General features: G+C 42.3%; 1 protein-coding gene and 1 pseudogene across 1 annotated transcript; both read right to left on the reverse strand.

The window, feature by feature from the left end:
• Nucleotides 1-1372: 1372 nt before the first annotated feature.
• On the reverse strand, nucleotides 1373-22806 carry LOC135698807 (uncharacterized; annotated as a pseudogene).
• A 43877-nt stretch (nucleotides 22807-66683) lies between these two features.
• On the reverse strand, nucleotides 66684-67361 carry LOC135698808 (uncharacterized). Its single transcript, XM_065218941.1, has one exon. It carries the CDS (start codon nucleotides 67359-67361, stop codon nucleotides 66684-66686), a length of 678 nt encoding a protein of 225 aa, XP_065075013.1.
• Between the last annotated feature and the right edge of the window lie 4728 nt (nucleotides 67362-72089).

Genomic DNA, 72089 nt, shown 5'->3' on the forward strand with positions numbered 1-72089 from the left:
TGATGCCATTCGCAATCATGGTGGGACCTTCCTCGATCATTAATTTGCTATCTCAGAATTATCTTTCACTTTTCCTAAAATATTCTTTATCTTTACGTACCGTTTGGGATTGTAGTCCTTTTACCTTTAATTTTAATTTCTTCAACATTAGATCCTGATACGCCTTCCGTTGGATCGTAATGTGGGTATCGGATCTTTCTTCTTTTTGAGTCCTTGAATTTTCAGCAGCTTCTGAATGACATTAGTTCACTCAATGGTGATGGAAGTTTCTCCGGCCGCCGCCAATTCCTTGTAATTGATTGCTTCTCACAGGCAAAGTAAACAATACTCCGGTTCCTCGTTCACAAGTAAAAGTTACTTTCACTAGGTATCGATCCGTGTTTCAATCCTCCACTTGATCCACCATAACAAGTTTTTCGGTTTGGAGTTGGAAATCCACCGGCTTGCTGTGATTAGGATACAAATCGCCGAGAAATTTTGTAGAGGTTAGTCAATGTTTATGTGCATTCTCACTAAAACTTGTACTTCAATGTTCCACCTTTACAGCCGGCGCCGGTGGTGTAGTGGTAAGCGTGACTGCTTTCTCACCCCAATGGGTCTGGGTTCAATCCCAGCCGAGGTCGGTGGGATTTTTCTGAGGCATAAAAATCTCTGGTCACGTCTTCCTTCGGAAGGGAAGTAAAGCCGTTGGTCCCGGCCCATGTGTGTTTGAATGGGTGCGATATCCTACGCAGGTGTGGAAGCTGCCTTCCTGCACATTCGATTGCCGTCAATGGATGGCAATCGATGTCCGTCGGTGATTGGCACTAGATTGCGGAACAGAGACCGACGTTAAATAAAAGAAAAAAAAAATGATTGACAGAGGCGCTGACAGAAATATTGTCAATATCGAGGTATTGACATCAATGTAGAATGTATTGACAATACAATTATTTTCAATAAATGCAATCGTGTAGGGTTCACTAAATAGATCGAAGCGTAGAGAAAATCTCATGCAAAATACTACATTTTTAACCTTCGGGAAAAATGCAACTCGCAAATATTTCACTTCGCTTGTAACTGTAAACAAATACGATCCAGCGAAATCGAATGTTCGTTTTCGTGATTGCTCGTGAAATGTTAAGCAGCTAAGCGAAAATTTGACGTTTCAAGAAAGAGCGTATTTGCCAAATTTTCACTTCACTGGAGGCGCAAACTGAACGATTTCTCTCCACATGAACTATGAACAGCGGAAAGAGCAAATTGAAAAATAATCCACAACCTTTTTCGCTAGCGAAATTTCATGATTTTACATTTGCTTCAACTTTCACTTCGCCTCGCTTCGAACTAGGCTTAGGCGACTATGGCAATTGACGTTCAAGACGACGGCAGTCTAGGCAGAAAACTTGTCTGAAAATAGGTTGAACAATTTGTAATTTTGTGTTGGATTTATATTCTGATATACCTAACTGATTCAAATGTTGCAAAGTTCACAGAACTACCCTTGAAATTTTTTAACTACGTTGGACTATACTGAGTTTTCAGAATATTTTCAGCAGTTCTCGGAAGCATTCCTAAAGATTTCCAAACTTCCTTGAAATCCTCGGAATTCATGTAGTAATTGGAACTACCCTGAACTTCTCTGATCATCCCTGAAGTATTAGAAATTTTCCTGAAAGTATTTGGAATCTCCCAAAAGTTTCCAAAATCGTCCTGAAATTCTCTGGACTTCCATGAAGCCGTCCCAAGAGGAAGCCCAGCTTTCTGTTCAGAATCTGTAAGTTGCTGTACGTCCGGGGTAAAAAACCCATTAATCGTACCTTGAGGAAAACAGAAGCCTATTATTATACCCAAAAAAAAGCGAGCAACAGCTCTAATGCTCTTGTTGCAACCACTTTCATTGCAGTTTGTGCAAAGCTTTTGGCAAATTTCCAACCCAACTGTATCAACAACCCACGTTGACGGTAATCGTAGCAGTCGGGTAATTTTCTCTGCAGTTGCACTACTGAGATTATTTCAAGGATACCGTCGCACACACCCACACACACACACACACTCAGTTACATATTTTGATTCACCGGATTTAGCAGGGGAGTGTGGGATGATGGCACAAATTAACAGAGCTGGCGTAGGTGCTAGGGTGGTTGTTGTACGCCCGTTTTCCGTTTCGTAGCAAACAGAACACGAGCCCCACCCTCACAGTAGGCATAATTTCCGCTCAATTTCACCATTTGATACATTCGCTTGGCTTCAGTTGGACGGATCATGGATGATGGTTGGGTTGGCGGTGGAAGTAAGACCATTTTTTATGACAACTTTTACTCTCGACCGGTCGGTGAAGAGTGAACGCCAGTCTTGGGGAATGATATTCTGCGATGCATTTCGTTTCGCTAGCGAACTTTACTTCGGCACAACCGGCCGGATCCCTGACGTTGATGCCGTCAGCGGCGGCACCGGAAAATCCGGTCTTTAGCAACTTTTAGCACTCTCGCTCCGTCTGTCGGTCCGGTTGTTCGTCCGTGGTGAAATGTTATCTCCTTTATCTCCAAAATCCCCCGCTTTAAAGTGAGCTGAGAATTTAATGAAACGGGAATTTATTATAAATGAACGCAGCAAGCGTAGGTTTTCGAGAGCCCTATGATCCAAGCAATCATCGCTCGTTGCTCGGCTGACACTTGAACGTCATTATCTAAATTCAGGCGTACGAGTCCTCTTCACTCTTCAGTGTAAATCAAAAAGCAGACGCTGCATACGAAACACGAACACATAATCCCCTAGCGAATGAACAGAAGCCCAGGTTGGAACAAAAGATTTAAAATTCAAAACGCATTATCACGGTACTGGATAGGAAACATGAAAGAAGAAACAGAAGAAGCAGAAGCGGTGTGGGACCGGAAATGAGTGTTCTTTTTCCGGTTGGCCATGGAGGCATTTGCTCTCTATTGCCTATATTTCCCCTCACGCTGCCGCATCTTGAAGCCTCTGTTGAGAATGGTGGTGGTGGTGGTCTATTTCCGGAAGCCAAGCTCCGGAAGTCAAGCTCCGGAAGCGGAGCGAGCGACTACGGTTCAGCTTAGCCACGTGGAAGAACAATGCGCGTTGCGAAGCGATTAGCCCTATCGTGGTGACGGCCTACTATGAGACACTCCGGGGCTGGCAGGGTAAAATTATCGGTATGGCATTACAGAATTGAGTGATAACGGTTTTGGCAGCCTTGATTCCAGGCCATTAACGCAATTTCGTGTCTACTGTCTGTGCTGAAAGCCTGCCTGCTGGCTGTTGGCTTCGTGCATGTTGTTCCATTTTCTTGTTTGGTTTATTTTGAATCGTACGGTAGGAGGAGGTGATGTGGCATTTCGGGTTCAAACGCCGGAAGTACGCTTTCTCGCGTGGCGTTCATTTCAAGTGACCGAAGTGAACGATATTCGGGAGATTTACGACAAATCAAGCTGAACAATTCATTAGATCCTAAGTAATATTGATCGATTCTCTTCATCGACTTTCTGTTTCATTAATTACTTGGGTGCAGAATCGTTTCTTGCCGTGTTTGGCGTATTAGAAGCTAGATAATAGCTGCATTCATCGGTCCGTGTGCTGAAATTAGCTGGGAAACTTGTCCTCTATGCAATCTTGATGCTTTGTTCAAAATGTGAGCCAAATCGGACATCATTTACAAATTGGAAGCTTTTTTTGCCAGGTTGCAGTTTAAACTGTATAAAGAAACACCATTTTCAATGGCTTTTAACTATAGATACTATAGATTCCATAGATAAGCGGAGGCAAAGTATAATGTAGCCAAATGAGCATGACATCATCATGGTGTTGTTTGAGGGAGAAGTATTGTAATATTATGAGCACAAACAAAACAAAACTGCACAACGAAGAGCTCTATGATGGCATGAACTTTTTTCACGGATGCTAGTAAGCCAGTTGCCAAAACATCTTTTTCTGCCTCCGCTTATCTATGAAATCTATAGGATCTATAGTTTTACCTAGTAATTTAGTTGGTTGTGCATTGATTACGTTGGGTTTGACAGCGTAGAATTAAAAAGAAGGAACCTGGGGGGGGGGGGCTGGTGACTGTCAAATACGATCAATCGTTGCCTACCTCGTCAAGGGGGAGGACGGCTTTAATGCGAGTGTCTCTTTAGTTGAGAGTTACTCTGATTTGCTCTGATCTGCATCGGAAAAATAAAGAACAAGGCATATCTCGCGTAACATGTGAAAGGAGCGTATAATCAAAATGTAAACAAATCGGTTTTTGATGCCACTCTATAGCACCACTTCATAGCTACTAATTGTGTAGGAATGTTCCGCATAACCAGTAAAAATCATTATAAATAACTCGATTTTCAAAATTGGCCGATCAAGGAAATCTTTCAAATCATTTATTGGTCCGAACGCTAAAACAGCCAACCATTATAGGAGTGTTGTTTGCTGAGATACAGATATTATTGGTATACTGAACCAGAGGTGGCAACAGTACATTTTTTGAAAAACCATCGTCCAGAGCGAAACAAAACAGCCAGCACACCGGCGACCGTTTATAACTACATTCCAAGCGAACAGCGGAGATAGAGAATAAATAAAATTTCGCAGCCTGATTTTTCCAAACAGTTTATTGTAATGAAATTTTAGCTGCAGGCTTGCGTGTGACAGTAAATTACCAACTCCCTTATTTACGCATAATTTTAACATCAATGCTTATGAGTGGTCAGTCTTCATTCTTATCTTTTAATTCCATGCAATAAACATCAAATAAATGCAGTAATTAGCCAGAAATCAGCAAAATTCTACACGACATAAATTTATGTCGCGCGCGCCGCCGGTCTTGTCTGCTTCTTTGTGCGAAAATGTTCTGTCGCTGCCAGAAAACAGTTTAGAAATGTCATGACATTTTTGCCGCTTGCCAGTTTGTTTTTGTGTGTCGTCAAAATGGTTATCGCAAAAAGTATCAAATGTTAAGGAAAAAATGTTAAACTCCAAGACTCGTGCCACCACTGTACTGAACTATAGAAAAGCTAACAAAAAAAAACTTAGATTTTCTTATATAGGAATAGAAAAAGGCAGATTATTTCAAGAGCAAATTTTCATTACGTCGAATGTAACAAAGGTAAACAAAGTCGAGCTATCAGTGTCAATCGATTCTCCTGCTATTACACTATATACTGTCCGAATATAGGATCAAATCCCATTTTTAAATTTATTTACCAGTCAAATTGCTTTTTGACGCAATCACCTTCCGATCAAAATAGTTTTCGATGTTACTTAAGTCACCCAATTTCTATGGAGATGCCGTTTGACTTAAGTAACAGCGCTGAGAAATCCGTGAAAAGTGTACGTTCGTCGTTTTGCTTTCTCATGATTAAAGTGAATAAATCGAACTGTTTGTTGCTAAGATGATTTCGGTGGTCCTAAAATGATGAATGGGCTGCACGTAAGGAGACGTAATTGATAATTCTCCTGAATATCATGGTAAATACACTTTGACTTAAGTAACAATAGGGGCCACCAAACGACGTATAATAATTTTACAATCCATTTTCTGTTTTTTTTTTATATTTTGGTTGTTGGCCCTTTTAAAATGTTACGCGAGATAGAATTTGTTTACATTTTAGTTGTAGGCCCTTTTCAAATGTGAACTGCTCAGGGTCTTAATCGAAACTGCCGTAAAATTCTGACATTTTCAGGGATCCATCTGAGTTTCGGACCAGTCTGGAAATTTTTGTCTTGTCGAAGCACATCGCATTTGCTCTTCAATACTCTTGCATTGAATTGTAATCAGCTCTTGGAAGTTAATGATATTTTGAAGATGCAGAGCTACATCTTCAGCTTCTTGCTGCATTCGATGCCAAACTATATTCTTGATGATAATTTTTATAAGTATCAATAACTTTTCAAAAAACCTAGATTCTAGTAAAAACTTACTGTTCGCTTTCCGGCTTGCTTGAAGCTGCAACCTGAGTGTGACTCCGATAATGAGGAAACATTATTCTGCATATCGATGTTAGAATTCGGATTTTAGTATTCAAGGCAGTTAAAATCAGCAACAGTGAAATATAAGTCTTCTGCTGCTATTCATCGCTTTCAAAACAAACGATGTTAAATATCCAGTTGAAGATTTCAAAAAGTCTTAAACGAACCATAAGCTCGAATTATTGTCAAGAAATAAATAAGACCCTTCGCAAAAATCCACTAGAAATGAGAGAAAGATTCGCTCAGAGAGCAAGAGAGTTTCTCAGAGTCTAACTGCCCGACCAACCATTTATTTAAATTTCTTTAAATTGCGATATAAAGCCATTCATATTAAAAATCGATAGCGATCATCACCATTTCATGAAGAAATTTAAAGATACTCCAAGTCTAATAATGAATAATTTATAAAGATTTTTATCAAAATCTCTATACAAATCATTAACAATGTAAAGATATTGATTTATGTTGCCAGTTCAGTACTGATCTTAACATTTGAAACGTTATTAAATATTATAAAAAAATATTTGTTGTGAAGCGCGGAAATTAAATATCTTATTTAATTGAACCATCTTAGCCAGACGGTGATCATCAACAGAAGTAAACATATTTCTGTCAATTACAGTGCTGATATTGTTAAGACTTTTTTAACTGTACAATTACTTGTTTCGATTCCATGCCATTTAGGGTATACTGATTTCGTTGTTGGTTGCTGAAACTCGGGTCTACGGCTGCTGTTGATGACCTTCCCAGCGACTGCAAAACATACTCTTGTACATGGTGTGTCGAAGTACCGGACATTTAAACATGCATCTTTGAAATAATTTGTCATAACATCAAAACAATCTGTCGTCATGGTTTCAAGTTTCCTCATTCGTTTCAAAATGCCGAGAATCCTACCACGGGTTCTTAAAAAAGACCGAGAGCACATCGACGTAAACTTACAGAGCCACAATTGTAAACATCTGCTGATGCTTCTTGTGATGAAGTACGGAATTCGTCAACTGAGAGTGCCTCTTCGAATGAATTTATGGATATAGAGTATTTGGATCAAGCTTTTGATGAGACAATATGGCAAAATCCTGATCCGTTGACTGAAAACGAGTATATGGAAACAATGTTAGTGACGGATTTAATTTTATTAATGCACACGTTTGTTAGCTATTAATTTGTTTTTTAATGTGTTTCCTATGCAGAATACAGATGAATCAATTAGAACAACTGATGTTTGTCCCAGCTCACAATTGAAAGCAGATCTGACAGGTTGGGTTTCAAAATACAGTGTTCCGTTGGCCGGAGTCTAAAACACCAAGAAAATCCAACGTTCGGGAAATGTGCAATGGAGAATACATTCACATTGGTATAGCGGAGTTTTTAAATCAGTTCAATTTGATGGATCATATCAAAGAAGGACGACCAATTATGCTATCTTTTTCGGTAGACGGAAAACCTGTTTCTAAAAGTGGTGCGAACGATTTGAGGATTATATCAGGAGCTATCCATACCGAAGGGCTTATACAGCATGTATTCATCGTAGGAATTTTTAATGCACCATCGAAAACGACATCTTTTAACACATTTCTCAACGAATTTGTCGACGAAATGAAGGAGTTACTTACTACTGGATTCCATAAAGATGGTAAGGTATATACCGTGAAGCACTGATCAAAATGTAGTATTGCATGCGATTTCGTTCTATCCGTATTTCACCAAGGGGGGGAGCTGGCTGTCAAATACGAACAATCGTCGCCTACCTCGCATAACTGGTTCCAAACGTAAACAAGCCATAAGAAACCTACAGCGTTTGTTTACGTTTGGAACCAGTTTCATACAAGTATGATCAGTAGGCTGATTTGACAGTACGTCCCCCCCAGTATTTCACACCCCAATTAGAACAGTTATAATCATCTTCTGTGTAGATTTTCGCCGCCAGCGATTGGCAACACAGGCACGAATAGACCCGAAAGGAAACAATCGAGGTTTTTTAACCTTCGCATACTCGCCATCAGAGTCAGTCCCGTGTAGCAGTTCAGATCGCAATAAAACAATTTTTTGAGAAGCCTTTTTCTAAGATCAAATAAAGTGTAGTGCAAAAGAGGTATCCTGCCTAAGTGTATTCACTCACCTGTGCCACTGGAATCTCCCGCTTTCTGGTGCCCGTGCGTCGATTGATGTCCTCTGGAACCTGAAAAGAAGGAACTTCTCCCCACCTTACCTGTGCTGCTACCGCTCAGAGGGAAACACAACACACAAACAACACAACGTAGGAAATTTCTGGGTAAGCGCCTTCAAAAATGTATCGTCGCAGATGCACCAGCAGTAGCGTACATCAAGGGTATAAAATCACACGAAGGATATTCATAACGTCCAAAATGTGAAACCCGGGGGACGAATATTTCCGGTTCGAGGAAAATAGTATATCCCGAAGTCGATGCTCCTCTACGTACCGATTCGAATTTTAGACACAGAATGTCGAATAATGATAAAGATGACCACCACATGTCTAAAGACCACACTATTTTGGAAAGCTTACCAATTTACATGATTGAAGACTTTGTAATCTACAAAATGCACGCTGTTCATGGAGGAGTCTGTAAAAAAAGATTAGTTGCATTCACAAGAAAGGCTAAGTCACAAAAGCTAACGAAAAAAAAAGATAGAAATCGACGATCGAATCAAAGAATGCACAAAATATGTACCAATGGAATTTCAACAAAGCTGAGGACCAGGGATGGAAAATCATTTACATTCATTTCGTGCATTCATTTACATTCATTTGCCTCTAACTTTTTTCATCAACAGAATTCCGTAAAATAATGTTTGAAGCTTTTGTAGGCTTTGATATTAACTACATTTTTTGTAAACGATTCAAATCGGTATCTCTTATACATGATGAATCAGAGCGATAAGAACCCACAATTGTTTTTCAGTGAATGTAAATTGCATTCACTGAAAAACAATAACATGTTCTGCCAGCTCTAGTTCGTCATGCATAAGAGATTCAGATTTTAGTTATTAACAAAAGTTGTAGTTAATAGTTGAAGATGCTAATTTCAAATAACAGACTGTAGTGGTAATTTTTATACGATAGATGGAGTAGATGAAAGCATAGAGTTGATAGTTCCGTTAGAGTACGGCAGTGTGAAGATTGTATATAGATATTAGAATAGCGAACTAGGACAACTTTTAAGGAAGGTACAAATCGGTTTTTTCATCTCTCTTTACCAAACTCCCCCTTTGGAGAGGGATGGTCAAAAGTCAAATAGTCAAAAGTTGTAGTTAATATTAAAAGCTACAAAAGTTTCATACACCATTTTACGGGTATTCTGTTGATGAAAAAAGTTAGAGGCAAATGAATGTAAATGAATGCACAAAATGAATGTAAATGATTTTCCATCTCTGCTGAGGACCCATAATAACGTTTCAAAAATGAAAGCAACAGAATTTAGAAATATTGTTTTTGTATGCGCTACTCATATTCCATCAGATAATTCCTACAACCACATTTTCCCATAGTGTTTTTTTGAAAAAAAAGATGAAAGTATCTATGTTACAGGACAGGAGTTTAAAGTAGAAGAATCACTGTGTAATTCAAAGTTGACGTTAAAATTGAGCATGCTTTTGGGAAATTTCGAAAAACTGTGTAAAACCATTTCCTCTAAATCCATCAATACGCAAAATGGTTTGCTTACCATACAATTTATATGGCTCGGATTATTTTGTAACACCACTGATTTATACATTTAAATAACAATTAGGTCATAACAGGGGTTATAGTTTGTTATCGCTTCTATTAAAAAAAAACAAGAGCAAAAAGTTCATAGTTTTTAAGCATTTTAATCACTTCTTTTTAATTTTAAGATCTTACTCAGTGTCCTGATCCAAGACTTCATCCTCATTGTGCCTATCGTTAAGCTACACCTTAAGCAGCGGAACAGTTAACTTTTGCCTGCTGACTCGTTGTCGGCTTACGTCCGATCACATGCGTGTTGCATTTGGTACCGAAATTCGGCACACGCTTGGGCTGCTGGGTCCTCCGAGTTGTCAAAGAGCGAATGATCGACGAGAGCTTTGCTAACGATTATATTTATTTATTTATTTATTTGGAGGGAAAAGCCCATACTAGTGGGCGCAAAATCTCATCATTTCAGTACCAACAGATAACATGGAATCCTACAGATACATTTGCTTGAACTAAGTCCTAAACATATAAAAAGATATTAATGATAACATAATTAACTTAATTTAAGTACAGAAAACAGAAACCGTCAGGAAGTTAAAAGTACACTATAAAACAGATTCTTAAGCCTAACACGGGAGATATTAAAATCAAAGCAGTTATAACATTTGTTGAAAATCTTGCACATGCTAGTTAACGGCTCATTAGCGCCGTAGTTTGTGCGGGATGCCGGGATGTTAAAAGAAAATAAGAACGTAAATTTACGCGTCTGATATTGACATTCAACTGCTGCAGAAGTGCACCGCAATTAATGTCCGATCGCAGGAGATCAGCGATAAGTGTAGCCTTAGAGACGCCTCGGCGAACTCTAAGTAATTGTAGGGACATCAAATTACAACGACTTTCATAACTAGGGAGATTGAAAGGATCACTCCAGGGTAGCCAAAGAAGGGCGAAACGTACAAATCTTCGCTGAATGGCCTTAATACGATTCACCCCGTTGCTGTAAAAAGGAGCCCATACTACGGAACAGTACTCTAATGTGGAGCGGACTAGCGAACAATAGAGTGCTTTTAAACAGAAAATGCCCCTAAAGTGTTTGGCGAAACGGAAAAGGAAACCATAAGCCACATGGTCCTTGAAGGTGAGTTATGAATCAAGTAGAAGCCTGAGTCTTTAATGGTAGATTAACGGCTTAATATTTGCTCCTGAAGGCTGTAACCATAACAGCAGGGTTGCTTCCACTCACTTGCTATAAGAAAATATTTTTCGGTATTATACAATCAGTAAATGTTATAATGGTCTGTTGTACTTTTAAGTAACAAGAAGAGGTCATGAAGTATATGTTTGACAAATAATATCTGTCAATATTGCTTTCAGTGCGTCACAATCAGCGATCTTATGATTCGTGAGCGTTCACTCTGAGTGAGCGCTCACGAGTCGTAAAATCGCTGATTGTGATGCACTGAAAGCAATATTGACAGATTTTATTTGTCAAACATATACTTCATGACCTCTTCTTGTAACTTACAAGTACTAATTAACATTATACTATTTCATGATTTCATAATTCCGAAAAACATCTTTTTATCGCAAGTGAGTGGAAGCAACCCTGCATAACAGATAGGTGATTTTTTCCTGGAAAACGTTATAATGGCACATTTAGAAGCATTTAATACCATCTTGTTCTTGTCACACCAAACAGCAAAAACGTCCATCTGCTGCTGAAGAAACAACGCATCACTTCGATCTTTGATGACAAAGTATAGTTTGAAATCGTCAGCATAAGACAGCTTCAGGCAACGGATCGAAAAGTGAACGTCATTCAGATACAATAAAAATATGAACGGTCCCAGATGACTGCCTTGAGGTACACCAGAAGAAACAGCGAACGGTTGAGAAAAATGACCTCCAATCTTCACTGACACATATGTCGACCAGTGAGATATGAGCCAAGCCAATCAAGAAGGGAACCGTGAAAGCCAAGTCGCTCTAGTTTGGCCACTGCAATCTCGTGATTGATTTTATCAAAAGCAGCAGAAAGATCGGTGTAGATAGCATCCACTTGATGACCTCTTTCCACCTCGCGTGTGATTGATGATGTGTATTGAACGAGATTTGTAGTGGTCGACTTCTTCAGCATAAAACCGTGTTGTTCAGTCACTATGTAACTAGAGCATGTGTGTTTTAAATAATCTAGCACCAATAGTTCAAATAGTTTTGAGACTGCACATATAGCAGCGATACCACGGTAGTTGGACACCGATTGCTTATTGCCTTTTTTGAAGACAGGGAAAACAAAAGAATCCTTCCAGCAGTCGGGAAAGATCCCAGAATCCAAAGAGAGGTTGAAGATGGATGCTAAAGGTGCCGCCAGCACTCCAATACAGTTTTTAATAACCGTGGGAGGGATTCCATCAGGGCCAGTGCTGAAAGAACTTTTCAAACGAAGGCCTGCTCTACTAACATCATTAGTCGAGGTTGGCGGATGCGGCCCAACAGCAGAAAGTACACCGGAACATCACTTACGGCGGCTACGATGTGCCCGTTAGGTAAATTTTCTTTGACGAAGACACTGCTGAATTGTGACATGAACAGGTCAGCGATTCCCTCCGTATCTGATTCTTCTTGATCCGTATAGTACATTGTAGAAGGTAAGCCCGACTCCTTCCGTTGATCGTTCACATGATTCCAGAAGCTCTTGGGATTTGCTTTGAGTTTAGTTTGTAGATGGCGCTGATGGGCTTGATAAAGCTGCTTGTTGAGCCGCTTGTAGTGTTTGTTAACGAGGTTGTACTTTCTCTTCGATGCATCCGTTCGAAGTTTACAAAATGTCTTCAAGGCAGCTCGTTTGGATGACTTCAGTCGCTTGAGTCGGTGGTTGGCCCAAGGAGGGTTACTGGATATGGGTGGAGTTGTCATGGGTACAAACTGGTCAATCGCATACACGACAATATTCGAGAAAATAGAAGCGCAGCATTCGCGTCACGATCTCGGAGTTCATCGTCCTAGCTGATGTTTTCGAAAAAGGGTGCCATTCCCTCGAAGTCAGTCCTACGGTAGTCATACGATACGCTGTCCACGGTTACCCGAAAAGTGTAAGCCTGGTATAAGTGTAATGATAACTGCAAAGGTGAATGGTGTCTACAACGTTTAACTATTGGTTCGAGTGCCTCTTGGACCGAGCAATTAGAGGCGAATTCACGGCTAAGGAAACATAGATCAAGCAGTCTATGATTTTCATTGGAGATCCCGTTCCGTTGCAGAAGATCAGCAGTATTGTAGCAATCTAGGAGAGATGCTACTTGAGGTGTAATGTATGAGCCATTAGAGCGAGGATGAAAGAACCCTGTTTCATTCGATGACCAGTTGACTGAAGCAAGATTGAAATCACCAACAACAAGGATTTCGTCAGTCACATTCATCTTGGATACAACCCAAAAAAGTGAATCAATGTGTTGATCGATCAACTCAGAATCGCCAAGTCGATCCGGGGTAAATACAACACGCAAATGAAGACCACTTTAAACGGTAGGGTATCAGCCAAACACACCTGTTCGACACCTGAGCTATTAGGTGTAAGAAGTAACTGAGAGTTAAAAGTAGAACGAACTGCTAGCAAGACACCACCGCCGGAAGCTTTGGGGCTAGTAGCTCGAGAACGATCAGTGCGATAGACCGTAAAATCCGAACTAAATATTTGCTTAGAAAGTGTGCTGCTGTTCAACCAAGTTTCGGTGAAGGCGTACATATCGTACATACATATCGTAACAATCCGACCAGGCCAATTTGAACTCAGCTACAGTTGTATTCATGCCTCCAACGTTTTGGTAATACAGCAATATTTCAGCTCCCTGAGTCCTGGATGATGCAATAATATGTATTATATTTTGAACTGAGCAAAAATAAACTACTTACTTATTAATACTTGTGTCGAGCACAAACTTTTAAGTGCCTGTTTGTCACCAGCCCCAGAATAGTTCACTTGAGACTGCAATGCGAGGTTATACACCTTCTCAATGAAATCCATGGTTATTTCTTTCAAAGGCTTTTTAAACAATACGTAAGATGCTAAGAACTTTTTCTGCAAATAAACGATATGAGTTCACTAATAAGCAACATAAACAGACCATAAATTGTACCGCTTACAAATTTCTTTTTGTTGTCGTTTTTTCCCAGCAACTCCTCGAATCCGATCAATGCATCCAGGTCACGACAGATCCCAGAGGCATGAACTCTCTAATCGGATTAAAAAAATCCTGTGTTGATGTTGACGATGTACCCAGTGGCAATCCTTGCTGGACCAGGATTTGTATTTGCTGCTTAATAAATATCACATCGGCCTGTAGCGTTCTTATTGAATCCGCTTGCCCGTTGTATACATCTAGCGGAAGTGTCACTACTACTGGTTGATTATTTTGAGCTTCCTCCAGCACCTCTTCCTCTATTTCTTCTTCTTCTTCTTTCCTTTATTTAACGTCGGTCTTTGTTCCGCAATATAGTGCCAATCACCGACGGACATCGATTGCCATCCATTGACGGTAATCGAATGTACAGGAAGGCAGCTTCCACACCTGCGTAGGATATCGCATCCATTCAACACACATGGGCCGGGACCAACAACTTTACTTCCCTTCCGAAGGAAGACGTGACCAGAGGTTTTTATGCCTCAGAAAAATCCCACCGTCCTCGGCTGGGATTGAACCCAGACCCATTGGGGTGAGAAAGCAGTCACTACACCATCGACGCCGGCTCACACTCTTTCAACCGTTGGAACAGCGGGAGAACGAAAGAGATGACAAACTCAATAAGCCTTAAGCAAACCCCACACGCATCAATATGTTGACGCGAAGGGGAATTATTGACAATAATATTGATGATGTGAATTCAGAAATATTGTCAATCTCGATGTATTGACGTCAATATAGAATGTATTGACAATACGATTATTGTCAATAAAAGCAATCGTGCAGGGTCCACTTTACACATTTACATTTCATTGATGGATTTTCAGTAGGCCGATTTAACTGCACATCCCGCCCCTGGAAGAAACTGTAAGTATGCACATATACAAGTTGACGATGCCACGTCAGATCATGGGGGGTGGGGGGGGGGGGTGGTGAGGTGACTGTCAAATACGAATAATCGTCGTCTACCTCGCATAACTGGTTCAACAACATGCATAACAACAAGCAACGATTGATCGTAGATGTTTGGAACCAAATTGGCGGTGCCGTCAACAGCGTTGCCAGATTGTTTTAAAGATTATCGGTATCAAGGGTATTAAAAAATCGGTATTTATCGGTATTTACTAATTATTAAATTTTATATTATAGCCGTTTTATAAGCGAAAATTTTAACGATGGTGACGCCTGGGATTTGAAGAGAATTGCTTTGTATGACGGCTTTCTCAGTCTTAAAGCACTTTTTATTTTATTTTTTCAATTTAATTTTTAAAATTATCGTTGTTCTCAAGTGGTGATCAAAATTGTGACCAAGTAGTGTTTTTTTCTTCAAATAAATATCTTTAAATGAAACCAAAATATGGAAAACGACTAAACCATTGACAATAACGACAAACAATATTTTCCCTTGAAAAAAGCCACAACCTATGGCCGAAATGTCGGGCTGATTAAAGAGCCTAATTTATATAAATTCAGGCTCTTTAGGGCAGATTATATCGTAGTCGTGCAGTGTTTTAAGACTGAGAAAGCTGTTAATCAAAGCAATATTTTAACTTTTGAACTATGATCGAAAAATTCCGGATGAAAATCCCGGGGAATGTTTGAATTAGCTTCTGAAAGGAGCTGAAAAAACATCCAGAGAAAGACGAATGAAGTTCTCTTGGATGAAGTTCGAGAAAAGCTGGGAAAACCTCCGGGAAACTTCCAAGACACGAATTTAGAAACTTGTGGCGAAAATTTAATAAACTATCGGAAAAATCGGATATCACATCCAAAGGAAGCCAGAAAAGTTTCAGAAACCGGAAGTAAATTTCCAGAAGTAGCCATTTACAGGGAAAGCCAGAAAAAGCTTGGAAAAACCTTCCAATAGAAGTCGAAAAAAAAAACCATCGGCTTATGGTCAAACTTCCAGAAGAAGACCAATGAAATTTCCTGGAGAATTAATTGAACTTCCTGGAGAAGACGAAAGAAACTTCCTGGAGACGCTGGCAGAAACTTCCTAAGGTAAATTGGAAGAAACATCTGAAGAAAGTCGGAAGCCAGAATGCCAGAAACAAGGAAATATTTCCGAATGAAAGAGATTCCTGGGGGATGTTCTAATGATCCAGAAAATTTTCCTGATATTCAAAAAAAAACATCCCTGAAGACACCGAAATTTCCCTGAAATTTTCGGAACATTCCTGAAACGCAGGAATGGAATATTCCATAATTCCTCGAAATTCCTTAAAAGTTCTTGTAATTTTCCTGAAATTAGGAGCTATTTTGGACTTCTCTGGGCATCCTCGAAGCGCTCGGAACTTCCCTGATTATAATAAGACTACCGGAATATCTCTAATCATCTTAGAAGGTCTCTGGATTTTCTTGGAGATTAGGAAATCTCTTAAGTGCTCTCACAATTTTCATGAATTTATTGTAACATCAGCATTGAAGTTCTCTGATCGTCCTGATTTTTTAATTTTTTAAAGTTATCGACACTGTCATTAAAAAGCATAGTACTTCCCAGAACTTTCCCTTACGTTTCCTAAATTTGCATGAACATTGCTGTAGTTTTAGTTTAGTGTTTAGTGTATTTCTCATCAACGAAGCAGGCGGTGCTCCGCCTCCATAGCTCCAAAGCCAACATGGATGCAAACAATGGATAATGGAGATGGTGCTCCACAATGATGGGAGTCTAGGAAGGTGAAAAATAATGTGCATTGCATACCTACGTGTGTCTTTGCGTGTTTTTGTTTTCGTTTTCTACTTGAACATAACCAGCCAGACTACAGGTGTACTCTTTCGGCAGATGAAAATTCAACACCGTGCTCTCTGTATTATGTAGATTCACATTCAACCTTCCTGCTGCCTGCCAGCTGCCTGAACCACCAAAAACAAATAACGAGAAATTGCATTTGCAGACGGCAAACGGAACGCCATCGTAAGCAGATTCCAAGCAAGATTCTTGATTTTCGGTTTCGGGTTTTCCAGAAAACATTCACAAGACAAAGTGAAACTAGAGAAGAGAGCAATAAATCTCCGTTTCCGGTGGAGTATTAAGCAGAAATGCAGCAGCAGCAGCAGCTGCTGCTGCTGATGCTGATGCAGGAAAATCAATCGTTCTCCGTCTCTGACTGTCGCCGATTGAACATTTTCCATCGCATCCCACACAAACAGCCAAACCGTTGTATTTTCACCCATTGTTCGTTTCGCAGGGCTTTTGAATTCAGCGCTGATTGAATGCATTGGCACGTGCTATTCGGCGAAACGAGTTAACAGTAGTGCCACCGTGATGTTTGGGATAAATAGCATTTACTTTGTTCACTGTTTTTTTTTTAGGAATAGCACCATCATTTCGTCGGACGACTATCGGAAGTAGCCCGGCGGTGGTGTAAGAATTTATTAAGATGATTCCTTGTAGTGTCCTTTTTCGAAATTTCACAAGCCAAAATATTACGGTTCTTGTGGATGCACGTAGGTGAAACTACTAGGTACTTGTTGTTTGCTGCGGAGAAGCAAGCAACGACTGAAATTTACAGATTTACAAACCTCGTAGATCTCGAGTTGTGTGCTCTTGAAATTGCGAAGTGTGATAAGAAAACAGGACGCTACAGGGAAACACCTTAAGCGACTCTTCACGCGATGCAGCCCAATCTACACTTAAGCCCCTCGAATACCCCTCGCCACTTCACGTCAGAGCTTATAAATAGGCCTACCTTCTGTCAGCATCGTCGTTATCTAATCGCACCCCATTCACGCATTTTCCCCAATAAAGCACATTTTCCACGGTTTACTTCGAACGCCAACAGGGATGTGCATAGACCATGGCCTACTGGAATGACGTGACGTATGCCCACTCCGCTCGTTTGTGCGAACGAGGGGCTTACTGCGTTCATTAAATGCTTACACCCACCAGGCTTTTGCCAGTTTGCGTCCGCCCGCCCGCAGGCTCCAGATTGAAAATGGAATTAATGACAGGTTCATGAACATTCGTTGGACTGCTGTTTCTCGGGAAATATCGTGCGTGAACGGTCGGTGGGTACTGTTTACTCTCACTTGTTCGAAGTATTAATTTAGGCTTTGATTGTAATGTTGATGAATTACAAATGACAATAGGTATCGTAAGCAGAACTGATGCTTTGGAAAGTGACCATCTGAAAGTGATTTGAATTTCAATTCGAATGCGGTATCATCCAACTAACGGAGAATAACCACAACAACGCTCGATGATTGCTTCAACTCGCATCATCGCACGTACACTGAAACAAATCGACATGTACCGTTTATTGGATCCATCTTATAACATAGCAATGTCAGCAGATTTATTCATTCTATGTGATGATTGATAGATTCCATTGGATTATCACTTAAAAACTATGACTGCGATATGGAATCATTTCTATCGTAATTTCACATACTTAGTACTTGATAATACTTTGCTTCGAACGTGGTTAGCGAAGGTAGGAAGTATATGAATATTGTCTGATATATTTCATGGTGAAAAACTGTTGATATGTCATTGGGTGGGAACAGCCATCTAGAAACTAATGGAAAATCATATAAGTTTGCACTATGAGAAAATTCAGTAAAATATACCTGTTTTCATGATGAATATTGCTCACTAAAATATATATCTTATAAGATAATCATGTATATTTTATTGGAGTTGCTTTTACTGATTTTTGACGTTTGTTGATATGTCGCGTGTAAATAGACATGTAGAAACTATTGGACTGTCATTTAACTTTTCAGTATAGGAAAACATGTATATCTCATTGTAATAGCTTGCTTTGATTTTTGACGTTTAAAGATTGTAAACAGATCTATCCCAATCATTAAATAGTCGTATAGAAATGCCTTTTAAGAAATCCAACAGCAAGCATTTGTTTTTGCATGTTTTTCTGGGATGAATATCGCTCCCAATAAAATACATCTTACATGATTGTTCTTTATAAATTATTGAAACAATTTTCAACGATGTTAACGTACACTCATTCATATGATAATTGGTTGCAGAAAAGAATGTATTGAGATTGAAAAAAAAAAAAATGATTCTACTGTAATATTTACTTTGCTATGATTCTAATTGTAAGCCTTCTACACGGCTAATTCAGATTCCAGCCCTAAGTAGTACTCGAACTTCATGAGCCAGCTCTATCAAATCATATAATTTAGTCTTTGATTTATTGCACACAGGTGCATTAAGAAAGATTTGAACAAACCACACCACCGAAACGGAACATAAATTTGTCAGTGCTATTTGTCTTCACTCTAGCAAAACGAGCATGAAGTTGCACTACATTCCATGTCGGGAGAGCTGTTCTTACTTCATGCTATTTGAACGAGCTCAATCTTGAAGTCAGCCGTGGCCCAGTGGAATCGAGCACAGACACCGAAAGCATCACACCTCAACAGATCTTGATCGAATCCCAAATCAGCTACAATAAAAAAAAAGGCACAACTGTGAAAGCTCCCACTGCCTGATGTTAATTTTTCGAATTTATTTTTAGAAATCGATTAAATATATGTGTCAAAAGAAGAAGTAAATTTCATGTTATGTTCACATAAACTTTACTTCGATTGATTTATGACACATATATTATATTGTGGTGAAAAGTATAGCTTATGCTTATGGGTTTCAAATCCATTTCAGTTAATTATTATAATTTAATCGATTTTCATTTATCATATGACGATCATATAAAAGTTACCAAATTATCAGCATTGTAAATGTATCAGATATTCATATAGAATTTACCTGACACATTTTCAATCATATCATTTTCAATGGATTATCTTATAGCGCAAATTTATTAGACTTCCACATAACAGGAATATGTCAAATTCGTTCAGTGTATGTTCTCGGAGCTCATCGTCTACCTACATCGTCTATATATGCGATGATGGATGGGTATGAGATGGGTGTGCACGGGGAAGGTGTGAAGGAACGACTGATGCGATCAGTGTCATTTTCACTTTGTGAAGAGAACAATTTGCTCAACTCTATAATAAACTACTGGGATGAAATCAACCGACTGCAGGAACTGGGCTCCCATCACCGGGATGAACGTGATAAAATTCATTAACGCCCTCTTATTTTCTCCCCCATTCACAGTCACATGCTGCGAAATAAAGTCCTCTAAGTAAAAGTATGGACGTCTGTCAAAATTTGTTCCAATCGAACCTTCAAAATGCACTGCTTTGCTCGATTGGAAGAACTTTTTTTTTTCAGTTTTGTGGTGACAGTCGTCCATACTTTTACTAGAGTGCTTTACAGCGAAATAAAGCGCTTGTTGCCGCAAAATTGCATTCAATCATGTCGCGTGAACAGAGGTGGCAACAGTACATTTTTTGAAAAACCATCGTCCAGAGCGAAACAAAACAGCCAGCACACGGGCGACCGTCTATAACTACATTCCAAGCGAACAGCGGAGATAGAGAATAAATAAAATCTCGCAGCCTGATTTTTCCAAACAGTTTATTGTAATGAAATTTCAGCTGCAGGCTTGCGTGTGACAGTAAATTACCAACTCCCTTATTTACGCATAATTTTAACATTTATGCTTATGAGTGGTCAGTCTTCATTCTTATCTTTTAATTCCATGCAATAAACATCAAATAAATGCAGTAATTAGCCAGAAATCAGCAAAATTCTACACGACATAAATTTATGTCGCGCGCGCCGCCGGTCTTGTCTGCTTCTTTGTGCGAAAATGTTCTGTCGCTGGCAGAAAACAGTTTAGAAATGTCATGACATTTTTGCCGCTTGCCAGTTTGTTTTTGTGTGTCGTCACAATGGTTATCGCAAAATGTATCAAATGTTAAGGAAAAAATGTTAAACTCCAGGACTCGTGCCACCACTGCGCGTGAATGACTTCCTAACTGGAAATGTACCAACATATCCTAAATATCTTCTTTGTGATCATATGTGGGAAATGCGTATGCGATGAACACACAGATCAGTTTTGCACGGCCGATGAGATCGACTCAAAATTGAGTGGTTTTTCACTCAAAATTATTCTCGCTTTTCCTGATTTTCCGAATACCGTAGAACCATAGAGGTAACTCTAAGACCAGAAGGTCCCGAAGAAACGTGCTCAGCTTTTTGGCTCAGCTCTGGTACTCTCTTCGGTCCCAAGCTAATCGATGCACCCCTCGAAACATAGGAAAATCCACGAACCCCTCATTTTATCTGTCAAATTTTCTAGCGAATCAAAACAACATAGTTTAGTACTAGAATTTCGACTAGAATGGGGTACGTTAATCGATTTGCTTGAGACCAATAGGCTAGTCAAGCAGGGAGCCAATTTTACATCGTTAGTTTCCACCGGTTGCTTAAACCCAAGACATTAAATTTCACTCTCCTCATTCAACTATGCTATAAAGGGTGATACGGTCAAAATTTGGTCAATATCAACTTGACGTATTTCTTTCAATTTTGCATTTAAAAAACCTGAACACCCCTCATTTTGAAGGTGTGTGTGTGTAGAATGTTGCTCCTATTTTGATTTTGGAATTCACTCTTCAGTTGTCAAAATGCCGTCCAAGCAAGAAGAGCAGCGTATCAAAATTTTGCTCGCGCATCGCGAAAATCCGAGCTACTCGCACGCAAAGTTGGCAAAATCGCTAAAAGTTGCCAAATCAACCGTTACAAATGTAATTAAAGTGTTTGGGGAACGTTTCTCGACAGCCAGGAAGTCTGGATCGGGGGCAAATCGAAAACCGGAAGCCGCTGAGACGACAAAGAGAGTTGCCGGTAGTTTCAAGCGAAACCCTAACCTCTCTCTCCGAGATGCCGCAAATAAGCTGGGTGTATCGTCTACAACCGTGCATCGAGCCAAAAAACGAGCCGGACTATCGACTTACAAGAAGGTAGTGACTCCAAATCGCGATGATAAACAAAATACGACGGCCAAAGCGCGATCCCGGAGGCTGTACACGACGATGCTGACGAAGTTTGACTGCGTGGTAATGGACGACGAAACCTACGTCAAAGCCGACTACAAGCAGCTTCCGGGACAGGAGTTTTATACGGCAAAAGGAAGGGGAAAGGTAGCAGATGTTTTTAAGCACATGAAACTGTCAAAGTTCGCAAAGAAATATCTGGTTTGACAAGCCATCTGTACCTGTGGCTTGAAAAGCAGCATTTTCATAGCTTCCGGGACTGTCAACCAAGAAATTTACGTGAAAGAGTGTTTGAATAAACGTCTGCTGCCTTTCCTGAAGAAACACGGTTGTTCCGTACTGTTTTGGCCGGATTTGGCATCTTGCCATTACGGTAAAAAGGCCATGGAGTGGTACGCCGCCAACAACGTGCAGGTGGTTCCCAAGAACAAGAACCCTCCCAACACGCCAGAGCTCCGCCCAATTGAGAAATACTGGGCTATTGTCAAGCGGAACCTAAAGAAGACCAAAAAAACTGCTAAGGGCGAGCAGCAGTTCAAGGCAAACTGGCTTTCTGCGGCGAAGAAGGTGGACAAGGTGGCTGTACAAAATCTGATGGCAGGGGTCAAGCGTAAGGCCCGGCAATTCGGATTTGGAAAAGCGGAAGCCTAACTGAATTTTTTTCCTGAATTTTATACTAATTGAACTTGAAAAAGAAATTTAATTTGATTTTTTTAAATAAACGATTTCACCGATTTACACGCGTTTTCCCTTGACCAAATTTTGACCGTATCACCCTTTATATAACAAAACCTTCTCAGCCTGTCTACAGCCTGTCTCATTAACGTAGCAGCCCATGTTATTTTCTTTCTCATACATGGCCTGCTACTCTGAATACAGACTCGTCGTTAAAAAAAAAACTGCAAACCAATTAATTACGCTTCCGTTACGACAGCATCACTGACTGTACACATCACACCTGTGAGCCATGCCACATGCCGTTACTCTTCAAGGACTCTCACATGGCTTTTAATGCTGACGCTGAAGGACCTTCCACTACACGCTCAGCACACTAGATTTTAGACCCCTCATCATCATCCATCATGGCAACGCAAATCCTACCTACATCATCCTACACGTGTAACCTTTTGCGAAGATTGATTTGGAGCGATTTCGCGACTTTCAAGCATCCATTAGGTGACTTGTGGACACATGTGCCTTTGTCATTCGGACATTCCGATAACGATGATCTGCTGTAATAAAAATGCCAATCAATGATGCCCATCATCGTCCCTGTTCGTCGCACGCGGTCAAAGTTTGCACGATTCCGGCACCGAAATAAACTGTGAGTGACAGAAAAATCGAAAAAGGTCACAAGTGTTACCGGACGCCAACCCGTGCCGATCAATATCAGTTGAGCAGTCCAGCAGCTGCCAAACGGAAGCGACCGACGAAATGACAGGAACTAGGACCGAAGTAAGCAGAAAATCTAGCGGCACAATCAATTTGAGGAGAACAAAATTCGTATTGGATAATGTTCAACCATTAGCCTAACTGTCTGTCACTTCGCCTTCGCCTACTTCAAGGTTTCAGTGGCACTCGAATCGTGTCAAGGTGGGAAAATAGCGTTGTTGCGTCCCGCAGTTGCCATGTTTATTCATGTCGGTTTTTCCTATCGTATGTAAGCTGGTTCTGCTTCGTTATTGTTGAAAGAGAATCGTAGCCACTAATTATAGGAACTTGTTTGCCACCAGTCCCTCCCCGGTCGAATGCCCGAAATCAGCAGGGCGTCCGAATGTCGCACTTATCTGCGCGATAAAAATAAAACAAAGCAAGCGTGTAACACGTGGAACTTACGTTGATGTTTTTTTCTGTTAGAAGGGGTTCTTGCCAATTCGATAATATCAAGATCGGGGTGTCTAATAGCGAATTCGTTTATTATTCAGTTCCAACCTGAATCGGGTTTCAAGATGGGGATTGCTTGTTTTCTGACAAACGTCAGGTTGAACGTTTGTTTTTAAAACCTGCGTCAGGTTGCGAAGTTTGGCTTTGCATTGGGCTGGACCTAGTTAAAACCCCGATAATAATCGAATTCGCTATAATTTGACCCGAAAATATTTGGAAATAAGGAGACGGGCCGAATTTGTATTTACGAATGCAATACAGTCGATATTCAACTTAATGAAGGCCTAAGTGCTTTTTCGTAACTATTAGTTTTCGGAATAGAAAGATCATCGGTTGCAGGACAGTGTTGCCGATTTATATTGGATAATCCAAAGCTATGTTGATCATTATAAAATTAATTTTTGAATTACAAATAATAAGGCAATCTTATTTAAATGTCGTAATAATACATCTGACCAAGGCAAAATGATTTATGTTTTTTATACAAGTTGACGAAACCAATACTAATAAGAAAAGAAAATCCGCATTTCCTTTTCCCAAGTCCTTTTCCTCTCCTTCTTTTCCCTTCTTCTTTATTCAGAAAGCGAGTAAAGGGTGATACGGTCAAAATTTGGTCAATATCAACTTGACGTTTTTCTTTCAATTTTGCATTTAAAAAACCTGAACACCCCTCATTTTGAAGGTGTGTGTGTGTAGAATGTTGCTCCTATTTTGATTTTGGAATTCACTCTTCAGTTTTCAAAATGCCGTCCAAGCAAGAAGAGCAGCGTATCAAAATTTTGCTCGGGCATCGCGAAAATCCGAGCTACTCGCACGCAAAGTTGGCAAAATCGCTAAAAGTTGCCAAATCAACCGTTACAAATGTAATTAAAGTGTTTGGGGAACGTTTGTCGACAGCCAGGAAGTCTGGATCGAGGGGAAATCGAAAACCGGAAGCCGCTGAGACGACAAAGAGAGTTGCCGGTAGTTTCAAGCGAAACCCTAACCTCTCTCTCCGAGATGCCGCAAATAAGCTGGGTGTATCGTCTACAACCGTGCATCGAGCCAAAAAACGAGCCGGACTATCGACTTACAAGAAGGTAGTGACTCCAAATCGCGATGATAAACAAAATACGACGGCCAAAGCGCGATCCCGGAGGCTGTACACGACGATGCTGACGAAGTTTGACTGCGTGGTAATGGACGACGAAACCTACGTCAAAGCCGACTACAAGCAGCTTCCGGGACAGGAGTTTTATACGGCAAAAGGAAGGGGAAAGGTAGCAGATGTTTTCAAGCACATGAAACTGTCAAAGTTCGCAAAGAAATATCTGGTTTGGCAAGCCATCTGTACCTGTGGCTTGAAAAGCAGCATTTTCATAGCTTCCGGGACTGTCAACCAAGAAATTTACGTGAAAGAGTGTTTGAATAAACGTCTGCTGCCTTTCCTGAAGAAACACGGTTGTTCCGTACTGTTTTGGCCGGATTTGGCATCTTGCCATTACGGTAAAAAGGCCATGGAGTGCCCAACAAACAATTTTAGCTGCAGATTAGCTTATACAGCCAAAATTTGCCTTATGCAGCTATTTTTTGCCTGTATAAGCTAAGCTGCAGCTAAAATTGTTTGTTGGGTGGTACGCCGCCAACAACGTGCAGGTGGTTCCCAAGGACAAGAACCCTCCCAACACGCCAGAGCTCCGTCCAATTGAGAAATACTGGGCTATTGTCAAGCGGAACCTAAAGAAGACCAAAAAACTGCTAAGGGCGAGCAGCAGTTCAAGGCAAACTGGCTTTCTGCGGCGAAGAAGGTGGACAAGGTGGCTGTACAAAATCTGATGGCAGGGGTCAAGCGTAAGGCCCGGCAATTCGGATTTGGAAAAGCGGAAGCCTAACTGAATATTTTTCCTGGATTTTATACTAATTGAACTTGAAAAAGAAATTTATTTTAATTTTTTAAATAAACGATTTCACCGATTTACACGCGTTTTCCCTTGACCAAATTTTGACCGTATCACCCTTTAATGGCGCTATAACCATATGCTATATAGGGCTAGGACAAGAGTTAGTGCTCAGGTCCCAACTCTAGAAGAAAATGGAGCATCACTTAACCTTTTTAGATTAGATGCTCCCAACGACAAATAATTTATAAATAACAATACAACGGAACGTACGGTACGAGATGTCCACGTTTCATCCATTTAATGGATTCTGAAGCATCGTGTTTAGATCTTAGATTTAAACAGGCCCGAAGTTTCTAAATCATCTTGCCCCTCAAATGCTGAACAGTAGGGCTGGCCGTGATGTGCAACATATACCAAATAGAAAAAAAAGTGATGGAGGTATATCTGTGTTGGTGTTAGATTATATTAGATTAGAGAATGCAATACAGTCGATATTCGCTAGTTGGGCCACCACCTGGACCCAACTAACGAATTTGATTCGTTAGATGAGTCAATTGACAGAAGGCTAAAATTTGTTGGGAGGTTTGCGCTATACGGCATTCAATGAGACAGCTGCGGTCATTTTTTTTGTTTACCGAGAAGTTTTGACAGTTCACCGTTCAACTGACAGATCTTTTCCATTGAAAATAGCTTTGCTTATATTTACATCGTGTATCGGCAGCACCTGATCACTCACACACTCACAGCTTTTTAGCTGTCAGGCCAACTGCAAAACGTCTGATGTCGCTATATTTCTAAGAGGAAGAGGTGAAAATTAGCTTCTTCCTCTTTTATTTCTATCTCTATCTCTATCTTTATCTATCTCTATCTCTATCTTACGCACATGAAATCGGTCAATCAGGAGCTGGTTCACGTTTGACAGAAAAGTGGTTCATTTTCGCCCCCGTATTGTCACTATAGTTGTTATATTCATAGTCTGGCGGATAGAATTTCGAAACCAATTCAATATAATATAGACCAACAATTGAAAATGTCCTATCAATTTTTATAAACAAAACGTTGATTATTCTTTCCTCGACAATCGAACGCAAATTACTGGCATCATCGGTTAGGGGAATCTTTCCCTAAACCAAAGATAGTGTTAGTTTGCGTAGGCGAGCCTTGAATCACGAGAAAACGATTTCCGAAGGTTTGTTCGCAATAGCTGATGTGCTCTTTTCTGTTATTCAATTGGTTCCCGAAATTCTATCCGCCAGACTATGAATATATCGACTGTAATTGTCATCTTAGCTATATTTATAGTCCGGCGGATGGAATCTCGGAAACCAATTGAGCTGTCAAATAGCGGAATCAATCGAGCATATCACCATAGAGGTAACTCTAAGACCACTGGGTCCCGAAGAAAATCATTATTATTTTTGGCTCACTCAGTACCAGAACAACGGTCCCAAGCAGTCCCAAGCTATTTCACTCACCCCTGCATTTTCTGCATGAATCCACACACCCCTGATGTTATCTGTCAAACTTTCATAGCGAATCAAAACAAACATAGTGTAGTAATAGAATTTCAACTAGAATAGGGTACGTTAATCGTTTGCTTGGGACCAATAGGCTACTAAAGTGGTGAGCCAATTTAAAATCGTTAGTTTCGTATTGATTGTTGATATCACCATAGAGGTAACTCTAAGACTAAAAGGTCCCGAAATAACGTGCTCAACTTTTTGGCTCAGCTCTGGTACTCTCTTCGGTCCCAAGCTAATCGATTCACCCCTCGAAACATAGGAAAAACCAATTACCCCTCATTTTATCTGTCAAACTTTCATAGCGAATCAAAACAAACATTGCGTAGTACTAGAATTTCGACTAGAATGGGATACGTTAATCGTTTGCTAGGGACCAATGGGCTAGTCTAGTAGTGAACCAATTTAAAATCGTTAGTTTCGTATTGATTGTTGATATCACGACCAGTGTTGGCAAAATCAGCAATCAATTGATATTTTTCCATTCTCATGCGCTCGCAATATCATGCTTGATATTGATTTTACAAGCTCCTTTGATATTGCGAGACTATTCACAACGTGCAAAAATCAAGCTGAGAGTTGACTCGACACAAAAATGATTATGTTGCACATCGTTTTCTTAGAAAGAGAAAGTATAGTTTGCTATCTCTTTTTACTCTTCACCGATGGCAGACACGAAGTGACTGCTGCCAGCCGTTATGGAAGTTTGCAGGTAGTTTATGAACAGCCCCTTAGTTTTGTTAGCTTGATATTCCGGTGGTGTAGTGGTAAGCGTGATTGCCTCTCACCCCAGCAGGCCTGGGTTCAATCCCAGTCGGTGCCGTCGGGATGTTCTGAGGCATAACATCTCTGATCACGTCTTCCTTCGGAAGGGAAGTAAAGCCGTTGGTCCCCGGTTCATGAGTTGATGGGTCGATAGGTAGGGTCCAGGTGTGGGAGCTGCTTTCCTGGCGTCGGTAGCATTGGTGCTCTGCACAGAAAACAAGATCGACGGAAAACAAATCGAGGAAAAAAAATCACAGCTTATAAAACCAACCACAGTTGTTTGCTTGTTGGTTTTTGTCTACGAAAATCAAGCGTTATCTTGGGTGTTGGTGAGATTTGATTTATTGATATTATCCCATCACTGATCACGACCAACAACATAAAAGAACATAGTTTTTGCGAATAAAACTTCGGGACCCCTTTTCTCGTCACTCAAGGCTCGTCTACGCAAACCAACACCATCATCGAGTTGGGGAATTCTGTTTTGATGCTTACTATCAAAACATTTAACAGGTTCAGAACCTGCATACGAGCTTTTGCTCTAATTTTGAAATTCAATAACTCCGGGAGTCCACTGAATTTAAAATTATAATGACCGGATTTTTCCACGGTTTCATGTTTTAAAGGACAAAGGAATGGGTCATCAGACCGAATAGAAAGAAGTTGTGTGTTCAAGTGATAGATTGAACTAAGTAAATGTTTTAGAAAACAGCGGATCAACGGAATGACATTTTGGAGCTCAGATTAAGAGTTGTTTTAAAGATTATATAAAAAAAATTAAAGAGGCTATGCCAAATTTTTTTTGGTTCATTAATTTATTTGATAAAGATCAACCGAATTAATTTTACAGAGCCGTGGATTCTTGGTCACTATACAATACATCTTAAAACTATAGTCAAAAGGTACAACACAATAAACACTTTCTCTTCCGCTATCCAAAAAACCTCCTCCATCAGAACTGGAGCCGCTTGAAGTGGTTTCATTGTATGGCAGCTACGCCATCTTGGGGCAAAGCGCTTCCATTGCAGCAATGGACGCAAAACGTGGTCAATACTCACACACTCATCACGAAACGGTTGCTTTCCAAAGTCGACGACGCATCGACCGAAAGAACTGCTGATGAAGAACAATGAGGAGGACCACACAATGGTTGCTGCCGAGAAAACAGAAGATCGCGTGGCACACATCGAGAGTGGTCTGCTTTTGTCGACAGCCGAGTGAACCTATGCCAGATTTTTACATTATTGAACTTTGCAAGATGTTTATTTAGACAACATTTTAAGATTTTAACACTTTGAAGTCTAGAGATTTTTGAACGAGAATTTCAAATGAGTATTGAGGAGAATTGTTGAGGAATAATTTTAAGAGGATTCTGAGGAGAAGTTCCAAGTAATTTTGAGAAGTATTACAAGAAACTGTTAAGGTGATTCCCTGTAGCGTCCTTTTCCGTGTTACACATCGCAATTTCATGTGTAAAAATAATAAGGTTTCTGTGAATGCACTTATCTGAAACTACTACTTGCTGTTTGCTGCGGAGAAGCAAGCAATGTCTGAAATTTTCATATGTGTAAACCTCGTAGATCTTGAGTTGTGTGCTCTTGAAATTGTGAGGTGTGATGGAAAAATGGACTCTACAATGAAACACCTTAAGGAGAACTCATGGCAACAATCCTGAATTCCATGGTAGTTATGAATTCAGGGAATTCTAGAGCAAATGAGGAGGCATTCCAGCATTCTAAGGGAATTTGGAAAATAATTCTAAGTGAATAAATCCTACGAGAAACTTAATGACTAGCTTCTGGTAGTTCTGAACATAAGATGATTTTGAGAAGAAGTTCCAAGTAATTTTGAGAAGTAGGGGAAATGGCTCTAATGTGGATCTAAGTTTGGGCCCATCGCTAAAAATCTGCTATTTATCAATTTTATCTAGATGAACGCGTCATTGTGACGGTACTAATGGATATCCATGGTCGCTTTTGAAAATTTAGTCGATTGCTGAATTTAAGTATGGGCCCAAATTAGGGGCATTTAGGCCGACATTACATCCATTTCACCTATTACAAGAAAATGTTAAGGGGAACTTAAGGCAAAATCCTGAATTCCATACAAGGAATTCTAAAGCAAAACTTAATGATGATAATGATAATCACACCAAGCCAAGAGGTTGGTCACTCCGCACAGTGTGTCAAAAATACAGATGGGCACACCTGCGCACGTTCATTGGCACCCATGGTATGAAATTTTCATGATATTTAAAGTTACTGGCAACACTGTATGTGTCAAAATGTGAATCATTGTTGTTGACACAATCCAATTTTTGGTTTCATTTCTTCAACCGTGAATTTCCGGCAAAGTTCTGCCATGGATTCCTCACAGCGCACATATTTTCAAAACATTAGCTAAAACCAGTCAAAAGTCAACGCGTTATGCTTGTGGGATGAGCGAGGTCATCAAGGCGATGACCGTTGCTAAGTACAACTGTAATCTGGGGGTGATACTGGAACTCTTCCGGATGGTGCTAGAGTCGCTACCGGAAGACTTCGAGATCGGAGAACCTCCACTCAAGACGATCGAACTGTTCAAGGATCTGATGCGGAAGGCTTTGGTGTTTCAGAACAGTTTGATCGAAGTTGGGCGAAGATGATTGAAATGATGACCATGTAGGGACTGCTAATGGTCATAATATCGATTCGGAATTTGATTAGTGGGGAGAATGAGACGTTGAAGGAGGAAATAAAGGGAACGTTGAAGACGTTGGTAGATCGATTTGGGGAGGGGAGATTCGTGACGGAGCTGAAATCACAGCCGAACGAGATTAAGTGGAATTGTAAGATGTTGATTGGTCAGTTGTTGGGCTTGAAGGTGAGATCCTGAAAGTTGACATCGGTGAATTGGTTGAAGGATAGGTTTAGCTCTTGGAAACGACCCTGGTAACCCAGCGCTGGAAATAGGCTTAGCGTAGTAGAAGAATAGAGGTAACTCTAAGACCAGAATGTTCCGAAGAAACGAGCTCGACTTTTGGATCAACTCTGGTACTCTCTTCGGTCCCAAGCTAATCGATGCACCCCTCGAAACATAGGAAAATCCACGAACCCCTCATTTCATCTGTCAAACTTTCATAGCGAATCAAAACAAACATAGTGTAGTTCTAGAATTTCGACTAGAATGCAGAACGTTAATCAATTTGCTTGGGACCAATAGGCTAGTCATGTAGTGAGCCAATTTAAAATTGTTAGTTTCGAATTGATTTTTGGTAGAAGTCCGAACGCAACTTTTAGAACTCTATGAGGTACGAATTGATTATGAAATCCAAGACACAGAAGGTCGTGGGCTGTCGTAAGGGGATCGATGTCCCTACAAAGGCCACCATCTGGCCGTAGTAGTTTTATCAGTGCTCGTTTACCATGTTTGATTCCGTAACGCTTCACCACTTCGTTGATCAGCCAACCGACATTCAGTTCCATGATTCGTTCCTCATCGTAACTGACATCGATGACCACTCGGACCATGTTCGGAGGTAGAATCTTCACCGGCGTTTGCTTTCCAATCAACGACAGCACTTCAGTCTGGACCAGTTTCCTTTGATGATGTACGCTCGCTTCGTCAACTTCCCACCGTCACCTGTGGTTCATCCGAGTCCACATCATACTTTAATCCAGTTGAAGTTATTGTCCTGTCGGAAATTGGTAGTGCCTCCCCGGAGAACGTTCTCGCTTGAAGCTTCGATTCAGTGGCCGAGGCCGTTGCTTATTAGGTAGTCCTTTTTCAAGAGAATTTGGGAGCCACGAACCGAGAGCTACGACCGTTAGGATCTGGGATAAGATTTCACTGCTTGTTGTTTTGTTTCTTCAAAATAAAACATGTGAACTGTCAAATTAACCGGGTTGCCAAACATACCATTATACAAACATTCAGTCTTATGACATGCTATGGCACTGCCGGCACACTCAGACAAAAGTTGGCGCAAAATAAGTGTGTATAGTGGCCACCCATTGCACCAAGCCTAAAATGATCACCTGCGGATGACAATATTTTAAATGCTTATCAGTTAATAGATCAATCGAAGATTTCATAAAGGTGCATTCTGGGGAGAGCTCCAACATCGATAATAATTCCAAATTAATTTTATTTTGAATATAGCTATATATTTGCAGAATTTCAAACTAGTTATAAGGCTACTCCTAAGAGAATTCATAAAATAAAAAAAATTACGAGAGGTTTTCAAATAGTTGAATTCACAGGAAAATATGAGCATATTTTCAAAGATATTTTTTGCAGCGTACAGGCTATTCTGAACAAATTTTCAAGGAAATTCCATTTAAAATTGCAAGTGAATTTCAAGAAAGAGAAGAGAAATTGAACAGAATTTCAATGAAATTCTGTAGTAAATTCCAATGAAAACCTGGAAGAATACTTTCTAAATTCAAAAGGGTAAGCCAAGAGATTTCTGAAAAATATTCCAAATGAATTTCATAGATAATTATGGAGAGAAATTGAAGCACGAGAGCTATTTTGAAGACGAATGTAATTGTAGAGCGAATTTCAAGTGTTTGCTGGAGGGAAATCTTAAAGTGTTCTGCACAGAATTCCGAAACTGTTATGGAGTGCCGGAGGGAATCCGATGATGCTGTTAATTTGCGTTCGGTTGGTGAGGAAAAACTATCGAAGTTTTATTTATAAAAAGTTAATAGTACCTTTTCGATTGTTGATCTACAATATATTGAACTGGTTCCGATTTTTGATTGTTCGAAATTCTATTCGCTAGACTATAGATGTAGTGACTATAGCTTGCGCATCCTTTCTTGTGGTTGAGAAGATTACAGCAAAAGCGGATTCAATCACAGCGGATTGAAGCAAGATGCTTGAAGCTGAGTGGAGAAAGCAAATCATATTGTTTGTGTATTTTTAGAATTTAAAATGAAACTCAAATGTTTCGAACAAATACCAAATGTTTATATTAATTCCATTTAATTTGCAGTCTCAAATATATGTTTGAATATCAAATCCAATATGACATGAGATTTTGACATCCAGTTGCTTTTTAATTGGGTCATGGTACAACGGAGGCCCAACTAAAAAGCAGTCCAAGTATTAGAAACCCAACCAGCGAATCTCGACTGTAGTCCATTCTACGAAATGACAGGCGCTAGTTTGCCTGACAGCATTTGATGATATTGATGCCGCTAGATAACTGCCTCCTGTCAAAGTTCATTAGTGAATTGAATAATCAGCTGATGAGAAACGTCTCGTAAAATGCTCTATAGCCGATTAAATTCCTACTACTTAGGCAAAATGCGATTTAGTTTAATCCCATCAACGGAAAATAATTCACATCCCCGAGGGTATGTCATTGTCGCAACATTAAAATTTAATCACCCATCATTATTATTTAGAATGGTTCTCTCATTTGGTAGCCGTTTTATTTGAGTATTTGTCAAATGCTCTTGAATAATAATGTGACATTATGTGTGCTTACCAACTATAATAATAGCAACAACGGAAGCATTAATGAATCCAAATGAACCGTAGTTGGCCATGAATGATAATTTTTGTGGGTTGCTGCGTGTATTATACCTCCCAATGTAGATGTTTGCACACGTTTAGGCAAATTAGATGACAAGCCAAGGGTGGGCAGCAGCGGTGTCCAAAAGGTTTACAGAGGCAAACATATTTGCGAAGGACACAAACCGCCGCTGGTGGTGCTTGGGTTGGGATTTATGTTTTCAAATTCCCAACCGACCGAAGCCGTCGAGCTTTGGTCAAAACAAACGACTTTAATTTGCCGACCATTAGCAATAAGGGGACAAGGCCGCATTGCGAATCCATTGTGTGCGTATGTGACGCAAGAGGGGCGTTAGACAAGAAGATAGCAAATAAATAAATCACTTGGGTGACATTGCCAGGGGAATACGAAGGACAGTATTTTGCCTATGTATCATAGATTCAACATGGCGCCTAATGTTTTTGTTTTGATTATTTTGCTCACCGTAAAACGCCATTAAAATAATTTATTAGGCTTCTAGTTAATCAGTTTATTGTTCCGAAATACTCATTTACTCATCATACAAGTTTGTGCATTTTTAGAAATTTTAAATATATGTTTATGTTTTCAAGCTTATCATACATGCTAAATTTTCTGAAATTCGTACAATGGACACTGGACAAGGTGGTCTTGAGCGGCCTTCCCGATGAATTGAAGCAACATGGACTCAAGCCGATCGAAATCTTCAATATGAATCGTCATGACGCTTTACGTAAGTACCGTGACCAGCTGTAGAAAGGAATTCGCCATGCTTGAAGGACCTCCAGAGCATTCGGGCCCTTTTCCACATCGTGGTGATTTGGGAACATTACAAGCTATCCGCAATAAAGCCACTACGAACAATCAACCTGGCCCCAGAAGACTGTCAGAAAATAACGGGCAGAACTTTTCTGCCGTGCTGCTTCCGCCACATCCACTCAACAACCGTTTTGCTGGTGCTGCATTGGTCACGCCAACAGCAACGGGGTGCATAACACTCCGGTTAACTCAAGTCGTTAGTCATACTCGGCAACCGCTGCTTTCTGAAGCACCTCTCCACCTCCGGGGCTATCGTGGCAGCATTTAGGTGCTCCCCCTTCACCAGCGATTCAGAATGCAGAGCAGACAAGGACCCGAAGAGAACAGCTTCAGGCTGCAGTTTCCCTCATCAATAAGTGTGAACCGTGAAGCCATCAAAATTGCCAATTGGAATGCTTGCTCACTCAGGAGCAAGGGCATTGAGTTCTTTGAATTCTTTAACGAACGAAAGATCATCACCGAAACGCAAATGAAACCCGAGATTAACATCTTCCTTCCCGATTTCCGACTTGTGAGGCTGAATTGAACCAGCTGCGCAGAAGGAGGAGTGGGCATCGCTGCTGAGCTTCCAGCTGAAGATAATCGAAGCCGTAGGGGTGGAAGTTTCTATTGTCAAGCTAGTACGACGGCATGAAAACTTAATCATCGCTGGTGACCTGAATGCCAAACATCAAGTTTGGGGCAACAATCGGCGCACTAAAAATGGCACCATCCTGTACAATTACCTGCAGGAAGCGCAGTACAACATCTTGAGTCTGGACACTCCCACCCGGTTGAATCGGTTCGGTGTTCACGTTACCATTGATATCTTCATCAGCAACATGGGCAACAACATCTCGCAACCTGTGATTTCCCAAGAACTCAGCTCGGACCACTATCCGGTGGTGGCCGAAGTGGGTTCCCCGATGAACCGATTCGAAGCTTCCCGACGCAACTATCACCGCGCCGACTGGGTGCAGTTCCAACGCTGCGTTGACACCAGTTTCGACTAGAATAGATAGATAGAGGACGAAGAAATGCATGGAGAGGGGGTCTCCATGGCGAACCGATCGATCGATGGGGACTGCTTCCGAGAGATGCCTGTTTATCGACAAGCGAGAGGACGACAATTATCCGATTCTGTTTAGTAGGTGAACGAGATTCGGATTGAACCCGAGCGAGCACATGTTCCGAAAAGGAAAACGACCGGTCCACTATGTCGAAAGCGTGAAGGAGATCGAATGATGCCAATAGACCGTGTTCTTTACTTTTGGTCAGTCGTGTGATTCGATCTTTCAAGATAAGCGTAGCCTGAAATATATTCCGGCCGAAGTTAGAGCATTTTGACTCTAGCTGACCATTCGGTGGGTACTCATCACGCTCTCCAGATGCTGTTTTAGAATACGAGAGAAGATTTTACAATCAAAGTTGAGTAATGAGACCGGTCTGTAAGAGTGCGCTGAACGATCATTTCCCTTCTTCTTCACGAGCACGATCACACCGTCAACAAAATCAGCTGGGAAGTCACCTGAAAGTGCCTCGTTTATGACTTTTATGACGTTTATTCTCTCCAGATGACATCGAACGTTTTGAGGTAGAACTCTCTTGGCAATTAGGCTCCTCCGGGAGACTTGTTCGGGCTACTAGTCTTGATGGCTGTGTGTTACCCACCTTCTAGAGATCTTAAAAGAAATTCTATAGCGTTGTAACCCTCGCCTAGGGTGACAATTAATAACCCACCCTTTTTTTATGATTTGTTTTTGTTTTGGTCACACGCTCGGCAACATACTCACCACTGCTTTATTTGTAAATATTTTAATTTGTTGTTTTCTTAGTAGATTTTATTCGTGTAGACATGCTTTTAGGATTGGAATGTAGTGTAAAAATTATCGATTGAAATTGTTTCGCGTTTAGAATAAAACTAGGTCCCGTTTCTCCTCCCGCTGCAAAGAAGGCGAAAAACATAAACAGCAGAACATTCGAGCGCCTTTGCACGAGAACGATGGCGGAGATTGTATTGTCGGTGATTGTCAGCTAGTACGGAAAAAGGGGAAAGTTACGAGCCACGGTTGGAAGTCGACGCGTTTTTTGCCCGATCCGTTTATGTAAAAACGAGAGTTGGAGTGCCGTTTTCGTGGCGTGTGTCCGCTGGAGGGACAATTCCCAGCATCATGGCGTGGAAGTGACATCGTTTCCTCGAAAAGTGCCGTGGCTCATGAGCTGCATAAGTGAAGGGTGTCGGATCGCCGCCAAGGGAAGCTGAATTTCAAGGATTTTTCCGCTTCCCGGCTTACCCTCAAGGATCCCCGAACACCCACCGTTCTTACTGCGGTGGCTCAGCCAGTAGAGCCAGTCTCGCCACCGCAGTTAAGAGCCAAGGAGGGACGAAGCAGGCCGAACCGAAGGAGCGTTCGCTTGAGTAGTGCACTGCGGTGACTACCGGGACCATCTACGGCGAGTAGTTGGTCCGGTGATTCGTCACCATCGTCGCCGGGGCGGGGAAGGGGGTGGGGTTCAGATAAAAGAGCCTTACTCATCCCCCACTAAACGGCAATGACTGCTAAAGTGAAGTAGGAGACGCTCGGCTCAGACCGTGTCTGGAGCCGACGTGAACAAACAGCAACCGCCACCGTCGTCGAAGGGCCCCACCGAGTGTCACCGAGAATCAGCGAGGAGAAAAGGTAGGTCAGATTAGTTAATAGACGTCTTAAATTTCACATTTATTTCTCTTTTTATATCGTTATCCGAACGTCTTTGGGGGAAGTACTCTGCTCGTAGCCGCCCCGCCGGGGTAAATCGGGCCAGCTATAGGCTGGCAGGTAAGCCGCAACTTACAGCGTATATATATAAAGCGGCCCTGAGAAAGGTCATTTGGGATCCAAGATATTTACATGTTGGAACATTTGGGATGGCATGCTTACACCATTGCACAGTGAAGCTACTCAGAGAGCCTCCGATGTCCACGTTCTTCAGGGTCCTACCAAATTGCAACTGATCACGTTCACTTTTAGTTTTTAGTTTAAATGATCTTTATTTTAGTTTAACTTGGACGATTACCATATAAATTTTTACTAAGTGATTTAATTGCTTTCTTCATCTTTAGGTATGGGCAAAATTCAAAATTTGTTTTACAGAATTAGTCCTAGACTTAGTACACGGTCGACCACCTTGGTGGGATTGGTTTGTTTTGTTTTTAGAATTTGAAGAGAAACTACTTAATACTACTATTTACAGCTTAAAACTAACCTACTCTACTATATACACTTAACCTACTATGTACAAATTGCTTATTAAAGCATGTTCAGAAAGATTGCATTTTTGAATAAATTTAGTTGTCATATCATCAATTTTGGAATCTACTTTGGGAATTTCTGCCTCTTGATGGAGGTCTGCTATTCTTGTGTCGAATGGACGATCTAGGATCATCCTCAACACTCTATTCTGTGCAACCTGGATTTTGTTCCTGTGGGTCTGAGCGCACGATTCCCACACCGGGGCGGCATAGAAGATCGCGGGGGCTATGATCTGTTTGTAAACAGCCAGTTTGTTTTGCCTTGAGAGGCGGGATCTGCGGCAAATGAGCGGATACAAACACCTAACCAAGGCGGAGCACTTAACTAGGGTTTTCTCTATGTGCGAGCGGAACAGGAGCTTCTCATCGAACAACATCCCGAGATAAGTAACATCAGTGGACCACTCGACCCTTGTACCATCCATTATTACGGTACAGGAGGGAGACGGTTTAAGTTTTAATGATTGTCTGTGAAGGAACATGATCGCTTGGGTTTTCGAGGCGTTGATTTTGATTTTCCACGTGGTGGCATAATCAGTAAAGGTGTCAAGGCATCGTTGGAGCTTGTTCGTAATTTCACGAGGCATCCTACCCTTGACGGCTATCGCGGTGTCATCTGCAAACAGAAAGAACACGCAACCGTCTCCTAGAGGAGGGATGTCCGACGTGTAGATGCTGTAAAGCAGTGGTCCCAGCAGACTCCCTTGCGGAACACCTGCTGGGATCGGAAATTGTCCCGAAAGGGAACTATTCAACGACACCCTGAACGACCTTTGCTGGAGATAGTTACGGGTGATTTTCACAAGGTATGGTGGAAAGTTGGAGTTACAAAGCTTGTATATAAGTCCGTCGTGCCAGACATTGTCAAACGCCTTTTCGACGTCTAACAAGGCCATGGCTGTGGACTTGGATACAGCTTTGTTACTTCGGATGTTATTCATCACCCGCACTAGCTGATGATTGGTGGAATGCCCCTTACGGAACCCGAACTGTTCCGGAAGAAGAATGTCATGTTCCTCCACAAACTTGTTTAGTCGGCTGAGGATCAATTTTTCGAACAGCTTGCTCAGCGCTGAGAGCAGGCTAATCGGTCTGTAGCTTGACGGTAGTGAAGGGTCTTTCCCAGGTTTGCGGATCGGGATGATTTTTGCCACCTTCCAGATGCTTGGAAAGTAGTGCAGCTCCAAGCATCTGTTGAGGATGGCAGCCAGCAGCGAGTGCACCCTCGCGCTGAGATTTTTCAACTCTAGGTTGAATATTCCGTCAAACCCGGGAGCCTTCATGTTCGTACTGTGTTTCAGCGCTGAGCAAATTTGTTCCTCTGTAATCCGTTCTTCTGGAGGGACGGCACAAGGGGAGGCATCTAACGTCTGGACGCACTGCACAACCTGGTTCTCGAGTGGACTTGGGATTGTAGAGCCAAGCAAATGCGACTGGGCAATGTGCTCCCCAATTGCATTGGCCTTCTCTTCGTTGGTGATAAGCCGTTCGTCATTGACTCTAAGTGGTGGAATGGGCTTGGGGTGAGACTTCAGTACCTTGGCAACCTTCCAGAATGGTCTGGAACGGTCGTCCAGGTTCTGAACGAGCCGCCCGAAACTCTCGTTCCGGATTGAGACCATTCTGGAAGCGATCTGCCGATTCAGATCGACCATTTCGTATTTACGCTGCAGATCCCCAGTCCGCTGAAACTGGCGTCTACGAACATTTCTGAGCCGAATCAAGAGTTTGGTGTGGGAATCAATTGCTTGAAACTTACCCCTCACAGGAACTCGTCGAACGCACTCTTCGTCAGCCACGGATATGGCTTGATGGAGACCCTCCAGGGCCCGGTCGATGTCATCCACTGTGTCGAGCGGTGGGTTGTCGTCGATGTGGCGGTCGACCACGCGTCGAAACTGGACCCAGTTGACTCGATGGTAGTCCTTCCGCTGGCACGGTGCAGGGGCCACGTTGTAGCCCAGCTCGGTCAGCACCGGTTGGTGGTCCGAACTCAGGTCGTTGACGGCAACCGGCTTGGCTAATCTGGTGTTTGCCAAGAACAGGTCCAGCGTCGATGGGTTGCCCGTCGGTGATGTGAAGGTTGGTTCGTCCGGAAACCAGACGGAATAGAGACCATGCTGGGAATGGTCGAATAGCAGGCGGCCGTTCTGGTTCTGCTGGTAGTTCCGCCAGGCCTCGTGCCGGGCGTTCAGGTCCCCTCCGATTACAAAGCGGGCATTGGTGTGGGTTATGATGGCAAGGTCGTTCTTGAACTGCTGTGCTGTACCATTGCTAACGGTACATTGCCGGGGGCAGTAGGCGGCGATGAACCGGACGTTTCCGGTCGATGTTTCCACCTCTACGCCAACGGCCTCGATGATGGAAGTGCGGTAGTGGGGTAGGGTGCAGTACTTGATGCCTTTCTTGATGATGACCGCGACACCGCCCCCCCTGGAGCTGGTGCGATCAAGCCGGACAATGCTGTGGTCGGGCAGCCAGAAGCTGTCACCGGTCTTGAGGTGAGTCTCGGTGAGAAGGCCCACGTCGATGTCGTGCTTGCGGAGGAAGTCTGCAAGCTCAATGTTTTTCGCCCCTACGGAGCGAGCGTTCCAGTTGGCGATCTTTATGGGTTCACGGTCCATAATTAGCGACGAAGGAGATGATAGCTTGGAGCTGTTGTGTTCTTGTTGCGCAGGTGCGCTTGATGATGATGGCCTGGGCCAACAGTGTGACGATCTCATCCGTTGACAGCGGAGAATCGTCTGTAGCTTCACCGGTTGTACCGGCCAATCCCGGAGCAGGGGGATCCGTCGATGACCCGGAGGCTTGACCGGGTACTGCAGCGGCAGCCAACTGTTGGTTGAGCGGGAGCGGCGGCAACACTGGAATTGGCCGTGATTGGACCGGTGATAACGGAGGAAAGTTCTGCGCGTTGTTTTCTGGAACCTTCTTGCGACCGGGCTGGCTGTTGGACGAGGCCTTCTTCCGGATCTCGGCGTATTCGGCCCGCTTCGGACAGGCCTTACTCGTGGCCTTGTGGGCGGCACCGCAGTTGGCGCATGTGGGAGTGGCTTCCTCGATGCTGTCGCAGTTGTCGATCTTGTGGTTTTTGCCGCATTTGATGCAGCGGCTGGCCATGCGGCAATTCCTGGTGCCGTGCCCGAACAATAGGCAGTTCGAGCACTGAGTGACGCCACGGTGGGTGGGTTTATACCGCTCCCACTTCACTACGATGTGGAACAGTGTGCGTGTCGTCTGGAGATCCTTCACGGTTGTGGAGTTCTTCTCCAGATGGACCAGGTAGAGCTGGTCACGATACTTGATGGCCTTGCTGCGGGTCATCTTGTGGACTTCGACCGGCTTGAGGCCGTTCGCCTTAATCTCGTCCATTAAGGTGGTGGTGTCCATGTCGTGGAGCCCGCGCAGCACCACTTTCAGCGGCTTGGTGGCCTCGATGTCGTGGGAGAAGTACTCCAGCTTCATTCTGTCCAAGAGGGCCTGAACTGCGTTGAAGTGTTTTTCGGCCGGGACCATCAGTTTGTAGCCTTCCGTGCACCGTTGAATGGTGCAGCGAAGGCCCTGCTTAATGTAGAAATCCAGCTGCTCCCATAGCCCGGGAGGGAAGCCCTTCACATAGAAGGGTGGCAACTTAACTTTTTTAGGCACCGTCTCAGGGTCCGACTGCGGCTGCGCTCCGTTCTGCAGGGCGGAGAACGGATTGTTGCTCAGCAGCTTTTTGCTGCTGATACGGTGGCGCTGCTGTCTTCATGTCTGGGTCGTTTAGTTCCGGGAGGCCCCGGCTGCGGGTCCGCAACGCCTGTCGGGATGGGCAATGGGGTTTTCTTCTGCTTCTTCTGGGCTGGCTCGGTGGTCGCGCCGTCTCCTGGGAGAGTCTGTTTTCCCGGTAAACCGGCACTCGCGTTACCGCGCGATTTCTTACCCATGGCTGGGTCAGCGAGAGCGTCACTACACAACGCGGAGCTAATTCGACTTGCGAACGAACGAACGAAACTAGAGAGAATTCAAATCGACTGAACTGCTCAACAGTCTGGCAGCGAATGGGTGTGATGATCACGTTCACTGAATTACAGTCTGTTTTATATTTGCAGAACAGCTAATCAGGCTCCTCCTTTTTGAAATATTTTTCGTCAGAACGTTCCTAGTTGCAAGTATATGTCGGCATTCACACCAGACCAAGACGTGCTCTGACCAGCATTGAATTGGATTGTTGTGAAAGAACAACTAGCGCTACTTGACTCTTTCACACCAGTGCAAGTCGATGCCGACAAGATGACGGCGGCCCAGTCATGCTGCCAATGGCGCGAAGCCTTTCCTCCAATCGATGTGGGTGCATTCGTCATCCTCTTCGTATTGGTGCGATGCGTACTGTTTCAGATTGGGTAATCTTGGATCGATTTTTTTGATCTTCGATTTTCGATTTTTAGGACCGATATTTCAAAGAAGCAAACGAATGTAATTTTTGTGTGTCGAAAAACTGATTTCCATTCACCTCAAACCTAAATTTAAGGAACATAACCTCAAATTTAATATCAGCATAGTCGCTCCTAATGTTGTATAAAATAGGGCTGAGAATATAAATTTGATATCAAGCCGACAACAGGGTTACTTTCATTCATTTCGCATGAAAAGATGATTTATGGATGGGATATTGGAATCATAAGACATTTTGATTATTTTGATATTTTGTATTTGTTAGAAGCAAGAAGTGTTTGTAAAGTTAGTGCTTCACTTATAAAACCTAACAATTTCACTGGCCGAACCAGTGAACGGATTCGAAGTTTCCCGACGCAACTATCACCGCGCCGACTGGGCGCAGTTCCGACGCTGCTTTGACACGACCGACGACATCGACCGGTGTATGCGGTCCATTGATGAAGTGATTTCCCGGGCCAGAATGTGGCAGTATCAAGACAGATGAGTAACACTCTGAACCTTGACAGGCCCACTAAAGACCTCATTAGACTCCGCAACACCATTCGTAGGCAGTACCAGCGTACTGGGCTGCCTAGCCTGAAGACCAATTGCAACCGTTTAAACAAAATCACCCAAGCCAGGATGGTGGATCTCAGAAATAACGATTTTGCTCTCTCCCAGATCGTGCTTAGTCGTTCTGCAAAATGGCAAAGATTTTAAAAAATAGCCAAGGCCCTTTCCTCCCCTTTCCCTCTTAATCAGAATTCGGATCCATCCTTACTCATAACACAAGTGGAAACGACCAATGCTCTTGGTCAACACTTTGTGAATTCACATAACCTTGGCCAAGCCATGGTGAGTCACTAGGAGCCTGCAGTATCGGAGGCAATGTCTAGAGTCGTTGCCACCCCTGTAGTTGTCTCTGCCGAAAGTAGAATATCGGCTGATGAGGTGATAGCAGCCATTAAATCAACCACGAACATGAAGGCCGCTGGTGTCGATGGAGTGGTCAACCTCGAGTTGAAAAACTTGAGTGTTGACTTCTTCGACCACCTTGCAGCGGTCTTTAATAAGTGTTTGGCCTTGGCTACTTCCCTGCATGTTGGAAGTTAGCCAAAGTCATTCCAATCCACAAACCTGGCAAAGACCCTTCCAGTGCCAAAAGCTATGGGCAACCTCTTGTCATCCATCTCAAAGCTATTCGAAAAGTTGATACTCAGCCGTCTGCTGGTGTCTTCAAATGATAATAACATGTTTCTCAAGAGCAATTCGGGTTTCGGAACGGCCACTCTACCATCCACTAACTTCCACGGGCTACTAACATCATCAAGTGGTATAAGTCCGTTTCCAAGACATCTGTCATGGCAGTGTTGGACGTCGAGAAGGCCTCGTGTACAAGCTGCATCGATACAACTTTCCGATCTACCTCGTGATGATCATCAAAAACTACTTGTCGGGCAGATCATCCCAGGACTTCTTAAATAATTCACCTTCTGATACGTTCAACGTTGATACTGGGGCTCCCCAGGGTAGCTCCTTGGTCCTATCCTCTTCAACATCTTCACGCCAGATGTTCCTCCCCTTCCGGGTGATGGTATTTTGTCAATGTTTGCGATGATGACACTGCCATCATCTATAAGGGTCGAGTGATCCGTGCTCTGGCGAGAAATCTCCAATCAGGCCTGGGTGTTCTGTCCGACTATTTCAAAAACTGAAAGATTTGTATCAGTGCAGCTAAAATACAAACCATACTATTTCCGCACTCCAATTCACCTCGGCTTGTCCCGCCAGGTTACTTGAAAGTCCACCTTGATAATACTCCCATTGAATTCCCATGTGGAAAAAACATCCACCAAGTGCAACATTGAGTGCTTGATTAGGTCGCTCTCCCACTTATCAACAGAAAGTTCACCCTTTCCCTTAAAGATCAATTTGCTGTCCACCAGCTAATCATCCTCCCCGCCATTGAGTACGAACGTAAATCTGGTAGAGCTGTGCTAAATGCCATCACCTTAAAATCCAAAGGGTCCAGAACAAGATCCTTATGATGATCCTCAACAATCCCTCGTGGACTCGAAATTCTGAGATCAACCGGATGGCTGGTCTTCATACGCTATAGGAGTGGATTACGCTCATCCTCCAACAGTTCAGAGACGCCTGTCTGAGATCAAATCACCAGATCATACACAATCTTGCTAATAAGGTTAAGTTATACTCGAAGTTAGGTAGGTTATCACATTTTTCAATTCAAACAAAACACACCCACCAAGGGGTATCCTGTAAGATAGACTGTGTACTAGTTGAAAAACGTTGACACACAAATTAGAAGAACAAATTAAACAAAATAAAGAGCCTGATAGGCTAATCAATTTGAATGTAGGATCAATGTAAAATCATAATTAATGGAAAATAATCGTAATTTTACTATAGCTACGTGATGTAACTGATCAAAACCTGTTTCGATAATAGAGAAATAATGTTTGTAGGATATATCCCTTACTGTGTTCTCTTTGATGACAGAGCATTTACTACAAGTCTCTTCTGAATCCCTTCTGAGAATGCACTCAGGTTGGGATTTTCCCACTGATTCTAAGCCTAAATAAATTCTGATAAACCACTTTTGCCCTCAGGTGGCGAATCCTCCCACTGAGTTTAAAATACTACAAAAATCCGACAATTTCAATGGTATAAAAGTTAGGTCACACCGTTCCACTCCATTTATCCCGGAACGAACGGCAAATTGACTTGGACTGTCACAGGGCGTAAACATTGTACTCGCTCCAAAACGGACGGATAACTGCCTTCAACGGCAATAAAACAGCTTAAGTCAAATCTCTGGCAACAGGACGTCGCTAAAAGCGTGTGAAAAACAACCCCTCCATTTGTTTTTATATGCAAGAGCATCAGTAGTTGTGGCAGTGGCAGCAATTCCACTATTTTTCTTCGCTGGGAAAGATTTTTATTTTAGATCCTCGTTCCCTTTTAGCTACTTTAACCATTTCCACCAACCAATTTGTTTCCCATCCTCGCTTTCCGCCATACCACAAACCTTGAGAACACGACGGACGCGTAATTCTCGAAAGTGTCATCTCTGTGCCAGAAAGTTAGAGGAGCACTGTTTTTATGGCACACTACGGACTACGTGAGTGAGTCACCATCGTAGCAGCCCGGGAAGAAGGCAAGCCAAATCTTGGCTTTTTTTTTCTTTCTCATGGCTTGCCTTGTGCTTGTGAGAGCCAAAATGAAAACACGGAAAGAAGGCAAGAAGAATTAGCTTAATTTAGAAATCCAAACCCCGCCGCGGCACAAGGAAATGCATCCCGAACGGCTTGTAGCAGCACGAAGCACCACTATCAAGCTCCCATTTTGGTGTTACAAAAGCGTGGAGGATTTTAGCTTCTTTTAGGATTTTGCACTCGTGTGTCAGAGTGTGTTGCGGTGGGTTGGTGGGCGCCGGAAAAGTTAAAGTACCTACCCCAACCAACAACGTCATCATCATCATCATCCTTATAAGAAAGGCAGTACTCTACTTCTTCATAGCTTCTGCCAGACCCGGAGTGTTGTACGTGACTGGGACTGTTTGTGAGCTTTTAAGATCCTATTTTCTGATAGGAGTCTGTGCAGCCGGAGAGAGCCACCACATAAACCACACCAAACCCAGCACGGTTGGATCGGAATATGAAGCTGTGTGTGCGAAATGTTGCAGCATTATTTGCTTTTCTGTGTCAAGCGTTTGTAGTGTTTGGGGAGCTCATGACAAAAACATGCACTTCTTCCGCAGAAGTAAAAAAAAAAATGCTTGGGTCGATTTGTTTTATGCTCTGACAGCTCATGTTGGATTGCATCACCAGCTCCACCGGGTGGCTCTTTGTCTTCGCCGGTTTTGATGAATGGATTCGTTACAGCAACGATTTATTTACGACAAAAACGTCAACGTCAGCCGAAACGTCAAATCCATTGGACAAGGTTATCACTTGTTATTAATCGAAGTTCCAAAGCAGCAAGAAGGCGAATTTAATCAAAAATCAATTTCCGTTGTACCTGCGTGGCTGTGTGACAACATCGCAAAAACAAAAACATACGAAATCATTGAAAAAATCCAGCTTCCGAACTGTCATAGCCTCATACCCACCGCAATGAGCCTCATAACTCATAATGCTGCTATCTTCAAAAGACCCCAAATCTGGCTGGGCGGCACAAGTTCTTCATTGTACAAGCAAGCAGGCTTTTGCAGTTTCTTTCAGCCGACCATGTGCTCATAGCAGAAAAATAAGAACAAATCAAAGCCAAAAAAAAAATCATTCAATTTGTTTTACGAGCATTGCTATTTTCCCGTCGCTTTTAGTCCGTTTTTATTTTATTGCTTCCATCCATTCATTCCCGCCGACTATGCCCATAGGTTTGCTGGAAGCTGGAAGAAGGGGTGTGAAAAAAACCACTTCCCAAGTTTCCAATAAAACCAGCGCCATCTTCGATTTGCCATCGCTCTTTGTTTTTCTTGCCGAGGTATTTCAAGAATGTTTTTATAGGACCCATAGTAGGCTCTGAGGAACATTTGAAGAAGGGGGGAAAAACGTAAACAACCACACCCACGCACACAGTATATGGGCAGATATAGGAGCCGACATATAAAACCGTTAAGGATAGAGGGTGCAACAATAGAGGGTTCGCTATGTTTGGTTTGTTTTATTATATTCGAATGAAATATTTATCAATGGAATGATTGAACACAAAAACGTGGAGTAGTAAATTTGAGCATGGTTAGATTCAGTTATGCGAATGCCTTCCTTTAAAACGGTAAGGTCTAAAGGGTGTCCACGATGAAATTGCCACACTATGAAATTGCTCTAACTTTTTAACCGTTGGGTAGAATTTAATGAAAATTTGGGTGGATTTAGTTCATAGTGCATTATTTACATCCTGCAAGTTTTAAAGTCCTGTGATCAAAACTCGCGGAAATGGAGTCGAAAGAACAGCTCGTGCGTGATAAAATCTTGCGTATTCATCACGAGAACAAGGATCTCTCGCATCGTTCCATCGCTAAAACGTTGGGAATCGCGAATTCCACGGTGTCGCGAGTGATTAAGCGGTTCGAGGAACGGTTGACCACCGATCGGAAGCCCAGAAGTGAAGGAAAAAATATTCCGTACAACACCAAAAATCACAACCGCGTAGTTGGGGCCTTCAACCGAAATCCGAACGCCTCCGTTAGGGATGTGGCTAAGAAGCTGCACCTAAGCCGAAGTTTTGTCCAGAAGGCCAAAACTAAGGCTGGGCTTCGAACGTTCAAGGTACAAAAGGCCCCTAATCGCGACGAGAAGCAGAACAAGTCCGCCAAAACCCGTGCCAGGAAGTTGTACCTCAACATGCTGACGAAAGTTGAATGCTGCATCATGGACGACGAAACATATGTGAAGGCCGACTTCAAACAGATCCCCGGCAACCTGTTTTTCACGGCCAAGGATAAGTTCAGCGTTCCGGAGCATGTCCGCACTCAGAAGATGTCCAAATTTGCGAAGAAATTCCTGGTTTGGCAAGCCATCTGCACGTGCGGGAAGCGGAGTGCACCTTTCGTGACCCAGGACACGATGAACGGACAGGTGTACATAAAAGAGTGCCTCCAGAAGCGGCTGCTTCCTCTCCTGAAGGCCCACAACGTCCCAACAATCTTCTGGCCGGATTTGGCCTCATGCCACTACTCCAAGGACGTGCTGAAGTGGTATGCGGACAATAAGGTCAATTTCGTGCCGAAAATGTTCAACCCTCCCAACACTCCGGAGCTCCGCCCCATCGAGAAGTACTGGGCGATTATGAAGCAGCACCTTCTTAAACGACCTAAGGTAGTGAAGACAGTCGAGGAACTGAAGAAAGTATGGGTTTACATGCAAAAAACGGTTGATTCACAGGTTGTGCAGAATCTTATGACCGGGGTTAAGGCCAAGGTGCGGGCATTTGCGTATGGACTGTAAATAAAATACGAGTAAAATGGTAAAATGAAGTTTAATAGTTATTTCTCAATCCCTGAAAATTTGATGGCAATCGGATGAAAACTCGAATTTTGCGAATCAATTTTGTGTGTGGCAATTTCATCGTGGACACCCTTTAGCGTCTATCTAGAGTCTCATTTGCTCACAACCAATTTCCATTGTCAGGGGCACGAATTTCATCATCCAGAAGCCACCTGATCACAAGGGGAAAAATGGGGCAAGTGGAAATACAAAGTCAACTAGTCTTTTTGAAGCTGTGAAGGATTGATTTACCACTCCTCTCTGATATTACATATTTAGAGGAGTTCGAAATTTTTATTCCAGATTTTCAGCGTAAATTTGGCCTATATCATGATTTAAATTTTTCAAATTCTATCATCCCGTTTATCTCCGAAAATATGGCCTTTATCGAGTTTTGAGTGATGTTCAGATGTTCGGAATTTCTATACCCTCTCGGGCTGAATCATGATTTAGGTTTTCCAAATCATTAAACCCATTTATTTCCGAAAATAGGATATTAATCGAGATTCATGGGATATTCAGGTATTCAAAATTTCTGTACCCGATTTTCACCGTTAACATGACCTAAATCATGATTTGGGTTTTTTAAATCTTTAAACCCTTTACAGCGTAAATTTGACCTTAATGGACATTTGAGGCGTGTTCAGATGTTCGAAATTTCTATGCTCGGTTTTTGTCTAAAATTTGGATATCATGATTTGGGATTTCCAAATATTTAGACCCGTTTATCTTAAAAAATAAAGCCTTAATCGAGATTTGAGGGGTGTTTAGGTTTCTCTCCGTAGATATTGCCTTAATTCTAAGGGTGTTTAGGTGCTCGAAATCTATACGATCTTAAGGTGATTGTTTGTATAGTTCACAAATGGCCACCACGTAGGCTATACATGCACTTCCACTTCGTATTTTCAATTACACACATCTTGGAAATTAATGCCCCATTTCACCTGAAATTGCTAGGGGAAACAGCCCTATTGTTGCGGTACATTAGCTGCATTAGAAGCCTATTGTTGTGTATGGAGACCTCCATACACAACAATAGGCTTCTAACGCTGCTAACGTACCGCAACAATAGGGCTGTTTCCCCTACTTCATGTATACTGCAGTACAGCAAACGTGAAGTAACAGTTTCATTGTGGTAGAAGGTGATATTTGTGCACTTGAGCGAAGTGATTACGAGAGTAAGGATCTCACAGCTAAAACTTAAATTGAAACTAGTCCTGATAAAGATTCCAACCCCTCAATCGAAAAGTTGACGATGATATAGGGTGTCCCAGAAAGCATAAGCACACTTTCAACTCGCCGTCATTTCTACCCCGATGAAGTTTATCAGCTGTTCATCGATGTGTGTTGTTGTTTACTTATTACTCAACAAGTTTCTTTGCGCAAAGTGCATTTGATTTACAAAATCAGCATGTACCAGGAAAAGCGTAAACAGATGGTGCACTATTCGCAACCTATCAGTAAGGAAGTTCAGTGTAGAAGTTAACCTCTACACACTTAGAAAAATTGATGTAAATTTAGGTGTTCTGAGACTGACATATACGAGTGTCAATTTTGACATAAAATTGAGTCATAATAGACGTGAAATTCAGCTCAATCAAATGTACTTTGGAACTTTTCAGTCTCGGAGCACTTAATTTTACATGACATGTTTGTTTACGTCTCATCCTTTATGTCAAATATGGATTCCGTCACGTTTAAGATTAGGTATTTCTAAGTGTGTAGGACACATCGTATCTATGTTCGAGATTTGGGCAAAAAACTGAGAACATCGAAGAGTAACGTCCTGCATGTCAAGGCAAGAAACGGGCTGAAAAGGTCCACGAAGCAGAAGAAGCCAAAACGGAGTCAGAAACAAGCCGCATCCGTCAAACCGAGGGCTCGGAAGCTACACACTTAGAAATAACTAATTTTACAAGTGACGGAATCCATCTTTGGCATAAAAGATGAGACGTAAACAAACATGTCATGTGATATTAAGTGCTCCGAGACTGAAAAGTTAGTTGTTCGACGAAAAGTACGTTTGATTAAGCTGTATTTCACGTCTGTTATGACTCAAATTTATGTCAAAATTGACGCTCGTATATGTCACTCTCAGAGCACCTATATTTACATGAGTTTTTAGAAGTGTGTATATGATAGCCTGCTGTGTGGAAAATTGGCGTTTGTTATCATGGACGATGAAACATACACACTTATCCATTCAGTAAGGTATTACTGGGTTTTTGAATTGCAGAACTGTTCAGTAAAAGTTTTAAAAATTGTGTAAATTCATAAATGAGAAAAATGATTCCGAACTTGTATGGACTTAGTTATGTCAACCCAATTTAATGATTGAAAATGAAATTAGCGGAATTAATTGATTCCTTACGGATAACGGTAATTTGAATTTTTACCGACTTTTTCAGCAATTCAAAAACCCAGCAAAAAATACAGACTCCTGTAAAATAATCTAAGTGTGTACGTCAAATTTGACTACAAGACACTTCACAATACTTCACGTTCCGTGATGGCCAGGAAGTTGACGATGCCGATAAGTCAATTTGTACCGAAAATTTGGTCAGAAGGCCATGGTTTGGCAAACGATATGTGAGTGTGGCAAGTTGTCAAAGCCATTTGTAATTAAGGAGACGATGAACACTTACATTTACGTTCGGGAGTGTTTGAAACGGCGTCTGCGGCCCATGATCCGTCAACATGATGACCCAATACTATTTTGGTCCAATTTGGTGTCAATGTACTACTCAAAGACACGGTAGCTTGGTACAAAGCAATCAAAGTGCAATACGTGTCAAAAGAGATGCCAAAATTATCGCCAAGGAATCTGTGCTGAAGCTCAATGGCAGCTTCATATCAAAAGTATGCTCCTTGGCATACACACTTAGAAATGACTATTTTTGCATGATTTACAAATTAATTATGTAAAAACATGTCATGTAAAAATAAGTGTTTCTAAACCGAACCATACGCAACTCGACGAAAAGTACGCTTGATTGAATTGATTTTTTCGTTTCTTTCAACTGATTCTTATGTCATTTTGGCCGGTAGCATATGTCCGTCTCAGGGCACGGAAATTTAGTGTGTACGATTAAAGGAACTTCGGATTATTTTCATCCAATTTAAAGAGAAAACTATCGAGAACATATACCGTATGCGTTTCTTTATTAGTTTTTGTTTGTCTTGTCTCAATGAGTCTCATCGTCGCCCACTGGTCACCCACCATAGCCGGTCGAACTCCAGACGAAACTAGAACCGCACTCCCATTCATACTGGCGACAACGCTCTGATGAGACAACGAAACCTTACCCCCAAGCTCCTCCCCTGATCAATTTCTCTCCAGGTACGGGTCAATGTTTGTCTGAGGCTTGCTGTACTCGGGTGACGTTTAGAACAGGCCTTGGCCTTCATGACGCGCCATATTGAGTAATCCAGCGGATTAAGATCGGGGCTGGATGGCGGCCACATATCCTTCGCCCAGAACGGAAGATGTTCCTGCAACCACTTCTGAGTGCGGTTCGAGGTGTGGCACGGAGCCCCATGTTGTTGAAATACATTATTTGGCTTCGGACCGTACTGTTATTTGATCCACGGAAGAACATACTTACTTAAAATCCCGATGTAGACCTCCGTGTTGACCTTGTCGCCTTCTGGAATGAGCACCGGGTCAATTTTTTTGCCAACGGAAGCCACCAATCCAAACGCTAGCAGGATGCTTGGTCAGATACACGTTCATGTGCTCGTCGGCCACGTCTTTTACCGGAAGAGAACTAATATACCGGTCGATTTTGGAATTTGATACGGGATCGACGGTAAACATGCTCTCGTCGGTGAACAGGATTACCGGATTTTTTCGCTTAAGGAAGTTCAAGATTTTCTTGCATCGTTCGACTCGTAGATCCCGGATACGGTTGGTAATCATGTGAGTTTTTTTCCGTGCCCTCGACTTTGCCCTGCAATCTTCCTTTACGATATTCCGGGCCGTAAAGTCACTGATCGCGTTCACCCGAATCTTCCTTTTGATAGCAGCGATAACTCTCGGAACCCGAGCTGACCTCGGACGACCTGTGGCCACCTTTGCGAATAGTTGTCCTTTCTTTTCTCGGTCTAAAACCCTTTTGACGGTCCACCGGGACACTCCCACAGCGATTGAAATGTCTTTTTGCGACATTTGCGCGTGGGACAAATGACGAATACGCTGCCACTTCATCATGGTGCAACTGTCAAACTAAGTAAATCATTTCCTTTTATACACAGCCTACTACGGTATGAGCTATAGGTTACGTGCATGCAAAGAGAACTAAGGCATTGTATGCATAGGTGAAACGGGAACCGTATTTGTACGATGGTGCAAACATTATCACGCATACGGTACATATATGGTTCTTATTATGATTGACATCAAAAATCTACCTTTTTTGTTTGTAAAAATTAAGGTATGCATCCTTCGGCTGAGCTAATTTCAAACAACTTTGTAAACAAAAACTGTTTTTGTATGATAATAAGAATCACCCTAGAATTCCTTGTCAACCTAACCTATAAGGAACAACTTTGTAGAAGAGACTTTTAGTCTAACGTTTCAATTTCAGGCTCAAAACATATCATTCCATCTAAATCTGCATTCTGGAGCACTGTGTGTCCGCCCGGGATTTTTAAACAATGCTGGAATGCACGGATCGACCGGCCTAGCCTTTCCCCGACATGACTTCAAAGAAGGCGAGAGATAGGGTGTGGTCCGTGGCTTGGATCTACTAGCTGGAGCTGGTAGCTGGAGATTCAGCAAGGGTGCAGCCCAGGGCTTTGGTGGATTACCTGGATTATATTCTCTCTTATCAGTTGTGTCGGAAAGCGACCGACGTTTGGCGGAAATCTACTCACCAGCTCCAGTACACACGGCGCCGGAGGTGGCCCATCATTTGGCAGAAATGCTTCCAAAATATCGGTTGGGCGAGCTAATAGCCATTTCTTTGTTTTGGTTTCATCCAGGGCAAGGAAGAGGGAAGGTTAGTGGGATCTAATATATTGACAATTAATTTGACTTTATAATCAAAACTGAATTGAACACGAAAGAAAATACTTACTAGAATTATCGGAAAGTGCAAGATGTGAGTTCTGTACAAGATTTGTACATGTGTGCAAGTCGAGGGCTCTATTGGTACAGCATATCAGATAAGTATTCTTCACTTCGAGTTCTGTGGCAGCATCTACGAAACAACATTATTGCTGTAATCGTTTGTTTCATAATAACAATTCTTCTTCTTCTTCTGGTTATGGGTGTTGTCAAAACAACCCACTGGCATAGCATTTTCGCTATAATGCCAGTCGGTTTTTCATTGGGAGTAGCTATCAGTTGATTCATTGCATTATATGTTTATATTGATTTCTTTAAGAAATTTACATAGGGGAAATGTATGTAATGTCAGCCTAAGTGTCCCTAATTTGGGCCCATACATAAATTCAGCAATCGACTAATTTTTAAATAGAAACCAAAAATATCCATTAGTACCGTCCCAATGACGCGTTCAACTAGATAAAATTGATAAATAGCAGATGTTTAGCGATGGGCCCAATCTTAGATCCATAGGCCAACATTAGAGCCATTTCTCCTATTTTTTTCAGAGTACCGATGTTTTTGTCCTCGTATAATTCTTGGATTGAGTAATATTTATCTAGGTTGTATTTATCTCTGGATATAAGGTATTTTATACAGTGGAAAATAATGTGTTCAGAGGTGTTTAGACAATCGCATAATTGGCAGAACAACTCATCTTTAATTTTCATCCTGCTGAGCCAGAACGAAGAATAATCGTGACCGGATAGCAGCCTGTTGAGGGTCTTTACTTCGGTGTTGGTTAGTGGCAGGTTGCGGTAGGGTTAACTACCCCATTTCCGGCCTATTATGCACAACCCGCACTTAGTCTTTCTTAATCTAGTGCAGCTTAGCACCAAACGGAATGTTATTATTACTGATGGCTTTTAAATTTATTTACCTTTCCGTACGTACCGTAAGATTTGATAAAGAGAAACCAATCGTTGAGATATTGTCAAAAGTCTAACACTGCTTCTTGACGCCAAACTCGGCCTAACGCATTGAAACGCCAATGAATTCACTTCGACCTATCGAATGAAGATAAAAATTGATTCGGTCGGAGCGCTTCTTTTGTTTTTGGGAATAATGGGTGCAAACCTTCATATCACGCGTTCTCATTGACTTCGTTCGGAATCTTATTAACTAAAGTATCGTACCAAACGCATAACTGATTTGTTAACTCTGAAATCATGAATTTATTTGAAGTTTTCTGCTCGATAAGCCCAAAAAGGAGGATTAGGCCGAAGTAGTTCTCTACCCTAACACGATTTCAAATTTATTCCTGTTTGGAATTTAAAGAACTTTCTTCCTTTGCCATGTTCCTGGGTGTATTTAACATACCTTTGTTGCATATTTTCAGTGATATCGCTTTTAATCCAATTGTAGGCATCGTGTTGTAATATCCGATTGTTGGCTATTTCTTTCGTATGGAGTGCAGCTTTCGCCAGGCAATCCCATTTCCTTCCAGATTCACATTTTCTGGAATCCATTGGATACGGGTGTTACTTATTGAATGATGGTGGTATAACTTCGTCTCTCTCAGTTTTTTCAAGTAGACTTTTTATGAATTCGCATCCCAACTTCGAATCGGTGAAAATTACAGCGTTTTCAATTTGATTCCTTTCCATGTATTGTAAAGCCACTACAATTGCATCTAGTTCCGCAGACATTGTACAAACAGTGTGTTTCAGCTTTAAGCTAATCTTGCATTTGTTACTCTCATCGAACATACCCACGCCGCAGTGTTCGGCGTCCTTCGATGCGTCCGTATAGATTTTCCGGCAATCCTTATTTTGTCCGTGTATTTTCCCCAAGGCTAGTTGCTTTAGTGATTTTGCGGAAGTGTTCCTTTTGTTCCATGGCTTATCGTCCAATTCAGATTCAACTCGTATGCTGGTTGAGATTGGTTGAATCAATACTGTACGCGTGACCTCGTTGAAGATATGTTTGTAATCCTCGAAAATCTCTTCTTAGAAAGTTAACTTGTCCGTTGTTGCATCGTTGGGTACATTCAACTTTTTGCAGTTGTGTCCAGACCGTGTGGGTGTCTCACTATTTCTTTAGCCGTTATCAACTTCCTACGAAATTGTAGCGGAGATTGGCTAGCTATAGCGCGTAATGTATTGATTAGTGTTGTTTTTTAACATCCTGTAATCTTTCTCAAACGCGTGTTTTGTGGGTATCGTGAGTTTTTCCAAGTTACATTTCGATGAATTTGCATACACAGAAGCACCATATTCTAGGTAACTTCATACTATTGCATTGTAAAGTAGGCTTAGAGTTTGAGGATGACCACCACACTTTGTGCTGCTTATTACTTTCAACATGTTGATACTGTCAGTAGCGCAGCTCTTAATTCCTCTGATATGGGCTCCATACGATAGCGATCGATTCAGTGTTATTCCTAGATATTTGAAGGTGTTCACTGTTTCCAAGTCCGTGTTTCCTATCCTTAACTTGAATGAGTTTTTGTTCCGTTGAAATAACAGTTGCTCCGATTTCTCTTTGAATTCATCTACAAATGCACCCGATGTTGTATAGTTTCAACGTTTTTTTTTTCCTTTTAAGATTGCCATGAAGTCATCAGCATATTGAACCAAAATCACTCCCTCTGTTGTTCCATTGTGTAGTTGTGCCGTGTAGATGTTGAACAATATGGGTGACAAGACATCCCCTTGAGGCAGTCCATCTATTACTTTCCTTTCTACAAGTTGAGCTTCTACCTGTATTTGAATGGTTCTGTCGAGAAGAAAGTTTACTATCCAGCTTGTTAGTTCCAGTGGAGTACCGTATTTGTAAAGCACTTGTTCAAGTGTCCCTGTTTTAACGGTATTGTATGCATTAGACATATCTATGAAGATCGCTCCTGCAACGTTACCCTCTCTTTTGATCGAGTTTAGACTGTTGATGACGTAGTTCAAACATGTAGTAGTGGAGTTGTGTTTTTCGGAAGCCAAAAAAATTTACCGGTAGTATTGCATTACTCTGTATGAAATGATTTAGCTCCACTATTACTGCCGCATTTATAGTTTTCAACGAGCAGTTTAGCATAGAAATCGGACGTAAGTTGCTGATTATTTCTGGATTTCATCCCGGTTTTGGAATTGCAATTATTTTAATTTTGTTCATATTTGTATCAGGTCTTCCGCATTTCCACATTCGATTGAGATTCTCGATACCGCTGTCTCAAAAGCTCAAGTTTAACATTTTTCAGCATTTCGTAACTGATACCATCTGGGCCTGCCGCAGAAGATTTTTCTTCTTGTTCAGAATTTCGTTCCATTTTTCGATATTCAATATGTCATAAATAGGTTGCATTAGCGCTGAAGTATTCATCGTAATTGTCACTAAATGGAAAGTGAACATTCAGGAATTGAATTGCTGCCTCTTCGTCTTCATGTGCGATCATTACCTGGTTTCGGTTTCTTCTTTTTTCTGGTTAAGTCAATTATTTTCCTCCACAATTCTTTACTGCACGTACTTAGATCAATTTATTTTATATAGTTCTGAAACTTCTCTCGCATGAATTTGTTTTTGCACCGTGTGAATATTCCTTCACGTCTTTTCATCTCTATTAGATCCTCTAGTGTGTCAGTACGGTTGAATTTGGTCCTAGCTTCGTTTTTGCTTCTCCATGCATCTTCTATTTCAGCGTTCCACCAAAACTTTGGCTCGTACCGGTTCTTCTGTTTCGCGTTTTTCATAATTCTCCTTGCTTCCTGCTGTAATGCTGCTAGACCTTTCACTTGATTCGTGTCTCGTCAAGAAGTTTTTCAATTCGATAGCCGATGTGCTAGGTGCAACGTATATTGAATTTACCGCTAAATCCATTTTGGTTATATATCTGCCTACACATTGTATATTCTCCGTTGGGTCTAATTCAATTTTCCTACTTTTAACTGATTCATGTACAATAATCATTTCACCTCCATACCCATCTAACCTAGAACAATAGAAATTGTTGTAATACGGAATTTTGTATTCAACTTTTGTCCAACATTCTGATATCAATCCTATTGTGTATACTTACTGTATCATAACTCTGGCTAACTCTGATTTATTTTTATCTAAACTTTGTGTATTGCATTGTATAATCTTACATGTCATATTAGCTGTTAATTTGTTTTATTGTAATCAATTCTTTGTTTTATGCTACTCTCAACCTGTGCAATTCCTTCATGGGCTCCGTTGTTCTGAACCTCTTCGTCATCATCTATGACGAGCACTTCTTGTGACGTGTTGAACTGCTGTACAGCTTCTTGTGACTTCTGTGTCGCTTCACGCAAGTGGTTAAGCTTCCACTGGAATTTTTCGAACTCGTCCGTCTTGTAGTGATTGAACAGCGCCACTCCGTTCGTGTTTCGTTCATGATCTGATTTTCGCTTCTTGTCGTAGAATATTTCTACCTGTTTTCCTGGATGTTTTCCGTGTTCGTTGCTTATCCTGACGATCGCTTAGGTGTGTGCACTTTGCAGCTTCGCTTGATAAGTCTTGTCTGGTTTTGGTTGCTTGTATGTTGAGATACCTTCGCAGATGATTTAGGTAGTGTTGGGAAATCCTCAATGTTTAGTGAATTAGTTTTGAGTGTAAATAGGATATTGTTCTTGTGCTTCCAGTGTTGTAAGGCTTATTTTTCGCCATTATGACTTTCAGGTTATTTTGGCGTTCGCGTTTGGGACAGTTCAAGCTGAACATTGCATTAGGTCCTAAGTACCATTGATCGATTCTCTTCGCCGACTTTCTCTTTCGTTAATAACTTGAGTACATAAGCGTTTCTTGTTGTGTTTGTCGTATTAGATGCTAGATAAAAGCTTCTTTTATCGATCTGTGTGCTGAAAATACCTGGGAATGTCTTTACATGGCCGTGGGAATACAAAGAGAAAGTCGACGAAGAGAATCTGTCAATGTTACTTAGGACCTAATGCCATGTTCAGCTTGAGTTAGCATCGCTTGATTTGTGTCCTTCTTGCCTATCGATTTTGTTGTCATTCTCATATTGCAGGTTATGTTCTCAAAGATTTCTTCCAGTGTAATCTCCAATGGAACTCCAGTAACAACTCCTGATACCGTCATGAAGTGCTTGGGAATGTACGCCTTGTAATTTTGTGCCCGTAGTGTTTTGTCAGCCTGGATTTTGTTTGCCGTTTGTGGAGTTTTAACCAATACTAGCACTTTGTGTTTTTCCCATAATTTTGAGGTTAAGTACGTTTGCCTTGTATGCCTTCGTCTTCGTTAGTATTTTTCCCAATGTCACGATTATCGCTCAGTTGAACGTCCGGCGTCTGATTCGTTGTATTCGTAGGTCAGTCATTGCTTTCCATTAGAGGCGCTCGGTATCGTTCTGCCTCCACCTCCTGGATCCGGATCGCCCGGTCCAGTCATTTCTCCAGTTTTTCTACGCACAGCTCTCCGTCAAAAGATTTCGATCCTTTCACAAAAAAAAAAAACATTTCTTCAGTCGGAACCAAAATTTCCAAACTGCCTAGTTACAGTTCGACCAGCAATTACAAAATGTCCGCTTAAAACAACACGTGTAAACTCGCCGATGGCTGAACCGCGAAATTGTTTTCACTTCGGCCAGAGACGTCTCTGACTTCGGCTTTGAAACTTTTGACGACAATAACAATTCCACTTACCCAGCAGCAGTTGAAAACCAGGAAAATAAAAAAAATGGCGAATGTCGATTTGGTTCAAAGCTTAATATCGACGTCACGGATGTCGTTTTTATGAGTGCGTGTCTGCACTCTCAGTCAATTCGACAGAAATGTCGATTTGAATCCAAAAGAGCGTATTGGCAATATGATGTTTAATTGTTAAGTAACAAATATTCAAAACATTTAAATAATCGATTAACACTAATTTTATCAAATTGTGCGCATAGTGCAGATTTTGAAATCATATGTAATAAAAAGCCGTTTTGTTTTCATTTTGCGACCTACGTCCATTTGAAAAAGAGAAAATATTTATTTGTTCCGGTCTTATTGCGCATGAGTAAGTGATTGACTTTGAAATTTCACCTCAGGAGGGTTCATTGCTTGTAAGCCTGTTGCTGTCGCTGTGCAAAAAGTACGGCTCCTCGTTTTCGCTCAAACCGGTGGAGGTGCGTGGTATCTCACCCATAGAAGGAGGCTCGTGCAACAAATCGGGCGCTGCCATATGATGAGAACTTTGAGAAGTGAACATTCTGAACGTTAGGATTCGGATGCATTATGGGGTGTTTACACTTATGCTGTTTCACTAGCGCTAATGGGCTACCTACTAGCAAAAAAGCTTACTAGCATAATGCAAACAGGGCATCACCGTCTACCAGCATGACATTTCAGGAGCAACAGAAATTCGTGCTAGTTGGCGAGTACACTAGCGCGAGTAAATCCGCACAGATGTAAACACCCTATTAAGGCCCCGTCTGGAAGTATTATTGATATTATTCCCTTGCTGGGATGTTTTAGTACATCTGGGAAAACCCGCAAAAAGGGCTGAAAAAATAAGCTAATCGAAAAATCGAAGCACACTACGTTGTAGCATAACTTTCTGGCAACATGATAGTTGGAATTTTTTTTGGAAAATCCAACCCACAAAAAAACTGGGTTGTTTTTCCGACATGAAGTCCACCCAATTCCGGCCACGTGATTGCATAGGTGTAGACACCATGTTGTATCTTTCCCCTCTGATAGCTCGTGATCTTTATTCTAAAGTACATGATAATTATATACTAGAAGATTCGTGAGAATGTCAGAAATCTTCAGTGAGAGGAAGTTCATCTAAATGTGGGTTCTGCATTTTCATGGTGAATAGGTCTTCCCCGATACTGTACTTTGAAGGATAGTTCCTATGACTATTCCGGAGATCCGGAAATATTTTTCAGAGTTTTTTTAAATGTCAAGCGACTAACATCAATGCTAATCATATGTAAGATGAAATCAACCTCAATGTGGGTTCTGCATTTTCATGGAATGCCGGCATTCCCTGATACTGTACCTTGACGAATAGTTCCTGGGATTCAGATATATTTTTTGTGTTTCTTGAAACACCAATTGCAATGATATTTGAGCTCAAACACTGCTATTTGCAATAACAGGAAATCATCCTAAATTTGGGTGCAGCATTTTCATGTAGGTCTCGCTTAACTCAGTCGATAAAGGTGCAGCTACAAAGCAAGACCATGCCTGGACGTTACTGGGTTCGATTCTCGGTTTTTAAGTTTTTTTTTTAAAGTTGGAAAATATATCGAGTACCCTGAGCATAAAGTATCATTGTACTTCCTTCTCTACTTATACAATGCAAAAATGGTTCCGGCTTCAAAAGTTCTCAACTGTGGAAGTGCATATAGAAATCTAAGTTGAGAGCACGCAATAAGCTTGAAATGCGAACAATAAGAACAAGATTTTCATGGAGAACCGGCCTTTCCTGATACTGGACCTTGTAAAATAGTTTCAAGGCCATTTCTGAGATCTGAAAATATATTGTCGAGTGTTGTGAAATGAAACGTGATAATCTTCAATGATATATGAATTCAAATAAACACAGAAAAACATTCTGAATTTTACTGGTGATGTAAACATCCATGCATGCAAACATTCATGCATGTAAACTTCCATTTCATGTAAACTAGCAACTTGCAAGAAATGTTATTTACAAATATGAACAGTTGCGCATAACAAATGGAATATTTCATTGCATGTCTCATAAATTTACACGATCTACAATGTAAACCTGTATGATATATGACACTCCATTTATGTGCATCATAGTAACGGTATTTTACACTAATTTTTTAAACTGTGAAGGCAATTTACATACACGTGGATTTACCGAATTGTAGAGTTTAGCATATTCATGGAGATAAGACTACGGAGCCTTCCTCAGCTCAGTCAATTTTAGCATAGGTCCATTCTGGAGGCGGCTGGGTCCGATTCCTAGTTAAGTTCGGTGGTTATTCATCTATGCAAACATTGTATATATTTACGTTATTTGACAAATCTCAGCTAATCATGACATTCACTTATTGCAAACAAAATTAATGAAGAAAACAATAGTACTGAAGTCCTGATTATCAGAGTTTTGTCAAATCAGTCCGCATCGTGCTCTCTTGCCGTGCGGATCTATTTGCTTTTTGCTGTAGGAAGTGTTACTACTACCTAAAGCTACAACAAATTTAAACAGCACTTTTCAGTGCTCAACCTGTAAAAAATTATTCCTCTTCGATCCTTGTTTGGACCCTACCCGAGGTAATCCTTCTTGGATATCGATTTGGAAAATTCCTCTTCGATCCTTCTGATTCTTATAGTAATCTGCTTGGAAGTCGATTTGGATAAAAATTTACTGCCGCCATGGCGCCTAAACGTAAAAGAAAGGGTCAAACTCTTGATCCCCCTTCTGATGAAATTAATTTGAGTAATCAATTTGATTTGCTCACGGATGATGAGAATGATCCATCATCCAAGAAAAAATCTAGTGAACTTTCCCGGCTTAATGCCAAGAAGGAAAAAAATCCCCGTATTGAGATAGCCACTTCCGATTTCCATGCTCTTCGCATGGAACTTTTGAACTTCGTGAAAGCTAAGTTTTTACTACAAATTGGACGTTGGGGTGAAGCCGTGTATTGGCTGAAACCTTGGACGGCTTTAAATGTCTTCTCAAGTATCTTACTGAGAAGCAGCACACATTTTTTACTTACGACACCAAAACTGGACGTGTGTTGGTTGTCATGAAAGGACTGCCCAGTGGTGAATCCCTGGATCAGATCAAAGATGAACTGGCAAAATTACTTGGAGTTGTGCCACTCCAAGTAATCAAAATGAAAATGAGATCCTGTCCTGGCGATTCGCGCAACGGGATTTCTAATGATTTTTATTTAGTTCACTTCAAGTCTAGTGAACTAAACAAGCTTAAGGCCTTGAAACGTTTGTTGGGTTTAAAAAACTTTATCTCTCTTTATTATCTTAACTCCCGAACAACATGTGAAAAGGGCATACAAGCTTTTTGTAAACAAACCTTCTTATGCCCTTTTCTCGCCACCCATATGACACCAACATAAACCTTTAACATCACCGGGTAGGGGACACTTTCCCCTTCCCGATGATATTGCTGGTTTGCGTGGGCGACCCTCGGTTGGTGAGAAAAGGGCATACAAAGGTTTGTTTACAAAAAGTTTGTATGCCCTTTTCACATGTTGTTCTGGAATTGACGCTTGTATACCTCAGTCTCAGAGCACCTAAATTTACATTACATTACATTTTTAATAGTGTGCTTATTCTCGTTTACGCTAGAACCGTGTTTTCTATACAAACACTTATAAATTACTAGATTTACACGTTACGGAATCTATATTTGACATAAAAGATTATACGTAAACTAACATGTCATGTAATATTAAGTGTTCTGAGACTGAAAAGTTCGTTGCTCGACGAAAACTACGTTTGATTAAGCTATATTTCGCGTTTGTTTTGACTCAAATTTATGTAAAAATTGACGCTCGTATATGTCACTCTCAGAGCACCTAAATTTAGATGAATTTTTCTAAGTGTGCAGGACACTCAGAGAACCATCCGTAATACCAAATATTCATGTAAATTCCATAAAACAACTTCATAATTTATCAACCTATCATCTGTTCAAAAGTTAAAGCGTCCGTTTAAGATCATATATTTAATGCCAAAGAATTCATGTATATACATTCTTCGAATCTGCATAATTAAAAAATTCACCGTTTCTGTACTGTTTCACAGCCGTAAGGTCGGCTTATGTTAGAGACAATCATCCAAATCGCCACGGCAACAGCCAACAAAAAACGAGTACCATGATCTCTATAAATAGACTCCTTTCGTTCACCCTGCCGTTCACTATCAACCAATGCCCCATGAACCGATAACCACCGCGTGGACTGCGACCTTTGATGATGATATTGACCCGAATTTCCCCAAACGCACCCGTTTCAGGTTTTATACTGATTAAAATTTCCCCCCAAACGACGACGACGCCGATGACTACTGCACGCGACCAGCACCGGCTAGCTAGAAAATGTTGCCTTAAGAATGCGTAACGTAGCAACCCGTAGGAGGCTTTTGAAGGTGCCGCACATGTAAGACATTCAATGCCTACGTGATTGCGTGCATTCGAGGAGTGACGATGAAGATGATGGTGATGTGATGGGCGAGGACGAGCTCCACCTTCTCCGAGACCGAACGGCCGACGAAAATAAAAGCGGAAATACATCCTCCCATCACCTAGCTTCCAAGAGTTCCAAGTTGGGAAATTGAATGCCGGGTTTATGCCTCTACGGCTCTCCACACAACAAACGAACGAGATACAAGCGGAAAACGTGCGCTTGTTGTAAAGTTATGTAACATGTTTCGTTTTTCCAGGCGCATTCCTGGTAGGCTAGAGGTGGTGGCACGTGGAGACGTTGGAGGCGGAGACGATGGGTTTTGCATATTCAAAAGAGCCTTGTGCGGTGGAATGGATGCGTCGGCTTGTGTGTCCGGATGGGAACGGTGTAGAATATGCGGAAAGTGGTTTAAAACAAAAGGAAGTAACAGTTTTGTTCTGCGAAAGTTGCTTCGTCGCTTGATCAAAGAGGGAACTTTTCCAGGATTTACGACGTGGATTGTGCGTTATGGCTAACCTTTGTTATGAATGAATTGAATTCCCGGGCGAATTTATCATGATAACAATCGTTAAGCACTCACACGGATCGAGTGAGTCATCCTAACTACATCCCTGGAACAAAGCAACCAGTCTAAAAATAATAACCAAGTAATTTGTATCTTCCGCTGGCCTACTTCTATGGCAGGAGGAGAAACGCACCATCCGGACCATTCGGAAGGTAGATTCAAATCGATTTTCCCATATTTTTATCCATCATCACAAGCAGGCACTTCTCTGGCAGACAGAGCCGAGCGGAGAGTCGTGAGGTGGCACTTTAATTCCACTTCGCATGAAGAAAAATCCTCCACTCATTCATTCATGCGATGGAATCAATGCACGAAGATGGAGGGGTGAGTTGCTTGTTGATAACAGAGCCCCGGCACTTGATCCGAGTGGGAGATTTCAAGCCCCATTTTGCGGGATTCCGATCCATACTCCAGACGGGGAGAATACAATAAAGAGTGAATGTTTGTGTCCTCTAGCACGTGAACGACACATATTGCAATAGGTTTCAGCATTCAGCGCAAGCCGTGCATCCATTCTCGGAACGGATGGATGGACGCGGAGATATGCGGTCACGTGGTGGTCGAAGTGGACTGCGGTTGGCTTCAATATCTCATTTCATTTGCTGTCGCTTGGAGCTAATATGTAATCGGCAAAGTTCCACTCTCCGTGCAGGGCGCTTGGAGCAAAGCTGGAGTTGGAGCTGGAGCTTGGAGGAAGGTAGTAGGATGGAGCTTTGGTCATGTATGTCGAGCGGATTACATTATGCTCTTTCTCTGCCCCCGTTGGATCTGGTTCTGGAGATGCATGGAAATGTGGTCATGGTCGGAGCAGCAAGTGACTGTGGGAAGATTAGAACATTGCTTTTTGGCTTCTTCCTGCTGCTGCTACTGCTGGGGATGAGGAAAGTTGGCACTGAGTCGTCATTGCATGGGATTTTCCCGGAAAGAGAATTGAAAGTGGAATTATTAGCTGGACCAAGGTTGGAAGCTTATTTGTACATGGGAAACCTTTGCTGCATGGAGATTCTTCTCTAGCTTATTTAAGCTGACGGGTTTTTACAAATTAGGGTGGAGAATGGTTATGGAACCCCCGAGACTCTATTCCAAATACTGGGGTTTTTTAAAGGATTATTTTTAGAAATCTATTCAAAGCATCATACTGCAAAAAATATGAGCATTGTGAGTCCTTGCTTACCGCATGCTTGGAATAGGGTCTCGCGGCTCCTAAACCGTTCTCCCTAAGTGAGTTCCCCAACCATCTAAGGAGGAGAGGGGTAAAGCCTATCTTGATATCAGTTTCAATACACTAATTCTGCTTTTAGATAGATAGATAGGTTCAGGTGACCAAGTCTTTCCGGATGGTAGCCATATTAGTTCAGAACTCTCACACTACGTGGTCCTAGTATGCACATGAACTGCCTATATAAGCTGTATCTCGAGATCGAGACCATATGGAAGGTTATTGTCTTCAGCAAAGTTGTATATATGATGTATTTTGGAATCCAAGATGGTGACCATTAGGTTTAGAAGTACTGTAAAATACCTTACAATATGTGTATTTTCCGAACGGGGATAACGTGTAGTGGACGGAAATTGATGATAACGGACACCATTTTGGAGTCCAAGCTGTCAGCCATCGATTTTAGAAATTACTGTCATATACCCATCACAATGCGTATTTTCGGAACGAAGACGACGTGTGGATGTCGCTGCCGATTAGGAATCAAATATGGCGCAAGGGATTGCAGAGGCCAAATATAAGTTGACCAATCAGTCCCGGAAGGTGTTCGGTGAATCACCAAAGTTAGTCTGGAGAACCAAAGAGGAATTCTAGAGAATCCCAAGTGAGATAACAAAGAACTTCAAGTGTAATTCTTTAGAAAATAAAATGGAATTCTAGTATTCCAAGGGCCATTCTCTGTCATACAGGAACTCCAAATTACTCAAATGAAGATGTGAAAGAATCTAAATTCCTTAGAATCATAACAAGAGATAAGGAAGAGCATAACAATGAAATCCGAAAAAAGTCCACGAGGAATTGAGCACCCATTGACTGTTTTCGGTAACCAAAATTTAAACGTTAATTTCGCTGTAGGTATTTTCTCATCAAACCACTTGGCTGAATGTAGATCAACGAATCCTTAGTCTTTCAGCTTCAATCGGATTACATTTTGACGACTGAGTAAACCTGTTATTCCAGGTTTTTTCTTCAAATGAAATATACGCACTACAAAATACGGCTGATTTCGAGTTGTCGATAATAGAACAGCTGGTTAAAACGCAGTTTAAGTGGAATGGTTGCCGAAGAAAAAGAGGTTGTCGACAATAGTCACACTCACCTGAGAAGTTTGATGCGATGTAAAAGCGTTTTGCAAACCTTTTTGGACAATTCTGTCAATTCCCAACTAAACCGTTCACTACTGAACGGGCCTTGTCCTTATGAATAACTGTGCTGAAGGAAGGAAACCTCTATCTGGTTCGATCCTGAATTATCACTAGAAGAACTTAATTGGTACGCTGGCACCACCTAGTGACTCAATTCCAACTAAACTGTTCACTACTGAATGGGTCTTGTCCTTATGAACAACTTTGCTGAAGGAAGGAAACTTCTATCTGGTCTCGATCCTGAGTTATCACTAGAAGATCTTTATTGGTACGATGGCACCACCCAGTGAGTCAATTGCCAACTAAACTGTTCACTACTGAATGGGTCTTGTCCTTATGAACAACTTTGCTGAAGGAAGGAAACTTCTATCTGGTCTCGATCCTGAGTTATCACTAGAAGATCTTTATTGGTACGCTGGCACCACCTAGTGAGTCAATGCTCAACTAAATTGTTCACTACTGAACGGGTCTTGTCCTTATGAACAACTTTGCTGAAGAAAGGAAACTTCTATCTGGTCTCGATCCTGAGTTATCACTAGAAGAACTTTATTGGTACTCTGCCGCCACCCAGTGAGTCAATTGCCAACTAAACTGTTCACTACTGTACGGGTCTTGTCCTTATGAACAACTTTGCTCAAGGAAGGAATTGTAGAGAGTAATTGAAACACGTCGGTTGACGTTGAACAGTGGAATGAAAATTTTATTCAGAAACTTAGCAACTAATAACAAGTGCATATAGCGACGCGAATTACTGGGTTGCTACGATCACAATACTCCTCCCTAATCCACGACGCCAGTTAGCTTCCGAAACTTCTGCTGCTTCTGAACGGTCATCGGCTTCGTGAACCCATCGGCTGGCTGTTCCGTTGTCGACGTGTAGCTCAGTTGGACGACACCATGCTGCAGGCTATCATGCACGAAATGGTACCGTATACTGACGTGCTTGGTCCGGGGGTTATACGAACCGTTGTTGGCGATGCTGATTGCCGATTGATTATCGCAGCACACGGAAATCGGTTTGGCCTCGCAAAACTGCGACTGCAGATTACTCCACCACATAGCTTCCTGGATCGTGCGAGACATGGCCATGTATTCCGCTTCACAGGACGAAAGGGCTACGGTAGGCTGCTTCTTGACGTTCCACGAGATCGCACCTCCCTGCATCATGAACACATAACCGGTTGTGGATTTCCGGTCGTCCGCATCTCCTCCCCAATCGGCATCGCTGTACCCAACTATGTCCGCTGGACCGCTTGTCGAGTACTCTAGCTTCTTGGTTATTGTACCTTTCAGGTACCGGATTATCCTCTTCACCGCTTCCCAGTGAGGACGGCCAGGGTTGGCACTGTACTGGCTCACAACGTTGACGGCAAAAGCAATATCCGGTCGGGTGACTTGAGCTGCAAACGACAAACACCCGACTGCTTCCTTGTATGGCACTGACTTCATTTCTTCCATTTCAGATTTCGTCTTCGTAGCTCGTCGGATCATCCATCGTATCATCGTCGCTCGTCGTGTTGAAGGATAACTGATGGTAATGAACACCACCAGAAAAGGAACCGTTACTAATAAAGTCATTATACTTGCCTGGATTACGGCGCTCCCGACCGCTGCGCCTTAACCCTTGCTGCAACTCAGCTGGTCTAATCAGTTGCGGTGGGAGTGCAAAATCGGCACAGGCATCCTCGAATTCGTCTGCCTCACTGGACGAACTGTCGACAACGACGATGTCTTCCTCCGTTGTTTCGGTTTCACCAGGATTGCCACCCGGTTGATCGATAACAACAGCAGGCCCGGCTGCACCAGGTACGACGATGCCATTCGGTTGTTCGCCTAGAGGAAGCACAGCGTGTTGACCATCTTCAGGAGTATCAGCTGCACCGGACTCAGGACGATCATGGATTTCATCCGAACAAAGCTCCATGAACTCCACCGGCTGCACTCGTTGTTCTGCCATACAGATAGCGACGCCTTCTTCCAGTACCATGACATCTCGGTTAACGTGGAAACGGTCATTCTCTGGATCATACACCCGGTAACCTTTCGTGTCTTCACAATAGCCGACGAAAATGCCTTTCTCGGATTTGGGATCAAACTTCTTCCTTTTCGCTTTTGGTACCAGAGTCATCACGCTCGAGCCAAAAATCTTGAGGTGCTTCAAATTCGGCTTCTTTCCGGTCCACGCCTCTTCCGGCGTTTTCTCTTCCAGGGAACGAGTAGGACATCGATTCACCACGTGAGCCGCGGTCGAAATAGCTTCTGCCCAAAACTCTTTTCCCAGCTTCGCATCGTTGAGCATGCACCGCGCCTTTTCAACCAGCGTGTGGTTCATGCGCTCTGCCGCCCCGTTCTGCTCAGGCGTATACGGGCACGTGGTTTGATGTCGAATCCCATCGGACTCCAACACCTTCCGGAAATCTGCATTCACGTACTCCTTTCCGTTGTCTGAACGCAAGATTTTTAGCTTCTTGCCCGTCTGCCTTTCCGCTTTGGCCTTGAACGACTTGAACGCTTCGAGTGCTTGATTTTTCTGCTTCAAGAAGTAAACCACCAACCGCTTGCTTGCATCGTCCAGGAACGTCATGAAATAACGGCTTCCACCCAACGACGAAATCTCCACTGGTCCGCAGAGGTCGGAGTGTACCAACTCCAACAGTTCTTCAGCTCTTGACTCGCTGCTTGGGAATGAACGCCTCGTATGCTTGCCCTCCAGACAGGCAACACATCCTTCTAACGACCCATCTTGGAAATCTATTCCGTTGGCGATTCGCTTGAGCTTCTTCAAACCACCTTCGTGAAGATGCCCCAGACGTCGATGCCAGAGCTCGATGCCGCTTGCCAAAAACGACTTCTCTGGCCAATTGACTCTGTAGAGGCCACCTTCCTCGACGCCGGTGACAACCAGATCACCGTCTTCGTCCCGAACTTCGCATCTGTCTTTGGTGAAAATAACAGTTTTGCCCTTTTTGCAGATCGTACTTACGGATAACAAGTTGGTGGCTAGGTCGGGAATCTTCAGAACACCGCTGACATCGATTCGACCATCGTTGCTGTCCAACACGACTGAACCCTTCGCTACAACCTTCATAGTGGCATTGTTCACCGTTCCGACGTTGTGGTCCATCTTGACTTCATCGAGAAATTTCTGATCCGGCCGTGCCATGTGGCAAGTGGCACCCGAATCGAAATACCATTCACTGGTGCTGACGTCTCCCATGGCAAAAATGGAACAGAGACCCTTGTGTTTGCTCGCCTTCGCTTGCTGCTGCTTCTCCGGACACTTGGCAGCAAAATGACCCGGCTTCTTGCAGGTGTAACATAACTTTTCGCCTTTGCTACCGTCCTTGGATTCGCTTGACTTCTTCCGGTTCGCTTTACTGTACAGGGCACCTTCCGCGCCGCTGCTGAGCGGACCACGATCCAGCTTAACGTCCTGTAGAATTTTGGATTTCACTGCATCCGCTGTCAAAGCCGCTCCAGAGGCTTCGAGTCCCATTATCATGGGCTCGTACTGATCCGGAAGACCCATCAGCAACATCGCCGCGAGCCAGGAATCGTCCACCTTAAAGCCCACGGATGCAAGCTTGTGGCTTGTGCTCATTAATTCGTCCACGTACGCCTCAACGCTAGCACAGTTGATCAGCCGTACCGACGTAAATTTTCTGAGCAGTCCAATCTTCCTGGTTAGTCCACTGTCCTGGAATGCAGATTGCAGCTTCGTCCAGGCTTCCTTTGCTGTAACCGCATCCTGCACCAGACTGTAATTGTAGCTCTCGAGGCTTAAGCAAATCGTAGCCAGAGCCTGCAACTTCAAATCCTCAGGAACACCTTCTCCGTCTCCGTCGATGGCAGACCAGCTTCCTTCACGGATTAGGATCATCCGCATCGCAAATGCCCACGTCGTGTAGTTCTCCCGGCCTCTTAGCTTGTCAATGGCTGGCAGTGCCACGGAACTTCTGGTGACTCGAACGCTTCCAGCTTCAGTCCTGCCGTTTCCGTTGGCGCCTCCATCTCCTTGACCTTGCTGTTCGGATCCTAAACTTCCGCCTGTGGACATACTTCTTCTGGTCTTGAAATTTTTAGAGTCTTCCGGTTAGGTATCCTGGGCCCATAACCAATTGTAGAGAGTAATTGAAACACGTCTTTATCGGTTGACGTTGAACAGTGGAATGAAAATTTTATTCAGAAACTTAGCAACTAATAACAAGTGCATATAGCGACGCGAATTACTGGGTTGCTACGATCACAATAGAAGGGAACTTCTATCTGGTCTCGATCCTGAGTTATCACTAGAAGACATTTATTTGTACTCTTTCGCCATCCGGTGAGTCAATTACCAACTAAACTGTTCACTACTGAACGGGTCTTGTCCTTATGAACAGCTTTGCTGAAGAAAGGAAACTTCTATCTGGTCTCGATCCTGACTTATCACTAGAAGAATATTGTTGGTACTCTGGCGCCACCCAGTGAGTCAATTACCAACTAAACTGTTCACTACTGAATAGGTCTTGTCCTTATGAACAACTTTGCTCAAGGAAGGAAACTTCTAGCTGGTCTCGATCCTGAGTTATCACTAGAAGAACTTTATTGGTACTCTGCTGCCACCCAGTGAGTCAATTCTCAACTAAACTGTTCACTACTGAACGGGTCTTGTCCTTATGAACAACTTTGCTGAAGAAAGGAAACTTCTATCTGGCCTCGATCCTTTGTTATCACTAGAAGAACTTTATTGGTACTCTTGGGCCACCTAACGAACCAGTTCTGAACTAAACTGTCCTCCACTAATAGACGGGTATTGTCCGGTTGAACAACTTTGCTGAAGACTAAATCGTTCTATCTGATATAGTTCAAGAACTATAACTGTAATTGTTCACCGTGAAGCAAAAAAGTTTCACCAGCAGTCGCGTGGTGTACTGAGGATGTGTTCCATTTGGTGAATTTTCACTTAAATTTGACAGATGGAAAATTTTCATTTCCATTCACCAAATGGAACACAAGCGCGACTGCCGGAAGGATAAGAACAACTTCAATTTTAGTTTTCCGACCAACCTTCCCTAGTGTTGCCGAACCAACCTGGCAACACTGCCCACTCCCCCAAAAATAGTCCGTTAGCTCACATTGCGTAAGCTCCTGTCGTGCTGCAACAGACCAGTCCCACTCAAATTACGCCTCACCTACCTACAGAACACACGTGCAAAAGCACGGAACTGCCTCGAAAGCACGAATCAAACACCACCGCGACCAGCAGTCTGAGTTCCGCTCCACATCCGTTGGGCGCAAACGCACGGTTCCACGTGACTCGTTTGAGAGCCCGGCTTGGCACTCACCAGTACCGCCGCCGGAGTAGCTCAATTTTCTATGAATCGAATGTGGGTGGCGGTAGAGCCCTCGGTGGGACCATCTGCTCCATCGGGGTATCGTTTCGATTCAGTTTGTTACAAGCTGCCGAACGAACACGGTTACACAACAACGAAGAACGGTTCTCGCTCCCCGCGGCACACTGTCATCGGCACCACCTGTTCAGGAATCCGCGTTATCTGTGTTGGATTGGTATAGAAACAGTGAGTGAGAGGGGGCAGCAACCGGATAGTTTTATCGGTGACACCCTCGCCGTTTGCGTCCGTCACAGTCCGACAGCTCCGGTCTCCGGTCTGGCTAGGAGGACCGTGCGTGTGTGTATGTTCGCGCGCGCAATTGAACTTCGGAATCGAAATCCATCTGAAGCAAGTTGGTAGTTCAGGAATTTAGCATCCCCAGAAAACTATTTGCTCTAGCCCGAACCTGGTCGTCGCAGTTGGCGTCGGTAAGCTTTTGCTGTCATCGCCTGCTCGGAACGTTGTTATTGCTATTGTTGTTAGTGCTGCTGTCTGGCGGAAGAGAACCAGTGCTAGCCAAAGAGCATCAGTAGGCTTTTGTAAGGAACGACACGGGAAACGGAAAGGCGCACAGTTCTTTATCCTTTTGTGAGTGTGTTTTGCTTGGAAGGAATGTGACGTGCCCGGCTTGGTCTATACTGCTGTTGTCGACCGGATTATAAATAACCAATTGTTATGCCACGAGCCTGTTGTTAGATAGTCCGTAGCTCTGAGAAGGCAGATTCGTTGTCTGTCGTCGTTGTCGGTTGACAAAGCCTGCTGTGTCAGTGTCGTTACAAATCCCACCGAATATAAGAAAAATAAGCAAAAG

This window comes from Ochlerotatus camptorhynchus, unplaced genomic scaffold (assembly GCF_037179485.1).
Source record: "Ochlerotatus camptorhynchus isolate MF236.1 unplaced genomic scaffold, CSIRO-AGI_Acam_v1.1 ptg000094l, whole genome shotgun sequence".
In the NCBI taxonomy this organism is placed as follows: domain Eukaryota; kingdom Metazoa; phylum Arthropoda; class Insecta; order Diptera; family Culicidae; genus Ochlerotatus; species Ochlerotatus camptorhynchus.

Bases quoted from the DNA above. Each gene is read 5' to 3' on its own strand.
- LOC135698808 (XM_065218941.1), bottom strand. From the start codon at position 67,361: ATGGAAGAAATGAAGTCAGTGCCATACAAGGAAGCAGTCGGGTGTTTG.